The sequence below is a fragment of the Notamacropus eugenii genome, chromosome 2, assembly GCF_028372415.1.
Source record: "Notamacropus eugenii isolate mMacEug1 chromosome 2, mMacEug1.pri_v2, whole genome shotgun sequence".
Taxonomy (NCBI): Eukaryota; Metazoa; Chordata; class Mammalia; order Diprotodontia; family Macropodidae; genus Notamacropus; species Notamacropus eugenii.
The window spans coordinates 223,711,364-223,783,452 of record NC_092873.1 but is presented as its reverse complement, the minus strand read 5'-3'; the positions used below and the strand labels follow the sequence as shown (position 1 = coordinate 223,783,452).

The following is a 72,089-nucleotide window of genomic DNA, read 5'->3' as shown; positions in this document are numbered from 1 at the left end:
CACAGAATTAAGCATTAGCCCATAAATTAAAAACATTTGCTTTTTATATCAATTTCATCAGATCAACTTAGTATTTTTACTCTAAGAGAAATGCTCAATCCCCAAGATAAATCAGTAAAGGCAAAAATGAAATTGGTATTGAAAAATCTGAGGTCAAAATACATTTAACGTCCTCATGTTTTCTATAACTTTTTGTTTAACTTCCAAAAGATTCTGTTGGTGAGGGAACTCTGAAACTATACAGCTACACATACCATATTATATAGTTTGAACTTTCAAAAGTACTTGAGGTCTCAATAGTTTGTGTGTAGCATGAGAGTATTTGTAGCAGGGTCAGTCTCTCAGAAGGATTGAAAGAATTTTCTAAGAGCAGGACACTGTGAAGCTGGACAATGTGGGTAGACAATGGAAATGTTATACATTTGATATAATTGGAAGAGAAAAGCAGGGGCAAACGTTCCATAAATTTTATTCCCAGGGCCAGTCATTGTGGGAGAAGGAAATAAACACATAGAAATTGAAAAGTTTAAACTTTCAGTGGAATGTGATATTTGTCATTCCATACTTATACGTTTTACTCACATTCATACATTTAACATAATTTGGTAAAGGGGAAATCAAGTAATCATGTTTCCCTAATTTTTTAGTATGGCTGATAAATCTTGAAACAGAACTTTTTTCTTTCTTGTAGTTGCTAATTCTTTTTCCATGCATTCTCTTGTTCAAAAAAATTCTCAATTGGTCCATATTAATTATAGAGGAAAATAATACAAACTCTTTATCCTGGCATTCAAAACCCTTCATAATTTTTCCCAACCTACTCTTTCAGTCTTGTTACACTCCCTATTGTACACTCTACTTGAACAGGACAGTTAGCTGTTCCACAACCTTGACTGACGATTTCTTGCTTTTGTCTATGACAGCCATCCACCATGCCTCAAACGTCCTCCCTCTACTTCTCTTTCTGCTAAAATCCTTATTTTCCTTCAAGACCTTCCTTCAAGTACCCTCTCCTTTAGGAAGACTGTCTTGATGATGCCCCAGTGATAACACTTTCTCCCTCCTCAGTTCTTACTAGAAGAATTTGTCTGATTTCTCTTTTGCCCCTAACATTTTTGCCTGGAGATAAAATGGTAGAGAGGACCAAATGTTCAAATGAAGAAGATATGGGTTCAAATCTTGCCTCAAATATTTATCAGCTATGTGATCCTATGCAATTGGTTTAGCCTATTAAAATTTTTTTCTAATTTTACACTTTCAGTTTTATTGTTATGTTTTATCTTTATATCACAAATATTTAAGATTAATCCCACTTTGTGGGAGGTCTTCTGTAACAAAATAAAACAGTTTAGTAAAACTAATACAGTGACCTCTCCAAAATTCCACCTATAGCACTCTTCCCCACCTCTCTATTAAAAAAAATTACAAATTTATTTTCTCTCCCTCCCACTCCCAACCTCATTAGAAAAAAAAAGCAAAGAAAAAAAGCAGTAACAAGTGTGCCTATTCAAGCAAAACATATGCAAATATGTATAATGTATACATATTGTATGTATGTATGCTACATTCTGCACCCTAAATCCATTAGCTCTCTATAGGATAGTATGTTTCATTGATCCTCTGGAAACATTAATGGTCATTATATTGGTCTTGGTTTTTATAGCTTTCAAAGTTGTTTTATTTTAGAGTGTTATTATCATATAAATTGTTCTCTTGGTTCTGTACATTTCATTCTTCATTATTCTTTAAAAGTTCTCGAAATTATCCATTTTTACAATATTAATATTATAGCAGAAATTGTTCTATTTCTGCTCATTTGACTGCCTCATTCAGTCTGATTTCTTTATCAAATAAGGATAATAATAGCACTTAACACATAGGAAGCTGATTGGGAGGATCAAGTGAGATAATGTATATATAAACCTTAAAATGCCAGATAAATATCAATTATTATTATCATTCCTTATATTGTAGATATGCATTTCTGTATATATACATATTATAACTCTCCTACCCCCCAAATAGATTACAACATCCTTGATGACAGGAGTTATGTCAAGTCTTCTCATTTCTGTATCCCCAAATAAATATTGTATCACTAGCACAAGGCTTTTGCAAATAGCAGGTAACTGACATATGTTTGTTGCATAGCTTTGAATGACTAAGAATTGGATAGAATTTGCTGTCAGAACTGTGAAAAGCTAGTTTGTTGTTATTTTGGGGCTGGATTTTTTTTTTTTTTTGGCTTTTAAAAAATTTTTGATTTTCTGCTAAGTTGATCAAGTACCAATAAATTCATTTACTAACTGTCATACTTGTACAACAATTGAGGATTATTTCCATAGACTGTATCTGGGCTTCTAATTTCAGGTGGAACCTGATTGTCTACAAGAATAAATATCATTGCTGTCATTAAAAATTATAACTATTGTATCAATTAGGAGTTTGTAACCTGTTCCTCCTTTTTAAAGGTCAACCAATGATCCTTTCACTTGATGAAGGAACCCTGAAAAAAGTCATTTACCAAATCATACCCTTATGATTTGTCAGTTAATACAGGATGAGAAAACAAGTAGCCATACCTAGTAGTAGTAATATGAGGCCTCTTTTTTCCAGTTTCATTTTCAGCAAACCCTACTTCACTAGATATCTCTATTTATGATGGGGGATTTTCAACATGCTCCTAAGTTTGGGATTTCATTTTCTTAAGGATAAAGGCATTCTATTTAAAGAACAGCTGATTTGAGTCTCTACTCAGATGAGAAATATTCCTTTCAGATGACAGTATCCAAGCACAAATATTTCTGCTATCTGGCTCACATTTTTCCATCCATATTCTCTGTGTAAGACAAGTGTAGGTCTGAGTTGTAGCTATCGATTCCTTTGTTGGCCCCACCCATTCCACTAGCATTTCACACAACTCTTAATCAAAGTCACTTCAAAGACCCAAAACAGATTGATTCACATGTGAACACAACCCAAACTGCTTTCCAAAGGCAGGGAGGGGGCTTCTGGTCTTATGTTCCTTTGAACCCACTGTTGATCGTTTACCAGTATTTACTTTGCATGGCCTATGGCTGAACCATGGAAATTAGAAAACAAACTCCCATTCAGTAAGACATGTCAAAGGTGACTGCCATGCTAGAGAGTTGACTATGGGACCAACATTCCCCCTGGTCAGGAGACTTCTTCTGCAGCACTGCTGTCTCCACAGTTACATACCTGTCTGCAGAAGCCTTCAGTTTATCTTGTCTATGTGGGAAGTCCAGGGCGATGCCATCAATCTGATAGATGAGAGAGATGCTCCTTTGACATTTAGACAATGATCAGGGTGCAGAAGAAAGAAAATTAACTGCACTGCAAACAAAGTTCTTTTCAATGGCACTATATTCACAGAGAACATCCGAACAGGCACCATGTTCAGAAACAGGCTTTGTCCAATGTTGACATGATGCTCAGCAAGAGTTCCCCTTGGGGACATAGACAGGGCCCCCACGAGGGACATGGCAAAAGCAGAATTAACTCAAACCTTTGAGTTATCTTATTGGGGAATTCCAATCCTGCTTTGGCTGCAGGAGCACACAAGGCCACGCTTGCTGTACTCTTTAGAGTCTGCTTGGTATTTCTGGTTTTACATATCTCCTCTTCATTTAATTTGTATGCTTATACAGCAGCAACGTTGGTATGGAGATCAAGGAGGTCCAATAATTAAGCAACTCTTTGGATTTGTTTTTTGCAAGCTAAAGACATTGGCTAGCATCAATAATCAAGCAATCAATGAACAGTTTCAGGTGTACCAGGCACTGTCCTAGGTCCTGTAGATACAGAAAAAAAACAATTTAAAAAAAACTGCCCTTAAGAAGCTTAGGTTCTCTTAGGGGAAATAATGTGTATATAAAAGGGAACACACAAAGATATACACAAAGTTAATACAAGGTAATTTGGGGTCCAGGAGACATTAGGAAATAAAAGGAATCAGGAAACGTCTCACAGGAGGTACTATTTTTGCTGAGTTTTGAAGTGTCAATAATTATAGCCTTAAAATAATAGCTTTTGTTGTGGTTCAGTCATGTCTGACTTTTTGTTACCCAATTTGGGATTTTCTTGGCAAAGATACTGGAGTGGTTTGTCATGTCCTTCCCCTGTTCATTTTATAGACTAAGAAACTGAGAGAAACAGGTTCAAGTAACTTGCCCAGCTTCACATAGCTAGTAAGTATCTGAGGTCACTTTTGAACTCAGGTCTTCCTGACTCCAGGCCCAGGGCTCTATCCACTGTGTGTGTGTGTGTGTGTGTGTGTGTGTGTATGTGTGTGTGTGTGTGTGTGTGTGTGCGCGCGTGCATGTGCATCTGCATGAGTGTCCATGTGCACACGTGCGCGCGCGCACACACACACACACACACACACACACACACACACACACAAACACGTGCGCATGCGCTGAAGGGGAGCTGTGTGTTTGGTCCAAACATGAGATTTTCTCAGTGAAAGGGAATCCCACTATAAAAATTCCTTCCACTGAAACAGATAATTGTTGGTAATTTATAGTCTTAAAAGCCTGCCTAGATTCTCTTAGTGACTAAACAAAAACAGAACTCCTAAATTCCAGGCCAGCCCCGCATCTACTATGCTATACTTTCTTAGTTGAGTTTAAAAAAGACAAAAAGAAGACACTTTAAACAGTAGGGAAGAAATTAAAGTCTTTCTGGGAAAGGACTCTGCAGCCAGGGTAGCCTTCATCAGGTTATAAAAGATTCTTCTATGACTTTACTACGCTATGTCAAGACCACATAATAGAATTTATGTGGTGATGTTACGAAAAGTAAAAAAAAAAAAGTAAATGTAACAAGTAATATAAAAAATAAAAGTAAATTTAAAAGTAAACGTATCATTCGTTATTGTTATTTCCAGGGCAAATAAAACCCTTAAAACTACAGACTATTGGATGATAGCTCTCATCTGAGCTGTCACTGACTCACGTCACTCCACCCAGAGCCCCACCAGAGGCTGCAATATTCTTAAGGGAGGGCCCTTGACTCTGGAGCTCTCTGTCAATCTGACAGAACTCAGGCCAGTTGACCTTTAGGGCAAGGTGCAAAGTCCATCTGTTTACACAGACTTCTGCTCCAGGGGGGTTAATTTGAGGAAAGAATTTCTCAGGCATGTCATGGAGGAGAACTGCAAGTGAATCCCTAGTTAATCCAGGTTTTCCAGACAACTTTGTAGCATTATTCATTCCAGAAATATTCACAGAGGCTTAAAAAGAATGAATTACATTTATATATAGCACTTTCAAGTTTTTCAAAATTCATACTCTTCAGAGAATCTCTCATTTGACCATCACAACAATCATGTGAACAGATATGACAGATACTATTATACCCTTTTTACAATGAGTAAGTGATGACTCAGAGAAGATAAGGGACTCATAGTCATAGACATAGCAAATGCCAGAAGCATGATGTGAACTTAGGTCTTCCTGATTCCAGATCTAGCAGCACACTTTCCATCTAGTCCCTCTTAAAAATGTACTCAAATATCCATTCAAATACCAATGCTGTGATGTGGAACACCAAGGTGACACAGTGGATAAAATGCTGGGTCCAGAGTCGGGAAAACTTGAGTTCAAATCCAGCCTCAGATACTCACTAGGTATGTGAGTCTGGGCAAGTCACTTAACTCTGTTTGCCTCAGTTTCCTCTTCTGTAAAATTAATAGAAAATGGAAAACTTTGCCAAGAAAGCCTCAAATGGGGCTATGAAGAGTCAGACAACAACAATCATTAAAATTAAATTATAAGAAAAATCATTCTTTACTTCTTCACATAAGATACAATATTCAGGATATTTCACATATATTAAACATAATACAGAAGAGAGATAAAAAGAAGAGAGAAAAGAAAGGAGTGTGTCTAATAATCATGGTGCCAACATCAAGGGAAATCAGTTTCCCATCCATAAAATTTTATTGTTGGATGATCTATCAAAATCATCTCTACAATCCTTCAAGGTATGATGGTAGAATGGAAAGAATGTTGAACTTTGAGTCAGAGAACCTAGGTTTGAATCAGGATTTGATTGCAATACTACCTATGTACTTACTACCAGTGTGACCTTAGGCAAATTACCTGAATGCTCCAGGTCTCAGTTCCTCACTTGTAAAAGGAAAGGGTTGGATTAGCTCCAAATTGATGATCATATGCTTTTATGATCTTAAGTACCATTTAGGGAAACCTGTGCTACGATACTCCCTGCTGATGTGGGACTATCTCAGCCAGCCAAATTGAGCTCATTCCCCCAGGTTACAATCTTTTAGCCAGTGAGGAAGCATCCTGAAAATGGTAGGAATTCAGTACTCCAGCATACATGTCCATACCTCAGTGCTACAGAGGACACCATACTGGATAGTGGGCCATCTTTGAATGAGGATGACCTATGTTTAAGTCATGTCTCTGAAATATATTAGACTAGCTTTGTGATGATGAACAAATTACTTAACCCTTGCCTCAATTTTTGCCTCTGTAAAATGAAGATAATAATAGCACCTATCCCTGAGTGTTGTTACAAAGCTCAAATGTAATTATATATGTAAAGCACTTTGCAAACCTTAAAACACTATGTAAAGTTTAACTATCATTATTGGGAGTTTTCTTCAGAGAGACAGGGGGAAGGGGAGAGAGAGAAAGAGAGAGAGAGAGGAGGAAGGAAGGAAGGAAGGAAGGAAGGAAGGAAGGAAGGAAGGAAGGAAGGAAGGAAGGAAGGAAGGAAGGAAGGAAGGAAGGAAGGAAGGAAGAAAGGAAGGAAGGGAGGGAGGGAGGGAGGGAGGGAGGGAGGGAGGGAGGGAGGAAGGCTTTTTTCACCATTCCCTCAAAAGTAAGACAAAATGTCCTTCTTCCCTTTGCAAGTGAGCATGAGCTAAAGTAAGTAGTTCTTCCCCAGCCCTGGCTCAACTTTTCCTCTTTCTTCTTCTTTTTCATTCAACCAATCATGGAGCCACCAGGGGTGGCTGAAATAACAGTGAGTTGAAGAAAAAAAAAATGAGGATTTAATGGATTGTGGTGCAATTGTATGCAAGACTTCTTCAACCCTCTGACATGGGCATGGCCACTTCAGTCAGACTAAGTGTGGCCTCCAAACCGAATTAATGGAAAACATGAATCATAAAACATGGTTAGGAGATGTAGCATTGGGTATACAGTAACAATATAACAACTTAAATTTCTGTTGCATAGTAAGATTTGAAAAGCAGTTCTCCCACAATAGCTGTGTGAAGTACATGGCACAGATAGTATTATCCCCATTTCAAGGGGTTATACTGGAAGGATTTATGATTCCATTGGCATAAGGAGCTCTCTCCCATATAACCACTTGCCCCATAACATTCTATGACTTGGGAAAGAAATCCTAGGCAGTTGCCTGAAGCATAGAGAGATCAAGTGACTGGCCCAGGACCCCACAGCTAGACTCCAAATGGGGTCAAGAAGACTCGGATACAACTGAAAAATGATTCAACAAAAAGTCCAATCTGAGGTGGAAGTATCATGAGTTCCAAATTAATGGGAATGGAATTCATGAAGTTTTACCCTATCTTGCATTCAGTTTGATGTTGTAATACTGAGTCTGAGGCTATGCTTACCTGGGAAAGGTTTGCCTTATCATAAATGACTCAGATATCTGATGGGGAGTCTGATTCTTCTTCCTCTTGCTCCTTATCCATTGCACTTGATAGATAGTTGGTAATTAAATATACTTTATTTTTTCATTCTTCTTGAATATGTTATTTATGATAATATTTTAAAATCTCAAATGAAGAAAAGAGAATGTAGCAAATATCTCAAATAGTTATGCATATGGTCTATATATTTTCTTCATTCTGCATCTTTCCTGCAACTTTCTCAACTTAGCAGGCCATGAACACTTCCAACTTTTTCAAGCAATCTAGGAGACCTCCAGCCCAACATCATTAGTTCACATTGGAGCATATCATTCCTGATCCCTGAAAGAAAAAAAATGCTATATTTAAGATAGATTTACTTGGAACAAGAAAAGACTACCTTTAGTGAACTTCAATGTTCACTGTCTATGTATTCAATATACTTTCAAGGCAGCCTAATATGGTAGAAAAAAATCCTGGTATGGTAGAAAGAATCAGAAGATTTGGTCTTGAGTTCTAACTCTGCCACTTTCAAGCTGCATCACTTTGAATAAACCCTCATCTGTAAAGCAAGGGACTTGGACTGCATGATTTCAAAAGTCCCTTTCAGTTCAATTTAATTCCACAAATGTTTATAAAGTATTTATTATGTGCAAGGCATCGAGGGATATAAAGATGTAAGGGTTCAAAATTTCTGCCTTCAAATAATTTAAAGATGTAATAGAGAAGAGAAAGGGGCATGAATAAATATGAAACGAGGTGGAAAGCAATAGAAGTGAAGAAGAAATTCAGTATACTCTAGGAATATTGGAGGAAAAATTCTATGATCTATGCATAGCATCATTCCACAGACAGTACACATGCACCTGTCTAGTGGAATTAAATAGGCAGGGTACATATTAACAATTTCTGCAGATGTTTACATCAGATCAGCTGAGGATATTTTTCATGTTTTAGTATCCAGATTGTTTTCTTTAGAAGTCAATAGGTGTACCCACTCTGTCTTCTCACACTTCCGTGTACGCTTTTGCTTCTAGGATGTGGCTCCCTCCATCACTGTGTGATGCTGAATAGGGACATGATTCAAAGAAATGAAATGTGTGCTTGTGGTTCATGGATAAGTTTCCTTAACAAAGTACAGGTAAACAGTACTCTCACAGGGAAAAGAATAACCACTCAAATTATGAGCCAAATATGTGATGATTTCAGACAGGGTATGGGGGTAGGAAAAATTTTCACTGGAAAGAGCAGCATCTGGGGTTGGTATACTTTAGAAGTAGTGTGAGATATAGAATCTGGGCTGGAGGGAAAGACCATAAAGATTATTCAGACGGCCCCCATCTGAGTAAGAATCCCTTCTACTCCATACCTGGCAAACGACTATTTGGCCTTTGCTTAAAGACCCCAGTGGGGGAGGTGGGGTGAATAGCAGTGAGAGCTCTCACAGGTTTCTTGAGAGGCAATCGTTAATTTTCAATGTTAAGTATTTACACCTCAGAAAGAGGTAAATGCTACAAATCAGGACTTGATTTGTTATTTTGTTGATGATAAGAAAATGGTGGAGAAATTTATAATAATGCAGATTAAATTTATAAATCCTATCCTTTGGGAAGCCGGTTGTTAAACATTTATCAGCACAATACCTGGGGGGAAGTTACTTCTTGAGGCAACTCTTTGCACTTTTGGACAGCTCTGATTATCAAAAAGTTTTTTTTTCCCCTTTAATCAAGAGGAAATACGTCTCTGTGAAATTCCTTCCACCACCACCACCATCATTGTTGCTAGTTTTGCCCTCTGGGGTCAAGCTGAACAAGCCTAATCCCTTTTCTACATGACAGCCTTTCAAATACTTGAAGACAGCTATCATGTCTCCTCTAAATCCTTTCTTCTCTAGGCTGAACATTCCCAGTTCCTTCAACAGGTTCTCCTGTGGCAGAGTTCAATGCTACAAGGTCAAATAGCACATCAAATTTGATCCTTTAAGCAAAGGAAGAGAAATTTGGCACAACAGACATCCCACCAGGTAGGGGAAGAAAACTCCACTTTTCATTCAATTATGTTTAAATCTATAATTTTTGTTCAGTCATTTTTCAGTTGTGTTCAATTCTTCCTGACCTCATTTGGAGTTCTCCTGGCAAAGATACTGGAGTGGTTTTCCATTTCCTTCTCCCACTTATTTGACAGATGAGGAACTGAGGCAAACATGAGTGACTTGCCCAGGATCACACAACTAGTAAGTGTCTGAGGGAAGATTTGAATTCAGGTCTTTCTGACTCCATGCTCAGTGTTCTAACTATATAGCTAACTATTAAAAGAGAACAACATAGAGTACAAAAATGGTGGTAAAAGTTGAGTCTAACCCACTATCTTCTTACTCTATCACTTAAATGACATTAGGTGAGTCATTTGGACTCTGAGAAGATCTGTTATCTAATCAGTAAAGTAAGAATAATAAAGCCTCCCCTGCCTGAAGGCAAGAGACTAGACCAACCGATGTCTTGGATTTCCTTTCGGCTCTAAGATCTAGGATTCCATGACTGAAGGACCCTTCTGATACATGGTACAGGGATTAATTATTTAAAAGTCTTTGAGGAAAAATTCTATTAACAAGTAGTCAATTTAGAACCTCCTAGACATAAGGTAAAAAGGAGAATGTTTGATTACCAACACTATGCAGATACTTTGGGGAAAATATAAATGCATTTTCCTTGACCAACAGACATGCTGGAAGGACTTAAATGAGAGACAGTGTTATAAGGAGTTGAGAGAGAACATATGGGAGCAATAAGAATAGTTTAATTGTTAAATGAAATATCATACAGAAGAATATATATTATAGTTCATGCATTGCTTTTGACTGTTCATTAAAATGGCACCATGTTAATGTCTTCATTGCCAGGATTTCCACCAAGACATTGTTTTCCCTATTTGCAAGGGTTAATACAATCTTTGCTGTCAGAAATGACAGATCTGTGATATCAGAGGGCCAAAACACAAAATCACTTCTCAAATGTTCACACATCAGGTACCAGTAAAAGAGAATTAAACATCTATGCCAACAGAGTATGGAGACATAATATTGCTTTAAGTAACATATCATATGCCCTGTGCTGATTTAGGAAAAGCTGTGAGATCTTGTTGATAGGGATAGGACCTGGACCTGCAATTTTACTGGTATTGGGAACTCCCAAGTGAGGAAAACCCCTCCATTGATGCAGAGCAGTACCTTCTCTGCAACTGAAAGTCTCTTTTTAAAACTTTTAAAAATTTATTTTATTTTTAATTTGTGGAATAAAACAAGCATTTCCATAACATTGTATAACACAAAAAAGAGATGATTGCACATGAAACTGCAAATCTATTGTATACAAATTGCTATTCCTTTTAAATATATAATAAAGTTATGATGTAAATTTTTTCACTTTTGTCTTCCTTCCCCAGAAAGGGTTACCATTAGACACAAACAGGTATATGTGTGTGTATGTATATGTACATGTGTGTGTATGTGTGTATATATGTATGTGTGTATACATATATAAACACATGTACATGTGCACATGTAAATTTGTTTTATTTATTAGTTCTTTCTCTGGATACAGATAGTATCTTTCTTTTTATGTCCTCTATAGTTAATTTATATCAATGATCTTAGAAAAACATGGAAAGACTTGCACGAAATAATGAAGAGCAAAATAGTGAGAACCAAGAGAACACTGTATACAGTAACAGCAACATTGTTTTTAGAATCACTTTGAGCGAATACGTCATTTTGACTGCTATAAAAATCCAAATTAAGTGAAAGTCTTATAGAGAGTTGCCCAGAGCCCTGAAAACTTGGATGACTTGCTCATACTCACACAGCCAGCATGGGTCAGAGGTAGACCTTGAAACATTTTCTGTACTTTGAGATTTTCTTGGTGTTCAATAAAAGTGTAGTAGTAGAAACTCACCCTGGGATGTATGGAATAGGAGAAGTAAGTCTGTGCATGAGAGATTTAGGTTAGTCTAAGAGGAGTTTCATCATCTAGGGAGTTTAGGGGGCCACAGTGCTTTGAATGGAGTATTAGAGAAATGGTGCCAGAATCATAGAGTTGGAAGAGAGTGTAGGTGCTGAGAAAACTGAGTCATAGAAAAGTCCAGTGACTTGCCCAAGTTCACACAGCTAGTAAGTATCTGAGGTAGGAGTTGATTACAGGTCCTTTTGACCCCAAGTCAAGAGTCCTATCCACTATACCATGTTGCTTCTAACAAGGACAGCTGGCTCTCTTTCTTAAGGTTTCTAAAGACTTTTCTCTTTTTTTTTTCTTTTAAGCCAGACTGTAAAAAGGAGCTTCATTAATCAGTGTTAATAAAGAATGGTGTCTCAAGACCCCCATTGTGGTCAGTGAGCAGGATGGGATTGGGTTCTACAACCTCAGGTCTGCTCCCACACTTCTCCCAATATATGGGAGAATATTGGATGAGAAAGCCTGGCCAGATTCTTCATTATACACACAATGGATGGTAAGTTCTGAGTTCTGAGCTCCCTGAAGTCTCCATTGTGGAAGAGAATGGGAGTGGAGAGAGATGACAATGGGCCACAAAACTTCTAAGTGTCTGAAGTTGCATTTGAATTTAGGTCTTCTCAACTCCAGTCTAAGGGTTCTATTCCCTTTACCTCATAGCTGCCTCTGAGCTCAGAGAGTTAAATGGCAGTCACTTACCAGAAAACCAAGTGTCAGAGGAAGAATTTGAACGTAGGTGGTCCTAATCCCAAGGACAGCTTTCTTTAAGCCACATTTCTTATGTGCATTTTTGTTTTTGTTTTTGTTCAGTCATTTAAGTCCTATTCAACTCTTCATGACCCCATTTGGGGTTTTCTTGGCAAAGATATTAAAGTGGTTTGCCATTTCCTTCTCCAGCTCATTTGACTTATGAGGAAATTGAGGCAAACAGGGTGAAGTGACTTGTCCAGGGTCACACAGCTATTAAGTGTCTGAGGTCAGATTTGAACTCATGAAGATGAGTCTTCCTGTCTTCAGGCCAGTGTTCTATTTACTGTATTACCTTGCTGCCCTATGTGTATAGTTTGCCATGAAATTCATTAGAAATCTAAATGGCCCCAAACAGAGGCAACATTTTAAATTACCATTTGTGTTAAATGGGGCTTTCTACTAAAAGTCCACCACAGGCTGCACTATGCAATAAGTGATAAATATGACTCCATGTCTTGTTTCAGGCCCTAAAAGAATCAGGGTAGGCAAAAAATATCCACTCGCATCCTCTTCTGACTCCACCACACATAATACACAACTAGTTATACTTTCCTCTTTTACATAGGTGATTCAGTAGATATAGAGCCCTGGACTCAACGGAGTTCAAATCTAGCCTCAGATACTTACTAGCTATATGACCCTGGACAACTCACAACCTCTGTCTGTCTCAGCTTCTTAAGTCTAAATTGGGATAATAATAGCACCTACCTCTCAGGATTGTTGTTAGGATAAAATGAGATAATATTTATAAAGTATTTATCACAAGTCCTGACACATAGTAGGTGATACATAAAAATTTATTTCCCTCCCTTCCTCCTCACATAAAATACTAGCTACCACTAAGGACAAGATGGGCTAATGGAACAATAACTTATTCTAACATTGGATTTTTAAAATCATTGGATTTTTAAAGTTAGTGCCCTCTGTACAAACCATTATGCCCTCTAAGTATAATAAACTGAAATACTGTGCATTTTCTTCTGAAGTTTTCTGTTCTCTTTGGAAGCCAGACTGTCAGCTGCTACTTATGTTGCAATCATTGGGTTGTTCTGCTTTGTAATGGTACATATGACATTTAGCACAACACACGGCACTTACTAAGTACTTAACAAATATCCATTCATTCATTTCTGACCTCAAAGGGCCTCTCCACTTTCCCATTGCTGGTTTACTATTTTTCATTGGCTCTAATCTTCAACTTCAAACAACTAAACTTTTTAAATTAATGTGATTCTTTTAAATCATGAGTCAAATTAGCGCCAGTGAGACTGTCATGAAGAATCTAAGGAATAAAGTGAGAAAGGGCAAGAACTTTCGTAGTTTTGTGATAGCTATTTCAGGAGCTTAGATTTTTTATTTTTCATTTCTGGACACAGAGATTTGCTCTAAAGGATTAAGGACGGACTTTGGACAAGGGGTGTGCTTTCTCGATGGGTTTTACTATCAAAGCTGTTTCTGTAAATATTCGAACCCAGGACCCCAGTAAGATATTTTGAGAAATAAAATCAGTGTTATAAATCTGCTACATACACGTGTGTGTGTGTATGTGTGTGTGTATACATATATATATATATATATATATATATATATATATATATAGAGAGAGAGAGAGAGAGAGAGAGAGAGAGAGAGAGAGAGAGAGAGAGAGAGAGAGAGAGAGAGAGAGAGAGAACAATAGGCTATTGAAACTACATTGAGGAATGCCTTTAGAGAAGGCACCATGGTTTTACCTCCAATACCTCTACTGTGATTTCATAATTCTCATTAAGGCCATGCTGAAAGAAAGCAACCAATTCTTTGAATGATTTGACACCACCTTTCTCCAAATAATTTTTTCCATGTTCCATAATTTAGGTCTACAAAGCAAGTTACAAAACAGGGCTGGGAACTCTTTGGGCCAATTAATGCAACAGTGCTCTGGGATACACCAGAGGTATCCCAGAATGAGACTGCAGGAGTTCTAAGGATGCTGACCTGACCCTGGGAACTCTGGAGGTTGACATAGGGGTTGAGAATCAATGTCCCCAGATGCCTGCAGTGCTGTTGTGTGACCCTGTCCAACTGAGAAGCTGTCAACACCACAGCAGAGAAACATTTTGGCTAGAAACCTCCCCTCACTGTGATAAAATTCACCTGTTTGAATGAAACATCTTCATAAAAAGATTCACTGAGCTGAAGGTTGGGGAGTAGGAAGAGGGTGGTGGCGTGAAAAGGGAGGGATTTTCTTTAAATATAATAACATTGCTGTCTGTTGCTGATGTATATATGCACCAGATTGTTTCTTGCCCCTCCCCCCAAAATATCCTTACCCTTTTTCTTAGATATGGCTTCAATGACAATAAATTACCCTCTCTTTTTGCACCAGACAAGAGGGAATCCCGTAACAGGTAAGTGAGTTTCCAAACTCTTCTTTCCACCACTAACCATCAACCCCACCTCAAGTTGTGAAACAGAAGTTACTTTCATCCTCCTTATAGGATATTTTACATTCACTTCCACTGCATGTTAAGAAAAAAAGAAACAAAGGAAGGAAGGAAGGAAGGAAGGAAGGAAGGAAGGAAGGAAGGAAGGAAGGAAGGAAGGAAGGAAGGAAGGAAAAAACAAAGAAAAGAAGAAAAAAGAAAACAAAAGAAGAGAAAAAAGGAAAAAAATAAAAGAAATGATGTTTCCTTGGTTACTTCACGGAAAGAGGGCAGCCAGGTGGTGCAGTGGATAGAGCACCAGTGCAGGAGTCAGGAAGACCTGAGTTCAAATCTCATCTCAGACACTTGACACTCACTAGCTGTGTGACCTTGGGCAAGTCACTTAATCCCAATTGCCTCATCCCGGGCCATCTCCAGTCATCCTGATGAATATCTGGTCACTGGATTCAGATGGCTCTGGAGGAGAAGTGAGGCTGGTGACCTGCACAGCCCTCCCTCACTCAAAACAAAGTCAAATGCAAGTCATATCATTATTTCTCTGATGGCATGGTCTTCTTCGGCAACGAAGGAAGAACACGCATGGCAAGAATATCAGACCAAGGGTTTGCATACCTACATGAAATTTCAAAGCTCAGGAAAAAGAGAAAATCTTTCACTTCTCAGATATTTCTGAAGGGAATGATCTCCTTCACCAGTCTACTTTTCCATCCCTGCAATGCTTTATTCTATTTTCCTTTTCATTTGTGGCAGGGCAAGGGTAGTAGGAAGGGGTCAACATTACACATATATGTATTAAATGTTTACTAAGTACAGGATACTTTTAGGTGCTGGAAATAAAGATGTTTATTAACTATTCCTGTCTACAAGGAGCTTACCTACCAAGATCCTCCTCCAGGTAGGGAAAAAATGAAAGAACACGTCCAAAGAAACTGTACAACTGAATATCAATCATAAGATTTAGAGCTGGAAGAAACTTCAGCAGTCCTTGTCCTGGACCCTTCATAAGATGGTAGGACTAGAGGTCTAAAGATAGAAGGGATTAGAAGCCAACTACTCCAGCCCCTTCAATGTAATTCAATAAACATTTATTAAATACCTACTATGTACCAGGCACTGTGCTAAACTCTGGGGATACAAAAAGAGGCAAAAGATAGTCATTTTGAAATGCAAATCTGAGAACCGTGGATGAAGTGTCTTACTCAGATTCACACAAGGTAAGTAGTGTCAGAGCTGGGATATGAAGCCAGGTCCTCTGACTCTAAATTCAGTGCTCTGGAGCATTCAGGGAGATTTTCCTCACAAGCTAAAGACTAAAGCAGCCAGGACTCATTGTGAAAAGTGTAGACCACTGCCTCTAGTCACTTTGCTCCCTAACACCTATCACCAAGACCTCTAACTTTAATCAGTTGATCCAAAAAAAACATTTATTAAGTACCTGCTTTATGCTGGGCAACATGCCAAGTAATGGAAATACCAAGATAAAAATAAATAAAATTGTCCTTGCCCTCAAGTAGCTTGTATTCTATTCAGGTAAACATACATGTAGACATCATTATGTTCAGTTCTTTCAGTGACTCCATTCAGGGATTTCTTGGTAAAGATACCGGAGTGTGCCTTTTCCTTCTCCAGTTCATTTTACAGATGAAGAAACTGAGGCAAGTAGGGTTAAGTGACTTGCCCAGGGTCATTCAGCCAATAAGTGTCTGAGGCCATATTTGAACTCAGGTCTTCCTGGCTCTAGGCTTGGCACTTAATCCATTGTATCACCTAACTACATGTGTGTGTATATGAATATATGTGTGTGTAGCTATGTGTGTATGTATACACACATGTACATGTATATGTGTATATATGTAGGATATATATGTGTATATATATAGGATTATATTACAGACTCTAGAGATTCTTTCTCTATAAGTAGATGTATTTATATATACATATATCTTCAGAGTGGGTGTATGTGCATATATACATATACACACACATACATATGTATATATACATTTCAGGGTCTAGAAACTATAGATATCTACATATAGATCTATATCAAAAGAGATATAGATCTATATCTATCTCAAAAGAGAGTCTCTAGAGAGTCTGAAACAGACACATAGATAGACAGACAGACAGATAGATAGACAGACAGACAGATAGATAGATAGACAGATAGACATGAGAGAGTGAGAGAAAGTAATTTGGGAGGTCACTAGCAACTGTAATTACACCTGCAGCATCAAAAATGTATTCAGCCTCCACAGAATACTGTAGATGCAAACTAACTTTTTTGTGTCTTTGGAATTAGTCTGTGGCTTCTTTCCTCTCCATTACAGCCATTCAGTTTCCAAGTCTCATCAGGTTCAGCTCCCCCTCATCTCTCTGAAATTTGTCTCTTCCTCTCTGCTCCCGCTGCCAGCATTCTATCTTGCAATAGTCTTCTAACAGGATTTTCTTTTTCCATGCTCTGCAGTCCAAATCAACCTCCACACAACTTCCAGTCTACACTCCTTTCTGTACCTATCTGGTCATATTCCTCTCCTGTTCAAAATTCTTATTTAACTCCCCACTGCTCATGGAATAAAGCTCAAATTTCTTTTCATATCAGTCAACGCCCTTCATAGTTTAGCCATAATTTTATATTTCCTTCTACATACTCTTTTTAGAGATCAATTATATTACATTCATGCTCCATGTTTTTCCACCAAAGTCATGTTTTTGATCATGCTGTCTTCAGTCTCTAGAATATTCCCTTCCACACCCATTCCTTCAAATGCCACCCTCTCCAGGATACTTTCCCTGATGTCACCAATCAATAATGGCTCCTTCCCTTCCCCAAGTCTTACACAATAATTTATACTTTTGTTGTTACTGTTTGTTTAGTTGTTTCAGTCACTTTGTGACCCCATTTGTTATTTTCTTGCCAAAGATACTGGAGTAGTTTGCCATTTCCTTCTCCAGCTCATTTTACAGATGAGGAAACTGAGGCAAACAGGGTTAAGTGACTTACCTAGGGTCACACAGCTAGTAAGTGTCTGAGACTAGATTTGAATTCAGGAAAAGGAGTCTTCCTGACTCCAGACCTGGCACTCTATCTGCCACCTAGAAAACACCTCTTTTGCTTTTCCTTTTTTTCTCATAGTTATTTGTTTCATTTCTCCTTTTAAGCTCCAGGAGTGCAAGAACCTTTGTATCTACCCCATGACTAAGCACATATAGTGAGAGAAATTAAGTGATATGGTAGATAGAATCCTGAACTTGGAGTCAGGAAGACCTGAATTTAAGCATGACCTTAAATGCTTACCTGCTGTGTGACTCTAGAAAAGTCATTTAACTTCTGTCTGCCTCAGCTTCCTTATCTGTAAAATGGGGATAATTTCAGTACCTACCTCTCAAGGGAGTCATAAGAATAAAATGAGATAATACTAGTAAAGTGCTTAGAAAATCTTAAATCACTGTATAAATGCTAGCTATCATTATTGTTACTATTATTAATTGAAAGAGTCATTGTAGCTATGTCTGAAAATCAATGCACGTCTTACTAAGGTGCCACTCTCAGCTAGCGCGACTATGGGTATGCCTGGTTTACTCAAGGAAATAAACAGATTTTTTCAGCCTTATTGTGTGCTTCATTATTATTTAGCGAAAATCTGGCTTTAGTATTGGCTCCTCATTCTTGCACTTGCCACAGTTTTAAGCTCTTCCTATGAAGTCTTAACAATTCTCCTTATAGGAAAAACTAGGATTTGAATTTTTTTTCATGTTAAATATAAGGTTAAATATACTGTTACTCAGTTCAACAGGTAACTGCTATTGAAAAAAAATAGTTGGGGGGTGGAGTGTTGAGCCTATATACATAATTTCCTTGTTACAGGGAGCTCCCTGTGAGGAAATTCCCTCCACCAACATAGATCACCACCTGCTCTACAACTTTTACTCTTCGAATGTTACAAGGAGCACTAATCAGGCTAAAAAACTTGTCCAAGGTCACATATCTGGTATTCCTCATAGATCAAATTTGAACTCAGTTCCTACTACTCCAAATTCAACATTGTTTTCTGCGACATGCTGCTTCTAGGCAAGAATAAGGGGAAAAGAGAGCTAAGAAAATTGTTCTAGAAATACTTGGGGCCAAATCATTATTATCCCACACTGCTGGCTTTTTTTTTCTTTTTGTAGTAAGAATTTGAACACAAACACAAATAATTCCATATTGAAAAAAAACAGAAAAATTATCTTGTATATGGAACTACAAGTCAATATTATGTACAGCTTGTTTTTAAACACATAGTAAATTTAACAGGGTAGTGCCAATATTGACCCATTTATTTGTGCTCCCTTCTAAACTTCCTTCTGCTCCCTTCTATGATTTTTTAAAATGTTTCATTGATGTTTTTCTTTCTTTTTTTTTCATCATTACTGCCATAACTACCCCTACTGTCTCCCATAACTCCCTAAATCCTCCTTCCCCCCATTCCAGGCAAATAAATAAGGCAAGCAAAACAGAGTCATAAATTGGTCTCGTCCGAAAATGTATATCTCATTCTACACATGCAGTGCTTTATCTCTCGGCCAACAATCTACAAGAGTCATTATTGGTCAATGAATCAATAAGAGATCTACAGTTTTTCCAAGTTGCTTTCCTTTACAATGTTGCAATCACTGTGTAAACTGTTCTCCTGGTTCTGCTCGTTTTACTCTATATGAGTTCAAATGAGTCTTCCCAGATTGACTTGAAGTCAATCTTTTCATTATTTCCTCCATTGCAGTGACATTCCATTAATGAAAACTCGTAATAATAGCTATCATCTACATAGTGCTTTAAGGTTTGCAGAAATTTTACATATGTTTGCTCATTACAACAGTACTGGGAAATATGTGTTACTATAATCTCCATTTTATAGTTGAAGAAACTGAGGCACAGAGACTAAATTACAAGTAGCAACTAAGACTCTATTTCATTCATATACCTTAATTTGTGGACCATTCTCTGACTGATGGGCAACCACTGTATTTTCTGTCCTCTGCTGTGACAAAAAGAGTCAATTACATATGCACACACGAATGAATGTATATGTAAGAATGCATACATGTGTGTATATAAAGTTACATGAACTACATGTGGGCACATGTGTATTGTGCACACGTGCATATACATACATGTATGTATATGTATACACACGTGCACATGTGTATTGTGCACGTGTGCATATACATACATATATGTATATGTATATGTATACACATGCATGTGTATGTCTTCTAATACAAAAGTCCTTTCCCTCTGTCTTTGAGCTAAAAATAGTATTTGCTGTGTGAAAAAATATATGTATGTATGTATATATGTGTATATATCTTCTGTTTAAAACCCTTAAAATGATCCTCACAATATTTTTTGAATATGAATGCACACAAAATAGGTTGCTTTGAACTCTCTTTTTGTAGCTGTAAAATCTCCCTTCCATTATTTCTTTTTACTCCAGCCCAAATATATATCATAAGTTATTACCAGGTCAAACAATATATGTGACTGCAAATCTTTTTAAAATGCCATTCTTTGTCCAGTTAAACAATTACAGTTAAGCATATATTAAGATAATTGTCATGAACAATTTAAATATCTAATTTATTCATTTAATATATATATGTTCTTAGCCAGGACTTCTACAATGGGAAAAGGTAATGGCAAATATATTTTATATTTCATATAATTAAACAAAAGTAGCTGCTATTCTAAACTGTCCTTTTAATGTAGCCTTTAAAAACATAATGGCAGTCCTCATGTACACTGTAATTCTCAACTTTTGACAATTTTATCCTCTTTAAGATAGAATCTAATTTTATATATTTTAAACCAGTTTGGGGCAAATATCCAGAAATTTCAAAGGTTCATTGAATTTAACTGAACAGTCAGACCAGAACCAAATATGTGATGAAACTCTCATAAATCATTCAGAATTCTAATATCAAAAATTACATCCAGATAATTTGAATAAAAGAAAATCTTTTTTTACCCCTCATCCTGAATTTTATCAATTGCTTTTTTAAAATTCTATCATTTGGAATTGAGACATGGAAGAGAAAAACTATCTGCTCTCAGGATCAGGAGGAATATAGAAAATATTAATGATTAAAACAAGGAAATAAAAAGACCTCTCTAGACTTTACATATTTATTTACCACTCCTTAGAGGTGGGAAATTGTAACCCTGGAACTAGAATAAATAACGATAATGATATTTTAACACAAAGTGCATTGCATTCATATTTCAAGTGTTTATTGTCAGAACCTCAGGCATAATTCTCTATGAAATAAACTGTGTTTTTAAAATGGTCCCAAAAGTTGTTTTGTTGGTGAATGAAGCATCCCTCCCCCTACAGGTAAAAGATTATGTGGCATAAATATGTTTCTTAGCTTAAAACCTAGGTTCACATTCTCTGTCAAGTCTCTTGGCTTAAATGCTGTTGGGATATATAGAGTACTGAAGGAGGTGTCCCTGTAAGAGTGCCATTGTCTATAGATCCTTCATGTTTATGGAGAAATGAAAACAAGGGTGGGAGGGGGAGGAATTAAATAAAATAGTAAAATATGAGGAGAGCTTTCAAAAATAGCAGATCTTTTTCATTCTCTTTCTTTTCCCCCTCCTCTTGAATAGTTTCAAGTCACAATGACTCTGCAGGCTTCCCAAAGTAGAAGCACAGTTAGGAATCACCCCTGCTCTGAGGGCTTTTACTGCCGGGAGAGCTCCAACCTCCCTCCCTTCCCCCTTCCCTGCCTCCCACCCTCAGGAGGCTCTATCCCCTAAGGCACTTTACTCTGAAGCCTGACCCCATGTCCAGGTCCCCCTCTGCACTCTAGGCTTGGAAAGCAATGGGGCCTTCATACACTGTCAAGCTTGTTAAACTCTCTGTGTTAGGGGGAAAGTCTATAAATTCCCAGCCAGAAATAGGTTTTGGTCTGTTTAAAAAATATAGATATATAGATATAGATATACACGAAAAGAGAATGATATAGACACACATAAGAGAAATATAGACACGAATATGTATACATCAGAAAAAGGTATATATCATTATAAACCACATATATATGATATATATTTTAACACTATATCCATATTTCAGATATCAAATGAGATAAAGTGATTAACAAAACAGCGCTTAGAAATGTAAGCTAATATGCATACAGGTATACACGTGTATACTTGCCTATATCTGTACATATACTTACATGAATATAAGTATATGTTATGTATATAAAGTATATGTATATACACATACACATGTATATAGATTCATATATCACCTTTAAATATATACAAATGTCACATATTCACACACAATCATATATTACATTTATACATGATACATAAATTTGCATACTGTATTTGAGGTATGTCACATCACATACATCTATGCATATATTATAAAAATGACATGGTATATAAATATATAAACATATAAGTAAGATATATAATAAATACATTTATATATAAATATATAACAATATAACATATTTATATGTATATGTGTTTGTGTATTTTAGGTAACACAAAGGGTTTTACAATAGTTAAGGCAAAAGTTACTTTTCATGGAAAGAGAATTTGCAAAAAAAACCGCTAAGAAATAGGCCCGAAATAATTATGATAATTGTCCTGTCTCTCATTTCATTTTCTCATGACTGGTATGAAAAAAGGACTTCTCTGGACCTTGGTTGCCCCTGCATCACAAACACAGAGTTAACCCTTTAGTCTATTAAGAACACAAATTTTTTTGTTAAAGCTTCAATTCCCAACGAGTAGCCCAGAACTTTCGACTGTACAAACTCCAGGCTCTGAACGGAGGCGTATCACATCGCCAGTCATTTAAAAAGCTCCCATTTTATAATAGCAATAATTTACAAGGCAGTAGGCTCCAGTTGACAGTATTGTGCTCTATTATTAATTCATGGCCAGTTCTGTTGGAGGCACTTGGCCTCTGGCCTCTTGCTTGACAGCACAATAGACATGAGTTAATGCAACCCAATTCACCCCTTCTCATCTCTCATTGTTTATGAATCCTAAGGAAAACAACTTGATTGTGGCTCAGGAAGCAGGGAAGTCTCCCCTCTTTCCCTGCTTCCAGATAGTTACCTTGACTGGTGTTGCAAGGTAGGACCTAAAAATTATCAGACTTTTTCTCAGATTGGTGGCACCAATGATGCCACCTTGTGGGCACTGACCCCCTTCTGAAAATAATATTTATTTTGTGACAAAAGTGCCACCTTCCATTCTCTCCAGTCTGATCCATGTGCTTCTCAGTGCATCCCTAGGGCTAGACATAGTTTAGCTTCTTTACCTCTCTCTACCCCACAGTTCTTTCCTTCCCCACCCCCATACCCTGTATCAGTCCCACAAAGATTTTCAGCACCTCTGCACTCCTGATTCAGGGTTTGGAGTTTAGTAATGCAGAGATGCATCCCTCTCTGCCTCTGCTTTTAGCATTGGGGGCCGCAAATAACTTCCAGGAGGCCTATCATATGCTTAGCATGAGCCAATGAGAAAGCTTCAATAGGGCAGTGGTTGCCAAAAGAGCAGATGTGTCTGAAGTCTGCACCAGTTCATTTGGTGACCTCCTGAAATCTCTGAAAGATTTATACTGCTAATTATAGACCTTTTTTTCACCCTGATTTTTACCATCCTTCTCTTTGCTTAAAAAAAACAACTAGGAAACATTTCCATTTTTAAAATCTCATGTTATTTTATAAAGGACATAATTTTTAGAATATTGCACTAAAATATACTAGGGTTCTAAATATTTTCATAAGGCATAATCTAGACTTTGTTTTTGGATTTCTTTTAAGTTGGCAAAATGAAAGGGGGGAGGGATGCCACAGCGATTTATACAGTTATCCTGAATTAAGAAAGCTCAAGGTAATTTAAAAAATTACAACAACAACAAATGTGCTTCAGTTAGAATTTGATATTTATTATGGTTTAAAAGTTGTGAAAATAAATCAGAGTTGACTGGAAATTTATGTGTTCATCAGATAATTACTGATGAGAAGAGACTGCAAGAGAAATTGGATGGCTTAGCAGGCCATACTGCAGTCGTTAATTGAGGAAATGAGCTGCATGTTATAGTCCAATTTTATTTTGACCATGGAGATTTCCTTCGTCAGCATTTAAAGCAAACAAACAAATAGGGAACTCTAGACGGACTGCCCCCATTTAAATGGGATGTGAAAAGGGGAAAACAGAATTAATGCATCTCCCAAATGTGTGCCAGTCATACTAGGATCGAAGTTTTCAATTTTCGATTTTTCTCTAATAGCATTAAGATGAATGCTGCTCCTCTGCCAATTTTGCCTGAAAAATAGGACCATGGGTTTTCAGACAATGAGTATCAAGGCGACTGGCAGCCAATGAAGATGCTGTGGAACTAAGAAATATGGGACTAGACTTAGAGTTCACATCAGCACACTCATAATAAGAGAGTTAGGCACACATAGTTCAGAAAGAAGAAAGGACAAAAAAAGAGAAGTTTAAGACATGAAACAGTCCATATTTTTTGGATTGGACCACTTGGTACATAAATTATTGCACAATCAATTCCTGAAGAATCAAGAAATTGGTCTAAGAGCTATATAGATTGTGAGGAGCAAGTTGGCTTAGTGGACAAAGCACAGGTCAAGAAACCTGCACAGGCTTCCTGACTGCCATTTAACAGCTGTATGATCATGGTAAGTCATTTTTTACTTCTCTAGCCTCAGCTTTCTCGTTTGTAAAATGGGCACTACCTAAGCTGTTGTGAAGAAAGCAGTATATAAACATAGGTCATTATTAGTAAAATGTGGATGAATACTTGAATGTTTCCTATTTTGAACAAGCAAGAAGCAAATTAGTCACTTGCAATTTTTACGGTGTGTAGCTACTGTTGATGCCTTCGTTAAGTGCCAAAGTCCAGAAGGCAATGACCTGAAAAATGACATGGACCTGATTCTGTAACATGGTTTTAGGCCACAACAGGTAAAGGAAAGAATAATCTCAAATAAATTTTACCATTTATGGGTACCTCAGAGGAGGTGATATGTACCCAAAGCCCTCCATACACACACACACACACACACGCACACACACACGCACACGCACACAATCTGAACAAAAATGTCCACACGGAGACAATTCTAAACCCATTGTCGTTGATCCAGGAAAATTTGTTGTCAGGGACTTGATTGTGTATGAAAGGAATGTTGTTTTGTTTTAGAACCAAAGATTTCCGACAAGATAGAGCATGAGCTTTCTGAAAGGCGAGAGCTTTTTGTTTTTTTCTCACAAACATGCTCAGACATAGCTTTCCTTTCAGCTAATTAAGCTGTTTTAAAGCAAACTGGTCAAACAGTGACATCTCAGTGGGGAGTCTGGGAGTCAACTGCATGATCTAGAAGGCAGGACACTTAGAGGGTGACTCCAACTATTGTTTCCCAGAGCTGAATATTTTCTCCTTGGTCAATGCTGCCAAAGTGACCCACACAATCGGGAGAATTCAAAGCCACTGACCTCAAGAGATGCCATTAAGAAGGCAACCACAGAATAAGATTTCATGGTCAGGAGCCAAACTTACCCTCTCCTACCACGTCCTGATGCTTACAATATTTTATATGTATGTTTTCTTCCTGTCATTAGCATATGGTTAAAACAGCTAGCTAAAAAGAGAACACAGCCATCAGGAACTGCTATAAATAATTATACCCGTGCCAATGTGAGACTCACAGGCTTTTTAAATAAGCAATGTAATGAAGAAGAAAATAGTCTTATGGAAATATGGTGGGTCCTTGAGTAGAAAGGCAGTGAATAATTAGCAAGAATGAGTTTCACTTTGCTAAGTCACACACATGGTGCAGATGATGGACTCTCTTTCCCTGTCATATATTTTGGAGAACAGAGTATGACACCCATTGTCTTTCCAAGCTATTGGACAGAAAGTTGGTGTTTCAACATCTGCCAAATGACCATCCACTTTCCCATATGGGGGTGGGGGGTGGGCATAAACTATTTTAAAGATTCTATTAAATATGGTAGGGGCCAGGGAAATTTGAACTTCCACATTTCATTTGTGAATCTCAATACTCTATCACAGCTTTTATTTTTCAGCATAGGTGAAATGGATGCTTGTAATTTAAAGAAAGTTAACTCCAATATATACACTCAGAGGCACCCACATACTCACACATTTATTGTGAGGGGAAGGGGAGAAGGGAAAAGTTCATTGCTGAGCACAGTCTGGCACCTAATAGGCACTTAATAAATGTTTATTCATTGATCGATTGATTTCATCAGTATGGGGAACATTCATTGACAGAATTCCCTTCATCAGTGCAGATCAGCATAGTCTAAAGTAACTTGCCCATGGTCATACAGCCAAGTATCAGAGACAGAAATGGAACAGGTCTTTTTGACTACAAGATTCATTCTCCCATACTACCTTTAACTCTAACAATATCATAATGTTAAATATTCCTCTACACTAGCAAAACCACTCCACGGTTCACAAGGCTATCCACTAATACCATATGGCTCTGGGGAGAGGTACCATGGTGTTTTGCCTTAAATCAAGATAAGTCTTCTTACAGAGGCTTTACAGAACTCCACATGCTACCAATGTTGTCATCTTCACAGTGTAACAGAAAGAATGCTTTACTCAGCTTATGGTCTACACTAGGCTCATCACTAACCAGCTGAATCTCTGTTGGGATCACTTTTGACTTTCATAGTCTATGATTCTCTGAAAGAAAAAACAAAGAAAGACAATTTAAAAAAGAGAGAGAGAAAAAAGGGAGAATGATAGTAGATTATTTGTAACTTTTCCTTACAATTTGTTGTTTAGTCATTTTTCAGTTGTGTCTGACTCTTTGTGGCCCCATTTGGGGTTTTCTTGGCAAAGATACTAGAATGGTTTACCATTTCCTTCTCCAGCTCATTTGACAAATGAGGAAACTGAGACCAGTAGGGTTAAGTGACTTGCCCACATAGCTTATAAGTGTAGGGAAACAGATTTGAACTCAGGAAGATGAGCATTCCTGATTCCGGGACTGCACCATCTAGCTGCCTACCCCTTGACTCACTAAATCAATATACTAAAGACACAGGTAAATAATTTTTTAAGAAAGTTGTAAATAGTGTAAAGAGGAGAGAAAGAGACTTCGAGAGAACAAGGTAAATGTGTACAAGACAAAAAAAAAATATTTAAAGGCTGCAACTTCCTCTCAGAGACTAAAGAAAATTAAAAAGGTAAAAGAAGGTTTGGAATCCATCAGTGTTCTATTCTCTCTAGTCACACATAAGCTATGCTTATTTATAGCAAGTACTGGTGGTCTATGTGATGCAATTAACTCATATACTAAACATACAGGTAACTGATTTTTGAAAAAGCAAATCTATTTGCTAATAAGGAATCAACTTAAAAATGAAAATCTCCCTAGTATAAGCTAATAGTTTTGCTCTACCTATACAGCCAGAGTATGATGGATAATCCATGGGATGGCTAATGAGGTACCATCCTTATATACTTCTTAGAGACAATGTGGTTTGGAAAACTAAAGCCACCTCAGCCTGACTTAATCACTTCTACTCCCAATGGTTTTCATTAGAGCAATTCCTAAGCCATGCTGGTAGCTTAAGATCATTGGCCTTTGAGTCAGAAGAACTGGATTTGAGTTCAACTTTGCCACTTTCTAGCTACATGACTTTGAGCAAATTTCTCTCTGAATCTCAGTGTCCTTACCTGAGGAGATCATACCAGATGTCTAGAGTCTCGTCTTGTTCTAACATTCTGTGATTTTGTATGACGCTCAGGCAAAATAGCATTCTCCTCTCCTCCCTTTCCCCTATCTATGTGCACTTAGATACTACAATTGACAATGATTTGTTGTAGGGCTGTCACTAGATAGTCAAAATGAGTGGAATTTGGCAGTTGCTTTGCCATGGCTAGGTTTGCTCAGTCTATATCATGCTGCAGGCCAATAGATCGTGAAGGGCAGGTAAATGACTCAGTGGATAAAGGGTTGGGCCTGGAGTCAGGAAGACCTGAGTTGGAATCTGGCCTTGGACACTTACTGTGTGACCATTGGGCATACAATTTAACCTCGGTTTGCCTCAGTTTCCCCATCTGTAACATGGGAATATTAAAAGCACCTTCCTCCCAGGGTTGTTGCAAGGCTCAAATGAGATAATGCTTGTAAAGCTCTTAGCACAGTGCCCAGCACATAGTATGTTCTATATAAATATTATTATTATCATCACTATTATTCAGATCCATTACTTAGACTGGCCATCAGTAAGCAGACTGGGTGATGTGTTTGTCTCCCACGTATCACTGACTGAGACGTCTGCTACATCTACTACCCAAACTGTTTAGAATGCTCCTGTGCAGCTATTCTCATTAAGAAAGAATAAGAAGGGAACCATGAAACTAAATTAAAATACAAAATATAAACTAAAGCAAAATACAAAATCCTTAATTAATGGTGCATTACAGTTGAAGTTAATGGAACAATGGTTTTAGAAAAATAACTGTCAGGGTGGGACACAAGAACTTTGCAAATGTTCTATGGATTTTGGTAACATTAAAGTAGTGTGTAAGCATCTGCTATTATCATTTTTATTATTACTGTGACTATAATTCTCATATTATTTCATCTTGTTAACATGGCCAAACTAAAAGCAGACAAAAGCTATGTATTATATTGGAAAGGATTAAAAGTTTCAGGATTTGTGTTTGAGCTTCACATCTTTCACTAGCTATCTCTGCGGCTGTGCCTTCACTTCTTTGGGCCTCTTCTATAAAGTAAGGGGCTTAGACATTCAGGGGGCCTTCAAGTTTATTTTTTTTTGTTTTGGGTTTGGTTTTGTTTTTTGCTGTGTGATCATCTGGTAAAACTCATAGACCTCTTCTCAGCACAATGTTCAAAATATATAAAATACATCAGATGACAAAGGAAAACAATTACATTGAAATATAGTATGAATATATATATTTTATATGAATATATGTATATATTATACATATATATATAAATATCTTTAAATAAACTCATGAACCTCATCTTAAAAAGTCCTAACTAGATTCCATGATCTCTAAGGCCTCTTCTAGATCTAACATTCATTCTATTTTTCTTCTGCTAAATAATTCTATACCATTGAGGCCAATTACAAATGTAGTCATTGTGCTCAGGATATACTTTGTAGTCTCCCTTTGGTTAAAACAAAAATGCTTATTTGATTAGAGAGAAGGTTGAAGGTCATGTGTGAATGCTTATTTTCCCCATATGTACGGCAAAATCTATAACTTCACCCATGACATTTGCTACTTATCATGTTTTGAAGTGAAATTTAATTCTTCCTGGACTATGAAAGGTGTGAAAGGCTGTGTATAAATTTGTGTAATCAAACTGCTTTTAAGTAGAAAGCAGTTGCTCTACAATGTTGTGTCATTTTTCCGTCATGTCTGACTTTTCATGACCCTATTTGGGGTTTTCTTGACAAAAGTACTGGAATGGTTTGCCATTTTCTGCTCCAGTTCATTACATGGATGAGGAATCTGAGGCAAACAGGGTGAAGTGACTTGCCCAGAGTTACACAGCTAGTAAGTGTCTGAGGCCACATTTGAACTCAAGAAAAGGAGTCTTCCTGATTCCAGGCCCAGTCTATCCACTGTGCCAGCTAGCTGCCCTTTTTTTTACTTTTTTTTTCATTCTTCCACTTACTCACATTAGCTCTTTTGGTCACAGCATCACAACTGTTGACTCACAGCTCCTTGAAGGCAGGAACTTTGTTTCCTTCTGCCTGTATTTGTATTCCCTGTGCTTGACACAATACCTGGCACATGGCTATTACTCAATAGATGCTTGTTGACTGACTGATTCTGTTAAAACTTCCTGCTCTTTTTCAGATGAATTGCTGTATAGTCATGAATCTCCATTGTGTATTTACAAAGTTGTTTTTTTTAATCCAAGTGAAAGACTACATTTATATCTATTTAATTTTATCTTTTTAGATTTAGCCCAGTGTTTAACTTTGTCAAGATTCTTTTGAATAGCCATTTGCTTCCATTCCCTCTAGGACTGTGCTTTCTCAGTCATATTCCTTCATGTATCCTCAGTCTTTTTCATTCTACTCAGTACTTCCTGTCAGTCCACAAACATGTTCAAATCTCCTCATGCTTAACAACAAAACAAAACAAAACAAAAAACTCAACACAAGCCTTTCCTTCATTCTCCCCACCTCTGCAGACAATAATCTTATCTCATCTCCTTTGCTGAGGATCAAAGAGATATTATTTGTAAAAGCACCTACCCAAGTACATGGCAGATGTTTAATAGATGTTTTTCCCCTTCCTTGTTCTCCATTGACCAACTCTAGAAAGAATAGGCCATTCTTACTCTCTCTACCCCATCTACTCACTCCTCTGGACCCCATTATGGACCCTCTACCAAAACCACTTTTGCCTAGGTTATTAATGGCTTCCTGACTCTTAAACCTAATGTCCTCATTCTCTTTGAACTCTGCCACACTTCCTAGTGTTAACCACTCTCTCCTTAATTACTTCTCTTTTTTTAGCTTCTTTGATACTGAAATCATATAGTTCTTATGAAATCTCAATATTGAAAAATACCTCAGAGATCAACTAAAGAGTACAGTCCTGACTCTGACTTCTGGGAGTCAAGGTGGATGAAGAAAACAACCCCCTTAAAAAGTAGAATTGGCCAAATGGAAAAGGAGGCACAAAAACTCACAGAAGAGAAGAACTCCTTAAAAAGTAAAATAGGCCAAATGGAAAAGGAGGTATAAAATTTAATTGAAAAAAATAATTTGTTAAAAATTAGAACTGGGCCAGTGGAAGCTAAAGACTCTGAGATATCAAAAATCAGTCAAACAAAATCAAAAGAATGAAAAAATAGAAGAAAACATAAAGTACCTCATTGGAATAACAACTGACCTGGAAAATAGGTCCAGGAGAGATCATTTTAAAATTATTGGTCTACCTGAAAGCCATGATGAAAAAAAGAACCTGGACAGCATCTTTCAAGAAATCATCAAGGAAAACTGCTCTGAGGTCCTAGAACCAGAAGGTAAAATAGTCATCAAAAGAATCTAATGATTACCTCCTGAAAGAGATCCCAAATTGAAAATGCCCAGGAATATTGTAGCCAAATTCCAGAATTATCAAGTCAAAGAGAAAAATATTGCAAGCAGCCAGAAAAGAAAAAACAATTCAAATATCATGGAACCACAGTCAGGGTTATTCAGGACCTTGTGGCTTCAGCATTAAAAGATTGGAGGGCTTGGGATATGATATTCTGTAAGGCAAAGGAGCTTGGATTACAACCAAGAATCAACTGCCCAGTGAAATTGAGCATAATCTTTCAGAGGATATAGACATTCAGTGAAACAAGACTTTCAAACCTTCCTGATGAAAAGACCAGAACTCAACAGAAAATTTGATCTTCAAATACAAGACTCAAGAGAGGCATAAAAAGGTAAAGAGGAAAGAAAAAACAGCAATGTTATTCAATAAGGGTAAACTGTTTATATCCCTACAAGGGAAAAATGATACTTCTAACTCTTGAGAACTGTATCTTTATTATGACATTTAGAAGGGGTATATATAGATAGAGGGTATGGGTATAAATTGACTTTGATATGATGACAAAAGTCTAATTAAGTGGTGAAAAGGGATGAGCAGAGGAAAAGAGGAGGCAAAAAAAGGCAAATTACATTACGTGAAGAGACACAAAGACCTATTACAGTAGAGAGAGGGAGATAGGCATTTTTTGAATCTTACTCTCATCAGATTTGGATCAAAGTGGGAATCACATAATCAGTTAGGTATAGAAATCTAACTTACCCTATAGGAAGTAGGAGGGGAAAGGGGAAAGAAAATGGAGAGAGTGGATAGAAGGAAAATCAGATTAAGGGAGGAAGTGGTCAAAAGAAAAACTTTAGTGAGGAGGGGAAGGAAGAAAGGAGAGAGAAAAGCATAAACAGGGAGGAAAATAAGATGGAGAGAAAGACACAGATAGTAATCATAACTGTTAATGTGAATGGGATAAACTCTCTCACAAAACAGAGGCAGATAGCAGAGTGGATTACAATCTATAATCCTACAATATGTTATTTATAAGAAACACATTTGAACCAAAGAAATACGTACAGAGTAAAGGTAAAAGGCTGGAGGAGAATATATTATGCTTCAGTTGAAGTAAAAAAAAAGAAGCAGGAGTAGCAATCCTGATCTCAGACATAGCAAAAGCAAAAATAGATTTAATTAAAAGAGATAAAGAAGGAAACTACATCCTGCTAAAAGGCACCACAGACAATGAAGTAATATCATTATTAAACATATATGCACATATATATTAAACATATATACCAAGTGGTATAGCATCCAAATTCTTAGGGAAGTTAAAGGAGTTACAGGAAGAAATAGACAACAAAACTATACTAGTGGGGGACCTCAACTTCTGCCTCTCATAACTAGATAAATCTAGCCATAAAGTTAACAAGAGAAAAGATAAGGGGATAAACAGAAGTTTAGAAAAGTTAGATATGGTGGACCTCTGGAGAAAACTGAATGGGGATAGGAAGGAATGTACTGTTTTCTTGTTACATGGCACCTACACAAAACTTGACCATGTACTAAGGCATAAAAATTTCACAATTCAGTGCAGAAAGGTAGAAATATTAAATGCATTCTTTTTAGATCATGATGTAATAAAAATTATATGTAACAAAGGGCCACAGAAAGATAGGCTAAAAATTAGTTGGAAACTAAATTATCTAATCCTAAAGAATGAATGAGTCAAACAACAAATCATAGAAACAATCAATAACTTCATCCACGAGAATGAAAATAATGAGACAACATATCAAACTCATGGGATGCAGCAAAAGCAGTTCACAGAGAAAGCTTTATATCTCTAAATGCTCACATGAATAAAATTGAGAAAGAGGAGATCAATGAATTGAGCATGCAACGAAAAAAGCTAGAAAAAGAACAAATTAAAAATCCCCAATTGAATACCAAATTAAGAATTCTGAAAACCAAAGGAGAGATAAATGAAGTTGAAATAAAAAAAACTGTTAAACTAATATATAAAACTAAGGATTGCTTTTATGAAGAAATAAAAGATAAACCTTTGGTTAATTTGATTTAAAAAAAGAAAGAAGAAAACCAAATTACCAGTATCAAAAATGAAAAGGGTGAATTCACCACCAATGAAGAGGAAATTAAAACAACAATTAGGAAATATTTGGCCCAACTGTATGCCAATAATTTGACAATCTTAGTGAAATGGATGAATATTTACAAAAATATAAATTGTTCAGATTAATGGAAGAGGAAATAAAATACTTAAATAACCCCATCTCAGAAAAAGAAATTGAACAAGCCACCAATGATTTGAAAAAAATCTCCAGGGTCAGATGGCTTTACAAGTGAATTCTATCAAACATTTGCATTATTTTGGGAAAAAGGCAAAAAGGGAGTGCTACCAAATTCTTCTTATGATACAAATATGATGCTGATACCTAAAGCAGGAAGAGTTAAAACAGAAAAAAAAAATTAAACCAATTTCTCTAACGAATACAGATGCAAAAATTTTAAATAAAATATTGGCAAAGAGATTATAACAACTTATCTTGAGGATAATACACTATGATCAGGTAGGATTTATACCAGGAATGCAGGGCTGGTTCAATATTAGGAAAACTATCAGCATAATTGCCTATATATCCATGACAAAACTAACAAAAATCTTATGTTTATCTCAATAGATGCTGAAAAAGTCTTTGACAAAATATAATACCCATTGCTATTCAAAAAAAAAAAACTCCAGAGAGCATAGGAATAAGTGGAGAAGATGTGGGAAAATTGGATTTGTTGGAGTTGTGAATTGATCCAACCATTCTGGGGAGCAATTTGGAACTATACCCAAGGAGCTATAAAATTGTGCATACTCTTTGACCCAGCAATACCACTTCTAGGTTTATATCCCAAAGAGATCATAAAATGGGAAAAGGATCCAAACATACAAAAATATTTATAGTAGATCTTTTTGTGATGGCCAAGAATTGGAAATTGAGGGGATGTCCATCAATTGAGGAATGACTGAACAAGTTGTGGTATATGAATGCAATGGAATACTATTGTTCTACAAGAAATGATGAGCAGGTGGACTTCAGAAAAACATGAAAAGACTTATATGAACTAATGCTGAGTGAAGTGAACAGAAGCAGGAAAACAATGTACACAGCAACTGCCACATTATATGATGACTAACTTTCAAAGACTTAACTCTTTTCAGGAATGCAAGGATCTAAGACAACTCCAAAAGTCTCATGATGGAAAATACTGTCCACATCTAGAGAAAGAACTTTGGAATCTGAATGCAGATGGAAGATACTATTTTGTCTCTTTTTTGTTTTTGTTTTGTTTCTTCTTTCTCATCATTCCTCCCATTGGTTCTAATTCTTCTTTACAACATGACTAATATGAAAATATATTTAATATGAATGTATATGTAGAGCCTATATCAGATTGCATATCATCTTGGAGATGGGGGAGGGAAAGGAAAAAGGGGGAGAAAATTTAAAATTCAAAAGCTGATGGAAGTAAATGTTGAAAACTAAAAATTAATTAATTTAAAAAATAAAAAAAGAGTATAATCATTATCTGAACAATAATCCCCCAAAACATACTTGGCAAGTGGTCATCCAGCTTTTTCTTGAATACTTCTAATGAGGAAGAACTTATTAACTCCTAAGTCAGTCCATGCCTATTTTTGGATAGTTCTAATTATCAGGAAGTTTTCTCCTTACCTCAAGCCACACTTTGTTTCTTAGGGCCTCCCATCTATTGTTACCTACCTCTTATTACATGTTAAGGCCAAGAAGAAAAAAAGTCTCATTTTTTTTCCATGTGGAAACCCTTCAAATACTTGAATATTACTATCTTGTCCCTCCCTCTAAGTCTTTTCTTCTCCAGGCAACACATTCCTAGGTCCTTAATATAAACCTTGTATGTTATAATCTCAAGGTCATTCATCATCCCACTTGACTCCTGTCAGTGTTCTCCAACTTAACATCATCTTTCATAAAATATGATAATCAGAATTGGCCAGAGTACTACAGATGTGGTCTGAACAGAGCATAGTACATAGGAAGGTACATTCATTTACTGGCTATTATATCTCACTATTGACTTATACTGAAACTGAAGATTATTGAAACCCCAAGATCTCTTTTAAAAGAATGATTGCCTGGCCCTTCCTCTCCTGATCCTGTCGTTGGGAAGTTGATTTTTGGAGATTCAAGTATAAAATTTTCTATTTATCAGTACTAAGTTGCATCTCATGAAATTTGGTCCTAGATGGAGAACCTGCCACCTCGAGGCTATGTGGATTGAATTCAAATAAAAATCTAAACAGACTTGTTCTGTTAAGTTTGTATTCAGTCTAAGGGCCGTGCTTGAGGACCTAGAGAGCCACATGTGGTCTCAAGGTCATAGGTTCCCCACCCCCATTTTAGACTATCAAGATTTTAAAAATCTTGATTCTGTTACACAATATGCTATCACTCCAAGTTTTGAGCCTTCTGCACATTTAATGAGTATGACATCTATGCCTTTATCCAAGCCATAAGCAAAAGTGTTACAGTTCAGAGTCAAGCACAAATCCCTAAGACACTCTGCTGTGGACTTTCTTCCAGATCATCAGTAAGCCATTGTTGACTGCTTTGGGAGCTTGTTCATTTGAAAAACTGAATTCCACTAGATTGCACCATCATCCAGCCTGCAACTCCCCATCTTTTCTAAAAGAATAGAATGATAAACTTTATCACATGATGTTGCATTTTATTACTTTTATCTTGCACTCTTTTATTTCATTAGCCATCTCTTTTGTTGGCTCTTCATTCTCCTTCAGTGCCTTAGCTGCTATGACTGTCCCTCAAGATTCTGTTCTTCTAGCCAAATCCAGAAAAAAAGAACTATGGAGTCTAAATGCAGATCTTTTGCTCTCCCTTTTTTTTTTGTTTTGTTTGTTCTTTCTCATGGTTTCTCCCATTGGTTCTAATTCTTCTTTACAACATGACTAAATGAAAATATGTTAAAATGAATTTATATAGAGAGCCTGTATCAGATTACACACCATCTTGGGGTGGCGGGAGAGGAGGGATGGGGAGAAAATTTGGAACTCAAAATCTTATGGAAGTGAATGGCGAAACCTAAAAATAAATAAATATTTTTTAAAAATAGATTCTGTTCTTCTCCCTCATAAATAAACACTTTGTCTTGATGATTGCATCCATTATCACTGCTTTGGTGATTACTTTTATGTAGATGGCTCCCAGATACACACACATACATGCATTCACACACACATATATATGTTATATATATATATATATATAATTTATAATCCATATGCATACACACACATACACATATAAGTATCCTCTTCCTTGACTGAGAGCTCCAGTAAATGATTTTTCCTAATCAACATGTGTATTCTACCTCTATGTTCCTCATAGAGTATCTTATATTTAACAAGTCCAAAATAAGTTCACTATCCCTCCTATTAGAAAAAAAAAAAAAAACCCTGTCTTTCCTTCTAATTACCCTATTACTCTTGATAATAGAACCACTTCCCAAGTTATTCAGATTTAATATCCTTTTTTCTGATCTAGGTCTATGACTCATCAGTGTAAGAATTCCCAGTATAAACAGTCCCTCCACCAAGGAAGACCAGTAAATGTAAATTATAGCCTCAAAAATTGCCTGTGGTCACATGGTCATGTATGTCAGAATCAGAATTTGAACCTAGGTCTTTCTGATTCAAGACCAGCCTTATAGTCACTATACTTTATTGCCTTTCTGTTAGGTTAATTATCTTGGAATCAATTTTTTTTTACTGTTTTCTCCTTCTCACCCAAACATCTGGTTACCTAGAGCTACCGATTCCACATGTTTCACAATCATTTCCTCTTCTCTATTCCCAATGAAACCATCTCTCATCTATTCTCACCTACATGATTACAATAGTCTTCTAGTGTGTCTTCCCTCTCCTAGGCCTTCTTGTCTTAATTATAATCTTTACAGCATTGCCCAACACGTGTTTTTAATGTACAATGATTTCTCTACTCAAAGACATTGAATAGCTTCACATTGTTCACCAAAACTTTTGATTTTTACATATCCTCAATCTGACTCCAATTGACTTTTTCATTACTGTTTCATCCTAGACCACCTTAATTACCCTGTATAAAGATGTAGTTTATGGTAGAAAACTATAAAAACCTGTACCTATGACCCATTAGCTTAATGAGTGGTTTTATCTAAGTTCAGATGCACCTTGTCAGCTCAAAATAAGGAGTGCATCAGTGAAAATATAAGAATAACAAAAAGAGAGGAAAGGAAGTAAGTCCTTACAAGGCAAAACCTCTCAGAACAAAACAAACAGAAGGACTGAAAAATTTACTAAAGAAAGAAGCTCTAATATATATTTTAAAATTCAGACCTATGATTTCATTGGTGTGAGGAACTCTTGGTATGGAAACTCCCTTCACCAATGTAGATCAGCAGCTTATTTGTAACTTTTAGTCTTAGAGTTGCCAGAGGCTAACTAGACAGTCTAACTGAGTTGCTCAGTATCGTACAGCTAGCACAGTATATGCCAAATGAAGGACTTGAATCTCTGTTTTTCCTGATTCCAGCTCTCAACAAATTGATTCACTCTCAACAAATACTATGGCATAAAAGAAAGCAAAAAGATATTTCTAGAAAAGGGGGTAATAATATTATTAACAACAACTAACTTCCTGGAAACAAGAATGGAACTGTTAGAAGAAAACTACCATGGCCAAGAACCTTAACAAAAGAAATTTTAATAGATAGAAAGAGAATTACAGATCTTTATGAAGAATTCAAAAAGACTGTCAAGAAAAAAAAGACAATCAAGAGACACTAGAATGTACAAAAGGAGGTAGAAAATCTGAATAAAGCAATTAGATATGCCTAAAAAGAAAATGACAAAAAACAAAATCCCGCAATAATTCAGGAATACACAAGAAATGTCAGAACAGCCAAAAGACAGCAAAATTGAAAGAACACCTGTGGTCATTACAAACTAAAGCAACTGATCCTGAAGAAAAAGTTGGCAAGATAATCTAACAGTGGCTGGCCTTCTGCAATAACAACAAAAATGTGAATCAGAGAGTATGAATATTATATTTCATGAAATTACATAATAAAATCACTCAATTGTGTCAGAATTAGAGGTCAAGGTGCAGACCAGTAAAACCATAGGCTATCATCAGAGAAGAATCTCAACTTTAACTCACCCAGGAATGCAGTCACCAAACTCCAAAGTTTTAAGATCAAAGGGAAAGTATTTCAAGCTGCCAAGAAGAAGCAATTCATATGTCAAGCAATCTCAGTTCAAGCTGCTCAGGACTAATCACCTAGGAAAAGAAATTTAAAGAAAAAAAATCAGGAATTCCACATTCTAAAAAGTAAAAGTAAAACAATTTAAAAACAATAGTAACATCTTACAAAGCTGAATATATTTTTAATCCAAATGGTGCAGTTTTAAATAAAAATAATTTTAAAATTTTAAATAGATTGGAGTTCTTGAGAAACTCCTTGTAGGAGTAAACCTGAACAACTATATAAGGAGGCAATGTGACTTAAGTTAAATAGTTAGCCAGAGCCAAGAGGATTTACATTTAGGTGCTCTTGACACATTGACATATATTGGCTGTTTGACTGTAGGCAAGTCACTTAAACCCCAAGCAACTCTTTGAGACTACAAGTTGTTGATCTGTATAGGTTAAAGGTTTCCAGATGGTCCCTATACTGATGAAATCCTAGGTCTAATAATTGTTGCCCCGCACCCATTAGATGTGGAATGTGTGCTATGTACTATTAACCAAAAAAAAAAAAAGGAAAGAAGCAAAATATATTCCTAGCCCTCAAGAAGCCTATAATCTAGTAAGAAAGGGCTAAGACAAATAAAGAGATGACAATAATACACATTATAATATGGTAAGTGCTAACAGATTAGTATGAGAGATTGAAGCCAGCAAAGATTATGGAGTTTAGGAGTTTTATGAAGGTTGTTACACCTGAGCTCAGCACTTAAGGAACAAAAAGAGTTCAACAGACATTAAAGCAATCAGTCAATAAGCACTTATTAAATGCCTATGTATGCGCTGTGTTGCATTAGGCACTGGAAGCATGACTGTAAAAGTGAAAGTGTCTCTGCTTTGAAAGAGCTTATGCTTAATTGAAGAAAGCATGTTCAGTTATCAAGATTCATATAGCTATCTATATGTATCAGATAAGGCGAAGCGGGGAAGAGTACTTATCTTGAGGATAAGGAAAGGCTTCAGGTAGAAGATGGATCTTGGCTGAGTATTAATGGAAACCAGAGAGATACAATGGTAGACCATTGCAAGCATAAGGAATGGCATACCCAAAGAGAAAAGGGGCAGGATTTGTGAGTAGTCTGGTTTTAATGGTACCTAGAGAACATGAAAGAGAGTAGTATGCGACAAGACTGGAAATATACTTTGGAGTCAGGTTGTGAGAGGTCTTGAATACCAGAATAAAAATTCTGCATTTTATTTGATAATTAATGGCATGGATATGCAATCAGGAAAATAATATTTTTTTCTAATTTATTTATTTAATTTTTTTCTGTTTTCAACAGTTACTTCCATAAGTTCTAAATTTTCTCCCTCTCCCTCCCCAAGATGGCATGCAATCTTATACAGGCTCTCTATATATTCTTATTAAACACATTTTCACATTAGTCATGTTGCATAGAAGAATTAAAACAAATGAGAGAAAGCATGAGTAAAACTAAACAAAACCAAACATAATAAAAGAGAAAATAGTCTGCTTCGTTTTGTGTTCCAACTCTATAGTTCTTTCTCTGGATTTGGATGGCATTTTGCATTGGCAATATTTTAGGTAGGAAAATTATTCTTTCAGAATTATTTTGATTTAATGCTTCCATCCATTCTATTCTTGGGATCCATCTATATAAGTCTGTACCTCAAAGGGAACACAAATTCAACGTGAAACTGGCAGGGGAGGGAGAATTCACTGAAGTCTGTCTCAATCCCTTGGCCTCTCATGGCTTTCAAAGATGTTGCCCTAAGAATGTCATTGATGAGACTCAGGGGACAAATCACCTCTGTTATTCTCATCCCTGTTGGCAGCTTCCCTAGTAAAGTCATCTCCACCCCATAGATGTTGGAGACTAGGTATAATGGGTATGGTTCAAAAAGAAGTGGCACTCTTTGGATACAGCCTTGTCAGCTTTGGCTCACCTCGAATTGCAGTTGTCTGAGTCTTCCTTCATTAGCCATGAGAAGACCTTCCCAGTGCCATTCCCTGGTCCTCTTTCCTGGCCCCTTGCTCTTTCTCCTGTGTAGTTGCATGTTAAACATGATGACTGGCTCTATAGAAGCCATGTGTTGTCATAATGTAACATCATTAAACAAAGTGTTTAGAGCAGTTTTTGCAGGGCCAGAACATGATCAACAAAGCCCGCCAATTACAGTGTCATTTTGGGTAGTTGTTAAGGTTTCAAATGTCTCCAACTTTCTCTGGTAGGCCATATTGAGCATGTCACAGTGAACATCTGAGATAACGATTTGCTCGGCAATGTGCAATTCTCGCTCTCTTTTTTTTTAAATATCAGAGAAGAAAGAGTTCTTTATCCTAATTTGGCTCCAATGTCCACACACATTGCTCCAGCGTCTGTAGCAGCATGTGTTTCTAGGATTGTTCTGGAAGCGAAAATGCAGAAACAGCAGGGAGCAGAGGATAAACAGGCAATTCGTGACTCATTAAAACAAGCATTGGTAGCCAACATCGCGGAGTGTGTGAAGACCCCAGATCCAACTCGCCTATAAACTTTTTTTACCAGCTGGACTTAGCATCTGTCAGAGTTTGGAAGGAGAGATAATCTGGTACAAATGATTTCAGTGTGTCGCATTTATTAACCTGCCACCTTACATAACACTGCTGATTGGGAACTCGGGGAACCGTTTGTGCAACGACCCAGCCGATTGTTGGAATGTTACAGCTTCACTAATAAAGATGTGGGCGATTTTAAAAAGAAGAAAAAAATGCAACAAACAAAGACCATAGAACAACTGGAAAATAATCATGAAGCAAAAGGGGGAGAAAGAAAGAAAAACATCGTAGTCTTGAGAAATGTACGTGCCCAAAGAACCATTTATGCTCATTTCAGATTTTGGTCATTTCCAATTCTTCACTTCAATTAAGCAAACTTTTATTTTAAATAGTTGTCACATTTGCTTTTGCTAGCAGTCCTCAACAAATGCCAGATGGGGAGCACTACCAATTCATTCCCCAGGCTTCTGTACAGAGCAAAGGAAATGCTTCAGGAGATGAATTTTTGACGAATTTCAGAAAGGCATTGTCCCTATTTCCGTGAAGTTTTCACAGTGGAATTGATGAGAAAGGAAATCAGCCTTCACAATGAAAGCAATGTCCATTTTTTTTAGGTCTTAGACTATATTTAAACTACATCCTAGTTAGGAAATCTGAATTCATGGACATTAAAGAAAATAATATCCCCCAGAAAATAATAATAGTATACCTCCCAATAGTACAAAAATAATAATAGTAACAGATAACATTTATGCAATGTTTTCAGTTTTGCGAAACACTTTACATATATTATCCCATTTGATCAAATACAGGAACATAGATTTATTTCCAGGACTTTGATTTCTGTACTTTTGCCATCAATATTTGCTTGGGGTCATTCAATAAAGCAAGAGAAAGGAAAACTGCAAAGCAGGATTTTGTTTCTTATTCAACTAGCATACTAGTAATTTCAAATTAATGGGGATGTTTACTCTCTAGTACAAAATTTGCACATATTAGCTTATAAAATATGGATAAGCTGGTTTCCTATAGCAAAATACAGTGTTGCCATTTCAAAAATGAAAATTGGAGAGACTTGGGGGAAAAAATTCAGCCTTAGGAATTGCCTCACATTTTTGCAATGGTTAGCCTATTATTTGTAGTTTTGAAACTTTATTGGTCCCCAATCTAATCTTTTCTGAGTATAAAAACATTAACATATGGTTTAACACAGCACAGGGCTGGAAAGTCCATATCCCAAATGCGCATTGTATGCAGGGTGACATTCACACTAAATATCATCCCACAGGGTCTGTACTCCATTTTACCTGGGATTGGAGAGCCATGAAATCTCTGGAAAAGTTGTTCATGAGTCTGAACCAAATGGTGCACAGTGTACTGAGATACTAACAGTGTCTGCTTCTGCCAAAGGTTGTGGCTCAAATGTCTCTCTAAGTAACATTAAAAATCTGCTGCTTCATGCCTATGAATTTCAATATTTATAGTGTTCAATAAAATGGTCCACTGTCAGAGGGAGATGTGCCACTGTGCACTCTCTGAGCAGATGGGCCACAATATGGCACATTTACATGGACCAGCTGTGGAGAGCAGAAATGAATGCTGGTCATAGGCAGGATACAGGCGCCACATCTGGAATTCGAACAGACTGGCCTCTGTCCCTATTGTCAACTTTCCTAGAGCAGGATGAGCTCTGATTTAAAGCTGCTCACCAGTGTACCTTAAACTGTATCAAGAGTGCTCATTAACACAAGAGACCATAGTGAGGTTTAGGGCCTGGAACTTCTCTGTTGGGCAGCTGTTAGAATCTGTGGGTGATGCTGTGGAGTCTATCATAGAAACACCCAGGGGAGGCATTCTCTCATACATGGTGCAGTGATCTATATTTAACATTTTAAAAAATCCCATGTACTGTGCTGTTTTTTACTTTGAACATTTTTTGATCAGAACAGAAAATATATTGAAGAAAATGTTCCATCCCAGGGATTTTATTTTAATGCTTTAGTAGAGATGTTCATATTTTTTCAGGTTCTCAAAAGGCAATAACCAAGAAATCTATAGAACTTTGGATAAAAATGCTCATAGTTCAAGTACATAATTAAAAGTTTATAAAATTGAGAAGTCTCTGAGTCTAAATGCTTACTTTATGATATTGGTATTTGGGTCAGCCAGTCAAAAACTGTCTTTATTTCTTTCATAGAACATTGTCATGAAATAGTTCTGCTGACTTGATCACAAGTTCCAAAAACATTACTCTCCCAGGAAAAGATATGTCTATTACATAAAATCTGAGTGAAAAGTTTATTTCTCAGGAAAATATCTTTTGTAAAAAAATGTTTTAATCTACTTTCAGTCTTTTATCAACAAAACATTTGCCAGGCATTAGCTTGAAAAATAAATGCATAAGGTTTTTAATGCATTTTTCTTTGATTTAAAAAGTTTATCTACTTCTTTCCCCATACCTATTCAAAGTTTATTTCTAGTTGTTGAGTCATTTCATTCTCATCCGATTTTCCGTGATTCCATCTGGGATTTTCTGGGCACAGGTACTGGAGTGGTTTGCCATTTCCTTCTCCAACTCATTCATTGATAAGGAAACTGAGGCAAACAAGATTAAGCATGTAAGTCACAAACCTAGTAAGGGTCTGACTCCAAATTTGAAGTTAGAAAGATGAGTCTTCCTGATTCCAAACTCAGTATTCTATCCACTGTGCCACCTAGCTGCCCCATCATTTCTAGCATGATATCCCATCACTGAATTAAACGCTCCTTCCCTCTATATACATTGAAATAGTGTATATATACATATATATATATATATGGGGGGGGTGTATTTATGTATGTATATATGTATGTCTACATACACACATATAAAATATAAAGGTATTCAGTGAAACAACTCATAAAATAGCTAGCACCTATATAGTCCTTTATAATTTCCTCATTTTTATTCTCACAGCAGCCCTGGGAAGCAGATGATGTTAGTTTATCCATTTTAGAAATGACAAAAATGAGGCAGACAGAAGTTAAGTGATTTGTCCAGGGTCACAGAGGCAGTATTGTCACTCAGGTCTTCCCAACTTCACATCTAGCATTCTATTCTATTCATCACACTGTAAACAAAGACTTAATGTTTTAAAATTTCTGTATTGATTAGGGTTGTGTCTTTTAAAAATCATTTTTCTTTTTTTCCAGTCCAACCAAAGAGTTCATGGATGTAGGGAATTCCCTGTGTGGAAATTCCTTCTATCAATGCAACTCTGTTATTTCTCTGTAACGTAAATTCATTTCCTACACCAAAAAGTTAAGTGACTTCTCAGGATGAAAATCTTGAACCAATGTCTTCTTGACTAACATATGTCATTCTGTCTAACATCCATCTATGTGGAACCCAAAAGTAAAAAATTCATTTTGCACTATTTAGTGCCATACCTTAACAAAAAAGCGCTACTTGAAACAATATCAAAAAAGTTGTTTCATATGACTACTTTTCACTTATTTCAAAGGTAAATGAGGCCCAAATGTACTGCTCATTGATTAGGTGAGTGAGTGAGTGATGGTACTAATTAACACACCACACACCACACACTATCAAATAACTGGAATACAGTGGTCTAAGGAGAGCAATGATTCTTTACAATCCCTGCAGCAACTCTCTTCCATGAGGTTTTGTGTGTGTGTGTGTGTGTGTGTGTGTGTGTGTGTGTGTGTTGGCTCTTTTTTTTTTTACTACATATTCAGTATTATGAAGACATAATATTAATGGCAACCCCTGTGAGCACACCTTAGTGATACACACCATAGGAACTCCATCAATGCACATAGTGAGGAAGGGGATGCTGTGATGTGTATGAATTACAGATTTTTACTGCTATCATGTCAAGTATGTACTGTAGGCTGTGATCACAGACCGACTGAATGAAATGCTCCAAAAACTGGCTATTATATAATAGATTACATATTGTTACACCTCCCACACAGTGTAGAATCATAGCATATTTATAAATCCTCCCTGTCCCACCTGGCAATAATTAAATGTTCATCAGGCAATTCAATTCAATTCTTTCTACTGAGATCACTTTATTTTTTCCTTTTTTAAAAAAAAAGTGTTGTTCTGTATTTGATCAACATCATTGGACATGAACTTTCCATGTTGATGTACTGAAGAAGAAAAGAAAATTGTCCATGAAATCACAGTTCTATTTTATTAATTTACATTTTTATAGAACATAATAAATTCAAGGAGTTAGTTTCAAAGCTATCTTGTTTGTCTGTGTCTCCTTCTGAAGCCTGAAGCCCCTTCCAGGCATTTAAAAAGTGTTTCAATAACTGTTCTTTCTTTTCTTATTTGGAGGATGCTCATTGCTAGTCTCCCCCTTTCAAATGCATCCCTAAATTAAAATAATATACCTCATAGTAAATAAGTATAGTCAAACAAAACAAATCCACACATTGGCCATGTCTGAAAATGCATATTTCAGTTGCTTCTAAAGTGCCCATCCCTTTTGGAGTCCCTTGCCCCCTTATCCTATCGCCAGCCTTGTCCTGCCAAGTGTCAACCTTTGATTACTCCCACCATCTGCTGCCTTTGCTTCTGTTCATGTACCACTGACTGTAAGCATGTTTCATCATCAGTCTTCTGGTGAAGTGATTGGATATTATATTGATCAGAGTTTTTAAGTCTTACAGAGTTTTTTTTCTTTATGATTTTATAGTCATTATCTACATAATTCTCCTGGTTTTTCTCACTTCATTCTGCATCAATTCAAATGTCTTCCCAGGTTTCTCTGAAACCATTTCAGCACAGTGGTGCTCCATCATATTCATATATCATAATTTGCTCAGCTATTCCCCAGTTGATTTTTGTCCAATGTAATTGTACAATTGTAAAATGGACTTTAGTTTGTCCTCCTTTAGTTTCTAATTCTTTGCTAAATAAAAAATAGCTAGTATTTGTGAAGTGTTTTTATGATTTGTAAAGGGTATACATATTATACTGTTCTTATATTATATATTGCATATATGATATATATATTATAGATACAATTTGGCCTCACAACAACCCTTACTTGAGTCACACAACTAATTAGATGTCTAGGGTGAAAAATAAAATCAGGATCACCTGACTCCCAGCCTAGCACTCTATTCATGTGCATTTCCCTCTTTCTTTGACCTCTTTATGATGTATGTCTACCAGTGGTATCAGTGGGTTTTAAGGGAATACACAGTTTAGCAAGTTTTGGGGTTTAGTTCCAAATTACATTCCAAAACAGTTATGTCAATTCACAGCTCCATCAACAGGGTAGCATAGGGCTGGACTTCCCATAGTCCTTCAACAACTGACATTTTTCTTTTTGTCATGTTTATTAATTTTATGAGTGGTAGTTCTTTTTATTTTCATTTCTCTTGTTGTCAGTGATTTGGAGCATTTTTTCATATGGTTGTTAATAGCTTGAACTTCTTCACTTGAGAACTACCTGTTCATATCCTTTGGCTTTTTACTATTGGAGAATTACTCTTGTTCTTATATATCTGGATCAGCTTGTTATTTATCTTGGATATCAGACCTTCATCAGACAAACTTCCTACAATGTTTTTCAAAATTCACTGTGTCCCCTCTGATTTTAACTGCATTGATCTTTATTTGTATCAGATCTTTTCAATTTTAAGTAATTAAAATTTATTTTTTGGAATCCTTTCTATATATTTTTTAGTCATGGATGCTTCCTTTTCTCCAGTTGCAAAACATATCTTCTTCTTTGCTCCCCTAATTTACTTTTGGTTTTTTTTAAGGCTGAATTTCCCTGGTTTCCTAGTTCCCCACAATAGAAGTGCAGTGGCTATTAAAGACCTGACCCTATTCCTGATCAACACATAAGTTTTGACCTGCTCTATTTCCAACCTGGTCCAGTTCACCCTCCTTAGGCAGCCTAGTGACATGCACCACCATCATTTCAATCACTCACCATATTTGTGCCAGATCAGCAGAAACACCTGATTGGCTTTAACCCTGCTATAGCTCAGAACTCTCTAACTCAAGTGATCAACCACCCACAGTCTCCCCAGTAGCAAGGTCTACAAGTAAGCACCACCACATCCAGCTATACAATTTAAGATGTGTACTTTTCTATTTATGGCATGTTTCTGTTTATTGTAGTATATGATATAAGATCACATACAAACATTTGTAAAATGCCTGCTATATACAAAGAATTGTACGGGTGCCAGGAATACAAAAACAGAAAGGAAATTCTCCCTGCACATTGCATTCTTACTGAGTTTGTATTTTACTGCAAGGAAAAAAATGTCTAAATAATTTAAAGCATAAATAAAGTAATTCAGAAGGATTTCAAGAGAGCAGAGTGCTAATAACTAGGAAAAGGAAGAAATAGAGGAGAAGATCAGGAAGTGTCTTGTAGAGGAGAATGACATCTATACTATACTTCAAAGGAAGCAACAGATTATATAAAGTAGAAATAAGGGGGGAGTGCATTCCAGACATGGGGAACCATATGCAAATGCATGGAAATGAGAGAGGGAAAGTTATGTCAAGGAGACAAAATTGAAATACCTTTTTGTTAAGGTGCTTGTTTATCATTATGGACAGGGAAAAGATATCGTTTAAATCAATGAAAATCTCCTTGTGCCATTATGAATCCAAAATCCACTTTGAATGAAAGGACAAGATTTCTCTGACTGTAATACACACACAGTCTTCTGATTGGGGCATATGGTAAACAGAGTTCATGTCAAGTCACGTGTGCTAACATGGAATAAACATTTCCCCATGGACTCCGTCATCCATTCTTCTTACCTCCCATCAAATGTGACAGATGCGGGCATCACCATCACAAAGCTCCATCACTGGGCATCCATCAGACAAGCAGTGTCCCAGGGCAGAGCTCTTTGGCTCAATATGTGCTGGTCATGGACTGCTGAAGGCACAAGCTTTCCCATCTTATGGGGGGCGTGCTGACCCCACTGTTTCTGACAAGGAAGAAATCTATTTACTCCTTTTCCAACTTTTGAAAGTTTGGAAAAAATATCTTTTTTCTCATATTAAAGATAGTTTGTTTTTAAATTTATTCTTATATATTTAAAGTTTGTGCATTTCCTATTTTTACTATCCATCTCTTTCTATCATAATAAAGCTTTAGTTTTATGCTTTAACTACACAGGTTGCTATAAGGAATAGCACTAGAACAAACTGATACAGAATTAAGTGTCTATTCAAATTTACTTCTTATTGGCTACAACAGTTTTCAGGTTGTTCTTTAAAGGAATAAAAATTCCTCAATAAAGCTACAAGTCATTAAAATATTTAAAAAGCTCTGCAGTTCTTCAGTTTGGATGGCCATTATGATTGTTTATGGTATGGTTTCTATAGTGCTTAATCAGGAATACCTTCTACAACCTCTCCCCAAAACTAGTCATTCAGTTTCTACCTGAAGACTTCCAGTAAGGGGAACCTGTGATGGTTATTTCCAGTAATGTCTACTTCTAGTGATAGTTTTTCTTCATAAACTATTAAGGCAGCCTGTTCCACTTTAGGGAGCAATAATTATTGGCCAAAATCTTACCTTCTTCAACTTCTGTTATCCATGATTAGCAAATCGAAACCCTCATTCACATGACAACCCTTCAAATATTTGATGACAGGTGTAAGGTCCTCCATTAGTCTTCTCTTTTCCAGACTTAGCATCTCTAGTTCCTTCAATCTATCACTGCATATCATGATTCAGATCCTTTCATCATTGTGGCCACCTTCTTCTGTACTTGATCCAGTTTGCCAATGTCTTTCTTAAAATGTGACTCCTAGAACTGAACACAGTTCTCTAAATGTGACCTGACCAGGGAAACGTATTGTAACTCAGGGATACCCCTTGGCATTTGCATAAAATTCATCGGTGGGGATGCATAAACATGGGTGGGGAGAACAATTAATCCAGCTCCATGCCTGCCTGAGAGGGAGCTAGTGAAAACTTGAGAGAGGACAGATTCCCATTTTTTTGGATTCCAGCTTCAAGAGTCACACATGAAACACCAGGTTGTCTAGAGAAAACCTCCCAGGGAAAGGTCCTTGGAGGGAAAGAAAGACTCATTGTTGTTGTTTCAGTCATGTCCCAGTCTTCATGACCCCATTTTGGGATTTTCTTGACAAAGATACTGGAGTGGGTTTCCATTTCCTTCTCCAGTTTATTTTATGGATGAAGAAACTGAGTCAAACAGTATAAAATAACTTGCCCAAGGTCATATAGCTAGTAAGTATCTATCTGAGTCCAGATTTGAACTTATAAAGATGAATCTTCCTGACTCCAAATCAATTGTTTTTATCTACTATACCACCTAGTCGTCCTAAAGAAAGACTAGGGGAAAGCTAATACACAAAGGAATCAATGCCTCTAGCATGTCCTGATTCCCAGCTTGCCATACTAGAGAATTCAGGCAACATTCCTTAGAAGAAATTAAGGATTTTCGCTAGGCTGAACTATCTCCATTACAATAGGAAAGCTCATTTACTCTGTGTATTACTTAGTATGTTCTAATTGGTATAACTTCTCAGATTTCTGTTTGCTGTCAGCATGCATAAATGGGTCTATGTGCTACTTACTATGTGAAATGGTCTTTGTATAACTGACATTTGGAGGAAAGGTGAGTCAAGCTTTCAGATAACAGCTTTAGGGCACTCATTCCCTGTTAAGGATTAGTGATCAGGGGTAGACAAACTATGAGGTGTGGGCCAAATCCAGCCTGTAACCTGTTTTCCTTGGGCCCAATGTGCCAGGAATGTTCTTTTACATTTTTCAATAAAATTTATTGTATTTTAAAATATAAAACAAAAATTCTTAGCTCCACAGGCCATACAAAAACTTGTGACTGTCCAATTTGGCCCCCAGGCCATAGTTTGCTGACCCCTGCCCTAGAGAGACTCATTTAAGAAGGCAGATAGATATAATTCTAGTCCATTACCCTTTCTCTGAGGAAAGCAGAGTGACCAGCCTCATGAATCCAATATTCTGCTCTCTTCCTGGCAGGAATCAGATTCTTTTTTGGAGAGAAGAAAAGGGAGACTCCAAAGACAATATTCACAACTCACTGTGAGCCACATCTAGACAACCCTGTGGGAACATACATGTAACTGACGTGAGCAACACATGTCTTACAGGATAAAGACCACCAGATCAGCATTTTCTTTGCAGTTTAAAGTGTTAGAGAGTGCTGTGGGGCATTAAGAGGTTAAATAATTTTCCAGAATTACGCAGCTAGTACATATTTCAGAAGTATAACTCGAACCCAAGTCTTCCTGAATCTGAGGCTGACTCTTTCTCCAAGATTCTGTGATGCTTCTTGTGTTTTTCATACTCCTAGTCTGCTTTTCCCGATTACATACAGACACCTAGGTGACTCAGTGAACAGAGCCCTGGATGGGGTCAGGAAGACCTGAGCAAGAATTCTGTCTTGGGCACTTAGCTTGCTTGTGGTTGTTGTAAGAATCAAATGAGATAATAACCGGAAACCCCTTAGAGTAGCACCTAGCAATTGTTATATAAGTGTTAGCTGTCATTACAGTGTGACCCTGGCAAAGTCACTTAACCTTGCTCACCTTCAGTTTCTACACCTATACACCCACCTCCCAGGGTTGTTGTAAGAATCAAATTAAAGAACACATACAAATCATATATAAATGCTAACTATTATTTTTATTATTATTTTACTTCTGCAGTTGAGGAATTTTTAAAAATACCAGTGTAAGATGACGGCTAAATTTCATCTCCTTAGGTTTAGTCTATGATTCCAGCCTGACAAGGCTGATTTTTGGAATCCTCATTTGATCACTCACCATGTTCATTATCCTCACTGACTTCATTCCATCCACAAATCTGACAAGTATGCCATATGCCATATAGCTTCATTTAAATCATTAATAAACATGTCAAAATAACAAAACTAAACAGATCCTATTTGACATTCTACTGGAGACCTCCCCTTAGTCTGACACAAATCCATCATAATTCTTTGAATCCTATCCTTCAATCAACATCTCAGCCATAGTCTATATCCCTCCTTCTGGTCCATAAAGAAATTGTGGTAGATTTTGTCAAATGCCTTGTTAAAATCTAGGGATGCAAGTACTCCCTTGATCTGCCAGTAATGTTTCCCAATATGCTTCTGCACTGCTAGAGTGCTACACAGAAGAAAAAGCTAAAAAAAAACCCTCAGAATATTTTTCAGCTATGGATACTGAAGTTTGATGTTGGATTGTTCATGGCATTAACTTGACTAAAAACATTAATGATTAAAAAGTAAAAGAAAACCTTTTTTGAAATGAAAGGCAAAACAGGCTATCATGAGAGCATTCAAAAGACCTATAAGGTCACTCAGTCATGAGATGGTTTGCAAGATAAGGGGTATCATATTCAGGTATCATATCATCTTCTGATAGTCATCTTCCAAGAATTCTGCTTTTTGCGGTACCCATGAAAGAGAGGGGGAAAAAAGAAACAATATTGTAGAAGAGGGAAAGAATGAGAAGGTCTGGAAATAGATCCCAAACCCAGTATGAAAGCATGACAGTTTTTATTTTTGTTTTTTATCATGAACAATTGAGGTAAGAATGGTAGTTCTCTTACACTGGCTGGGCTGCTTTCTCTTTAAGGGAACAATGAAGCCAAATCAATAGTCCAAGCTCTAGTCCTCCAGACCAATCAAATCCCAGAAATGACCAGCCCGGCTTACATAAAATGGATACCTGCTGCTGAGGTCCCCAAGTAAGAATGTGCTGAGGCTCTTCATTGCTCTCAGCCTGTGGTTTTCATTTATAAAACAGAGATAAAAATACCTACAAGACCTACCTCATAGCTGAGAAGCTTAAATTTACTCCTGTAAATGCTAACTTTGTATTATTAACCCGGGTTCAGAGAGTCTATTTTCTTTTCCTCTTCTGGGATTTTCAAGTAATCTAATTTCAAAAATTCCCATAATTCCTTTCCAGGCTTATCACCTTATGGGACTTCTGATTTTCTTTCATGACTGTCTACTACATAGGCCAGAAAATAGGAACTCCTTGGTATGAACACAAAGGAGGGAAGGATTGCATCAATAAAGGTTTTCAGAAGATACAATATGTACTAGTGTTTGTTTTATTCAATTAAAATTCATTTATACCTGGTAAGCATCTTAATATGTCTTTTGTCACCATGTACGTATTTAACTTATGGAGTTGCAATGGTGGGGGAATGGTACACTGGACTGAGCTTTATACTCATAAACATAGCTTGGATTAAAAATGCCACGACAATTTTAACATTTTTGTATACATAGTATCTTAACTATCCACTTGTTATTGGTTGCTTTCATTATTTTTAGTAATGTGGCAGAAACGAAACTTTTCAAGTTGATTCAATAAATTCATCAAGGGAAAAGGTATAAAAAGGAAAGAGAAGAAGGTGAAGGACAAATGCATGGGGCATTCCTTCCCTTGTGATGCGGGAGATAGATTATGGTCCAGCAAATGAGTTTCAGGAAGAACAGTCAGATACAAAGAGAATTAGAAGAGAGTAGTGTGAGGTTGTGTATGAAAAGAGAAAAGAGACAGAAAGCAAGAAAAACAGAGAAGCAAAGAGTACCCATGAGAATGGGTACATAAGGCTCCATTGAGATAGGAGGGGATGAGATAAAGGTTACAAGTAGAGTTCCTAGCCTTGGCTGGGAGAAGAGCTACTTTTTCCTCAACAGCTGGTACAAAGGAAGAGAGAATTGGTGAAGATGGATAGGAGTTCTGGGGTACTGCGAGAGAGAAATGAGGGAGCTTACAAGAGGTAACCTTGATTCTCTCAAGAAAGCAGAAAATGAGGGCACCTGCCATGAGAGAAGGGGTTAGGGATGGTATGACAGGTAGTGGAGAGAGAACATTTGGAACAGCTTCTGTGGAGAACACAAAGTATCAGAGGATTTTATGTAGCAATAAGGATCTGGTTGAAGTTTGTTAACATGAATTTGTAGTAGACAACAGGGACCAGGGTCCTTGCCTTCTTGGGAGAGTATTTGATCATTTAGCAGTAGGAGCAAAGGCAGCAAGTGGTGAGACTGAGTCAGTATTTAGTATTGACAGGACAGGAATAGATACTGGGAAAACTAGCAAGTGATTCACAAGTGAAAGACCATGCATAAATGACCTGATCCACTAAAGAGCTACAGATATAAAGTTGGGTCAGAGCAGGGATGATAGACTACGAGAATGGGGAAGGAGAATAGGGACACCGTTGTCTACTACAAATTCATGTTAATGAACTTAACCAGATCCTTATTGCTACATAAAAATCCTCTGATTCTTTGTGTTCTCAACAGCAACTATTCCCAGTATTCTCCCTCCATAACTTGTTATAGCATCCCTAACCCCTTCTCTTGCAGCAGTGTTAAGAGTTAGTAATAGGAGGAATGGGGCAGAGAGAAGGAAGGACTGGAGATGAGAAAACAAAGAACTTGTGAACATTCTACTGAAATATTCATCTGATAGGTATGTGCTACCCAAAGACAATAGGTCACACAGTCTAAGGGTAGTTATCATTCTAACAGTAGTGATGGCAATATCCCAAGGCTCCCTACTTCTGGAATATGAAAAAAAGCAATTTTAGAGAAGCGAAAGAGAAGGGAACAAGTATTTATTGAGTGATGACTATGTGCCAAGCACTATGCTAAGCACTTTACAAATATTATCTCATTTGACACTCAGAACAACTCTGAAAGGTAGACACTCCTATGATTCCTATTTCACAGTTCAGGAAACCGAGGTAGGTGAAGTTTAAATGACTTTCCCAAGGTCACAAAGCTATTAAGTGTCTGAGGTTGGATTTGAAGGCAAGTCTTCCTGATTCCGGGCCCAAAACTGTATCCACTGTACCACCTAGCTATCTATGTAACTTAGACTTAAGTATCCCATAAACAAATTGAAATTTAACTACCTGTCATGTCTCAAATCTTCAAATGCAAAATAGCTGACATGGACATTTTGCAGTATTTGTGTTACCATCAGAAGAGGCCAAAGAAATGATGGCATAGATTCCTTGCAATGATACAAATAGTATTTGTCAATTTCTTAATGGCATTTACTCAGAAAAAAAAAGAAAAAAACATTTTTGGATTCCAAACAAAAATTGGTTCCAAGAGTGCTGAAAAAGAGGAGGAAAAGAAAAAGGAACCCAAAGCACATGTAACATATTTAAGCATAGGTCCACCTCAAAAATGTTTACAATCTACTTGAAAAGATAAGAACACGTACTGCTAAAAAAGCATATAATAACAATTTGTTAATTGAGTAACAGATACAGTAAGCAATCTAGAAATTCAGAGGAAGGGGAAATCCTCATTAGTCAGACAAAGTTTTATGGAGGAAATGAGATAAGAATTGGGGTCTAAAGGGTGGAAGAGACAGCGTGGTATAGTGGATAGAAAACTGATTTCAGTCAGGAAGGCCTGGGTTCAGATTCCACCTATGACTCGTACTAGCTGCATGATCCTAGACAAATCACTTAGCCTTTCGTTGACCTAGGCAATTTCTAAGGCTTTATGTTACAGACAAGGTACTGAGCGTCTTAGTAGAGAGAGTTTCCTCACCCATCTCTATAACAACAAAACTATCGGTCTAGTCCCCATTCCTATCTCTTTAAAAGTAGATAGAATTGGATGGAATTTTTTCAAAAGGAAGAAAGGCATTTCAGGCATGGATTTAAACAAGAGACAGAAAAAACAAGTGAAGAATATGTTTGGAGGACTGGTGAATTTATCTGATTTAAACAGGTCTGTAAATGGGAAATAAAGTTAGAACGGTAGTTTGATATCAGATTATGGAGGCCCTCATATTCAAGATTCTGCACTTTCCTCCTCGTTCTTCCCAAAATAGATTCCTCTCCTTCCCATTTCCTTCTTTTAAGACCACCCAGACAGGGGGAAACTACCCTTAGACCCTCTACCTGTCTTGACTTTCTCTATGACTCTTGAAGACATTAGGGATTGAAGAGCCCCCATTTTTTTCTCTCTCCTATCAGCAAATAAATAATTCATCCTCACATAGTCCCTTCTAATTGATCAAATGTGTATATACTTTTATGTTTCTCTTGTCTCCTGTGTTTCCATTTCAAAGTGTCTACTTGTTTGAGCCTTTCTATCAGTAGTACTTAGAAACCAGGGCAGCTAGGTGATGCAGTGGATAGAGTACCAGTGCAGGAGTCAGGAGGACCTGAGTTCAAATCTCACCTCAGACTCTTGATACTCACTAGCTATGTGACCTTGGGCAAGTCACTTAACCCCAGTTGCCTCATCCTGGGCCATCTCCAGTCATCCTGATGAATATCTGGTCACTGGATCCAGATGGCTCTGGAGGAGAAGTGAGGCTGGTGACCTGCACAGCCCTCCCTCAATCAAAACAAAGTCAAGTGCAAGTCATGTCATCATTTCTCTGATGGCATGGTCTTCTTTGGCAATGAAGGATGAACATACTTAGAAATCCTCTGTTTCAAGTTCTGTCTATTTAACCAATTATTTAAAGGTATTCTTTTCCTCCTACAGTCTTGCCAGACATCTGGATTCTTGGTTGTAAGCCTTTCTCTCCTTTTTATAATCTCATGTTCCAAGTTCTCCTCACTTTTATGGTAGCAGCTTCTGAGTATTGTGTGATCCTGGTTATAGCTCTTTGGTAGTATTAATTTTCGTACTTGGTACTTTTTTTGTATACTAGCAGTAACTTTTTTTAAATTTTCTCTGGATTCTGACAACAACATTCCTGGGAGTTTTTATTGGAGGACTCTTTTAGGAAGTGACTAGTGGATTTTATTTTCACTTTGCCCAATGGTCCTAAGAAATTTTGGCAGTTTTCATTTACAAGTTCTTAAAATGTAGCATCCAAGATTTTTTGTGGTCATTATTTTAGGTAATCTGGCAATTTTTAGATCATCTTGTGTCATGTTTTCTAGGTCAGATGTTTTTGATATCTTGCATTTCTTGCTATTTTTCACTCTTTTGACTTTAAGTTTTTTATTGTATTTTGGAATTGTCTTGTGTTTGACTCATTCTAATTTTCAAGGAATTCAGCTTTTGAGTAAAGCTTATCACTATCTCTTCTAATATATTAAATCTCCTTGCCATATTTTCTCCCTATTTCACTATGTGTCTCATTTAATTTTTTCAGATATCCTTATAGTCAGTCCTTGTGCCCAGGACATTGATTTCTCTGAGGCTCTACTTGAATCCACTGTGGAATTATTCTCTCTTTCTGGTTTATTCCTTAGGCTTCTCTCAGTCCAAGATATTTCTGCATTGTATTTGACATTTTATTCTGTTTATTCAGAGCTGCAAGTTACATTTCTGAGTTGGGGCTTATGCTTAAAAAAAATTCTGCTTTCATACTCCTAGGCCCTTCTTGTTCCTGAATTCAGTGGTTAATAGTAGGCCCAGTCTTCTTAAGGAATTATCTGTTTTCTGTTTGCCCCTGATTTCCTCCTCTATAAAATGGAGATAATAACAACATTTCTCACAGGGTGATTGTGAGGATCAAATGAGATTTTTTTAAGAGCTTAGCACAATATCTGGTGCATAGAAGTAGCTTAATGAATTCTATTGATCATCATCTTCATCTCCTTGTGGCTCAGGCCCAGGCTGCCTGGATGTTGGTCCTCTGTTCTACTTTAGATGTATCCCTACTGTCACTCTATACTAGGTACTACTCTGACCCAATTATCCTGCCTTTACCTTAGATGGGAACCTTCGCTCTCCCTGTTCTGGTCCTGGGTACTGTTCTGGCCATATCTCCTGACTCAAATGTGAATGGCATTCCTGGATCACCCCATGATGGGCCTGGGAGCTAGTCTAGCCCTGTCTTGCATGTGTCAGAAGTGGAATTCAAAGCCAGGTATTCCTGAGTCTAAATTCAGGGCTCTATCCACTCTACACATCTTTAATATGATAAGAAACTTTGTCAAATGCCTTGACAATCAGCATATGTAGCGCCAATGCAATATTCATAGTACCCACAGCAGCCACGAATATTATGGCACAATTCAGAATCACAAAATACCACAGACTCTCTACATGGAAGCCAGAACCAAAACATTTATTCAGACCCAAATCCATCACAGCAATGAAAATCAATACACAATAACAATGCAGAGGACAATACCAGCCCCAAGCTGTCCCCCTGCTAGGCTTTCCACAAACCAAGTGCATTGCACTCATCACAAGCAGGCTCTCTTAAACAAATCACAAAGAATCACAAAATCACTCACACTACCCAGGAGCCTGCATCCTTCCTAGCTCTGATGGCTCTCAAGACTAACTCCCTCTCAGCTCGGCTCTAGCTCAGCCTCTTCCTGCTTCACCTGTTCAGTAAACTTCTCCCACCACAGGCTCTGTGTGACTTAATGGGTCTATTAGTGAATAGGAAAGATTTTCCAATTCAAATGACCATTACAGCATACCAGACAAGGAGGGGAAAAGAAGATACTCCTGGAGGAATGGACAGCATGAGCAAAGTCCTAGAAGTGGGAGATATCACAAACATATTTCTGCGATGGATCATGCTATGTCATAGGGATTTCAGAGAACTAGTCCAACCCTTTTGTTTTATAGATGAAGAAACTGAGACATTGAATATAGCCCAGTTTAGCTGAAGCACAAATTGTATGAAGGGAAGTAATATGAGATATTAGGAGCTCCGTGTTAGGTAGTTTAATCTTAAAGTGATATTTAAGATTAATTAAATATAAGACATACCAGAGGGAAGAAGGCAAGGAGTTAAGGGTATTAGCAATAGTCCAAGTAACAGGCAGAGCCTGAACGATAATAGTGAGAAGAGACACAGGAAATAAATGCAAGTAATACTGGATATCATTATATAAATCTTTCCCAAAACCTTTCACTAGCTTTGATTTAAAGACAGTAGTCTATATATCATCCCATAATAGCAAAGATTTAGAGTTGAAAGGAATTTTAGAGAAATCTATTCCAACTCCCTAATTATACAGATGAGGAAGATGACTCCAAGAGCGGTTAAGAGATTTGCCCAAAGACTGCCCAAAAGTGGGACTTAAACTTGGGTCCTCTGAAATCCTGTCCCAGCCCTGGCTAAAAGATTGCTTTGATGATTGTTTTGAAGAGATAGCTTGATCAAACATTTCATCCACGCCACCAATGATTTAACACAGGGGCTATTGATATTATCTTGTGAGTTAGATTTGTAGATTGGAACATGGAAGGAAAATGAATTATGGGGAAGGGAATAAGCATTTACATAGTGACTAGTATGAGACAAGCCCTGTCTGTGCTAAGTATTTTACAAACATTATCTCATTTGATGCAAGCCAGTAGTGTCAGCCTTTTAACATGTAGATTATTCCTATTACCCAAGCAGAGGTAATCCTTTGGGAATTGTAGGCACCTGATTTAGGAGAGGAGATTCTGCAATTGTTTATACAAAGCAGTCATTCATATAATAATAAATAATATCTTCTATCTGCTTTACCTTTAAAAGCCACTGGTTTAACATAAATAATACCCATTGTATGTAAATCTAACTGGTTTCTCTGTAGCTCACAGGATCACAGATTTATAGGACCATGTATTTAGAGCTGGAAAGAAAATTAGAGGTCATTGAATCAAGCTACTTTATTTTACAGATGAGGAAACTGAGGCCTGAGAGGTTAACTGACTTGCCCAGAAGGAAATTTAGAATTCACACAATCTGATCTACATTACCCAAAAATTACTTTAGAAGGGGAGGTGAAGTGGTAGAAGCTTAGTCATAAGACTGAATGAAACCCAAAACATAGAGGCAAAGACAACAATTTTCCTCCACCCAATCCCTAACTGCCTGAGGGGCATGAGACTGTTCTTGTTTGTTTGTTAGTTTTTTTCAACCTGTGAGTCTCTTTAGCTAGAAGAAAGACCTTCAGGGAAACCATGCCCAATGGCACACTTGCCACTGTACTAGCAAAATAAAACAAACAAAAAGCTTTACCATTTAAAAATGGTATCACTTTTGATAGAGTAGGGGTGTGTGAGTAAATGTTTAACAACCAGTTCTCTCAAAAAAAAAAGTTACCAATACTTTTAAGTTTAATCAGCATTAACATTTTTCTAACGCTTTAATAAGTCTAGACAATCAACAATAAATCAAACTGATCTGTAGCATCTGTCTATGCGTCTGCCTCAGTTCTATTAAATGTTCACACTGAAAATTTAACTATCAGTTTTCAAGACCTGGTATGAGTTGGCTCCAGGGCACTATTCAATCACACTGAATGACATTACTAAGTAAATTTATGTCAGAAACAAATAAGTAGATACTGTTGCTTTACAGATATTATAAGAGAGAAGACTTTGGGGTCATAGGCTTTGAAAATCACATAGGCAAATATGTACATTAAAAGGTACTCTCAGTGGAGTCCCCCCTCTATTTTTCCTGAATGATTTCAGCAAACACTCAAATTATCTTTGATGTCAAAGGGAAGCAATGAGACAGTGAATTTAAAAATATTCATATTAGACTTTGTAATGCATTTTATATTGATGTGTGAACATGAATATTTTTGATATTATAGACATTCACAATACAGTATTTTTTAATGCAATCATGATGCCGCACTGTAAAGAATCCACTCAGGAGAGGACAGAAACTTCTCCAGCTTCCCATTTCATCATTATGCTCTAAACTTTTCTCTAATCTCTATGTTACCTCTAATACTAATGGACAGCAATTACCTAAACTGATCTTCATTGTTGACTCTACCTCCTCACACCCCTTCCTTCCTCAATATCTTGCAATTGGACCTCCATTCTCCACGCTCTGTTGAAATACTTCTTGCCAAGGTTACTAATGACTTCTTATAACCAAATGAAAAACGTCTTTCTTTCTGTTCTCATGTTCCTTGAACTTCATATACCATCTGTAACTGTTGACCAGCCTCCTTTCCTCTATGACCACTACTGTATGTACTTTCCTGACTCCTCAGACTTCTCATATTCTTAAATAAATGTTCTGAATTTGGACCTCTTTACACTCTCCCACTTGATGACATTATCTATTCTCTCAATTTCAATGATTATGTCTTTGCAGATGATTCCCGTCTTTATTGCCATCCCTAGAGCTCTTGTCTCATATATATATATGTGTGTGTGTGTGTGTGTGTGTATGTGTATAAACATACATATATATATATCTGTATGTATATGTGTGTATAGCCCCCTAGATGTCCCACTAACATCTCAAGTTCAACATATCCAAAATCAAACTCGTCTTCCCTCTGACAATCTCTCTTCCCCTAATTTCTCCATTTCCATTGATGTCATGATACCATGCTCCCAATGAGGCAGTTTCATAACTTTGAACTTTGTCTTTGACTCTTCTCCATCCCTCCCCACTTCCAATATATTGCTGATTCTACCTCTACAATACTGTTTGCATCCACTTACTCCCTTACCTTTCCTTTTCTTGCTACAATTACCTCATTTCCTCATGTCCACAATAATATTAAACTGTCTTGCTACTTCCAGTCTATCTCTTCTCCAATTCATTCTTCATGACAATAACTGAGAAATTTTCCTTACATACCACTCTCATAATGTCACTCTTCTATTTGAAAACCCCAGTACTTCCCCATTGCCTATAAAGTATAAACTCCTGTTCCTGGCATTGAAGGTTCTCCATAATCTAACTTTCTGGCCTAGCCTCATACTACTCCCCATCACATAACTCTGAATTCTAACCAAACTGATCTACTACTCTTTGTGTTCTGTTAAGATATTGACTTGTCCAGTATTCACCTCTGCTTTTAAAAGACTCCAAACTTGAAGTGGATTTCTCATATCCCATCTTCCTGCTCTTACCTTTCAAGGTTCAAGTAATATTCCATGAATATTCTCTAACATAATCTGTGCCTCCAAACTAAAAATGATATCTTTCTCTTCAAATTTTTCATTGCATTTTAGCTGGATGTCTTCATATACTCCCTTGAATCGTAATTATTTATATACTCGCCACTGCAATAGCAAAATAGAACAAAACAAAAAAAAACTGCACCAACTAAAAATAGTACTGCTTTTGATAGGGTTGCAACAGGAGTGTGTTGGTAAATGTGTAATAACCAGTTCTCTCCAAAAAAGGGGGGAGGGGAGGTGACCGATGCTTTTAAGTTTAATCAGCATTAACATTTTTCTGTCACTTTATTAAATCTAGACAATCAAAAAAATAAGAAATCAAACTGATTTGTAGCATCTGTCAGTTTCTATTAAATGTTCATGCTGAAATTATAACCATGGGTTCTTAAGAATTGGTATGAGTTGGCTTCAGGGTGCCCTTAGGTCACAATGAATGATATTACTAATTTATATCATTGTATCTTTGCTATTTCACTATTAGGCTGTAAGCTCCCTTAGTGCAGTGAATGGTCCATATCTTTGTACTCCCAAGTGCCTAGCAGTGTCTATCTAGATCCTAATAAATTTTGTTTGAATTGAAATGAATCTGTGTGGTTCACAGTTTGGGAACACATAACCTGTACAGGTAGTTCAGTTGGAAAATAGAAATAGATTTAGGAAGGGATGATCTACCCATAATAGAGTGTTAGGAATATTTAAGAAACATTTCTACTCTTTGTATATTACCACGTTCTTTCCACAAAATGTCCCCTGGTGCCACCAACAAAGGCAAAATATTGGATTGGCTATTTAATTTTGTCTAAACAAGTATCATTGTTTTTTATTACATTTTAATTTATTGTGCTTTGTAGGCTGCATGAAGAGAAAGTGAATTGTTTCAACAAATAACTTTCAAAATGAAGGCCTAGGAAGGAAGGGCAACATGTAATAGAAAGAGCATTAGATTTGGAGCCAAGGACATGTATTCAGTTTCCAGCTCTACTACTTACTACCTGCATAAACTTGAGAATTCACTTTGTTTCTCTGGGCCTCAGTTTCCTCATCTTTAAAATCAGAAGGGTTGAGCTCAATGACTTCAAGTTCTTTCCCAACCCTAAATCTCTGAGCTCACAAACTGGAAAACATGTAAATGGAGAACTACTAACAAATTCACAAAGTAGCATTAGTGCACTAGAGGTCTTCACCTCACTCCTTGGTGGACAAAGAACTGGTGGCCATTCTTGATAAGGATGCTGAAGTACAAAAAATATCATAAAGGATGAAAAAGTCATAACAGCTCTTCTCTTCTGCTTTCCATGTCCAACATCCCCATGTCATTATCCCCATACAGAGTTTCAAAACCCTCAATCACTGCATCTGCTCCCTGTAATGTTAATGAAAAATCTTCCCCACCCATTAATGGCTCTCAGACCAGGAGAGGCTTGGTTTGAAGGAAAACCCACACTTTTAATTGCTAACAAGGCAATGGGTCAGGAGGGTCATGCCCTCTGGCTCTAATACACACACACACACACACACACACACACACACACACACACACACTGGAGTGAGGTTTTGCATTGGAGGCTTCTTGGAAGAAGTTTAGAGGGTCAGATGAGGCTCTGGGTAGCCACCACCCATCCCCCTACTTCCCCACACCCACTTCCCTCTTTGAAAACCCAGATGTTGGTGCTTCTCTCTCTGGTAACTATGTATCTATGTAATGGTCAGACAGTTGCATCTGTCTTTTGATCAGTGATGTATATATTGCTTGTGGTCAGACAGTTAGAAGCCCTGTCTGTTGGTCTTTATTTCTCTACTTGTATTTTCTGTGTTGGTGAATATTATTAAAATACATTGTTGACCCCTCAAAAGTTGCTTTCCTTTTAGTAAAGCAGATCTAAGAATCTGTACAACAAGTCCTCCTGTGTATGCTTGGGTATTTGCTGCTACACTCCCTCATGAGGGTCTCCTCAGATATTCCTTCTGGTTTCACAGAAACACAGAACTACAGACTCTAAGAGTCTGAAGGTACTTCAGAGTTCATCTAGTCCAACCTATATCTGAACAAGAGCCTCCTCCACAACATAAGTGATATGTGTTATACAGATTTTGCTTGAAGACCTTCAATAATGGAGAACCCACCATTTCTAAGACAACACATTCTACCTCTGTACATTTCAAACTTTCAGGAAGCTTTTGTCCCTTGAGGGATTATGGATTGGATTAATGAGATCCTATAGGGTTCTAGGGTTGAATGCTGTCAGTACTGGCAATTGGAAATGTCTGGAGACATTCCTTAAATATAGGGAATTCCTCTTCAATTTGGGTTTCACATATGACATGTAGGCTGTCATGGGATCTACATCTTTCTGTTCCATACCTCGCTTGAAAATGGAGGTCATTGAGCAAAGTTATATTTCTAGTTGCCCCTTCCAAGGAATCCTACATTTTGTTAGCCTAGACATGGAAAATACCTTGTGAAATGAAACCTTTTCAATTTGGGTTTTTCTGCATCAAGACGATTTATTGTTTGTTTGTTTGTTTGTTTGTTTGTTTTTGGTAATTCACAAATAATAAACACAACAGGACCATGAATTCTCCAGATGAGCAATTCTCAAATTTTTTGGTCTCAGGAACCTTAATACTCAAAAATAATTGAAAGACCCTCCCAGTGAACTTCTTTTTATAAAAAATATGGGTTATTTCTGTTGATATTTACTACTTTAGAAATTAAAATATCTTAGTGTTGAAAATAAATTTGAGGGGGTGGAGCCAAGATGGCGAAGTAGAAAGACACACATACACATAGCTCCGAACTAACAAACCACAGAACGGCTAGAGGGGACCAACCCAGGGCGAATTCTGCACCCAGAGACCACGGAATATTGGAACGAGGGAGATTTCTGTTCCGGAGAGACCTGCAAACCTCTCGCGGGGGGTCCTTCGCGCCGTGGACTGGGCGCCGGGACGGGGAGCAGAGGGCAGCCCTGCCGTGGCCACGACACCGTGAGGAAAAGATCCGAGAGGGCTACGGGGATGGGATCTCCAGTGGCCACGCGGGTTCCCCCACCCACAGAGGGACCTGCAAACCTCTCGCAAAAGGTCCATCGTGCTGCAGACGCGGAGACCGCATGGACCTGCGGTGGCGGCAGCCGCGGCTCCGAGAGGTACAGATCCGAAAAGGCTCCAGAGACGGGATCTCCAGCGGCGGCACTAGCCCCCCCACCAACAGGTGACTGACAGGGATAGGTGAGAGAGTGTCTTTGGCAGGTCGAGAGGGGAGTGGGGTGCCCCCATGGCTCGGGCCCCCCCAGGAGATAGAAGCTGAGAGGCGGCTACAGACAGGGGCTCCCCAAACGGGCGGGAGCCTGGATCCATTGTGGATGGTCTGTGCATAAACCCCCTGAGGGAACTGAGCCAGAGAGGCGGCCCTGCCCCTGACCACCTGGACTTAATTCTCGCACTGAATAGCAGCCCTGCCCCCGCCAAAAACCCTAAGGCGGGAAGTAGCATTTGAATCTCAGTCCCCAAACGCTGGCTGGGAGGACCAGGAGGCAAGGTGGGTGTGAGGAGAACATTCAGAGGTCAGGTCACTGGTTGGGGAGAATGTCAAGAAAAGGGAAAAGAAATAAAACCATTGAAGGGTACTTTACCAGAGAAAAGACACTTCCTCCCTTCCTTTCTGATGGGGAGGAACAATGCTTGCCATCAGGCAAAGACACAGAAATCGAGGATTCTGTGTCCCAGCCCACCCAATGGGTTCGGGCCATGGAAGAGCTCAAGAGGAATTTTGAAAATCAAGTTAGAGAGGTGGAGGAAAGACTGGGAAGGGAAATGAGAGGGATGAGGGAGAAGCATGAAAAGCAGATCAGCTCCCTGCTAAAGGAGAACCAAAAAAATCTTGAAGTAATTGGCACCCTGAGAACTAGCCTAACTCAGCTGGCAAGGGAGGTTCAAGAAGCCAATGAGGAGAAGAATGCTTTCAAAAGCAGAATTAACCAAATGGAAAAGGAGATTCAAAAGCTCACTGAAGAAAATAGATCTTTCAAAACTGGAATGGTACGGATGGACGCTAAGGACTTTATGAGAAAGACAGATATCTCAGAACATACTGTGCAGATTCGAAAAATGGAAGATGATGTGAAATATCTTATTGGAAAAACAACTGAGCTGGAAAATAGAATCAGGAGAGACAATGTAAAAATTCTGGGACTACCTGAAAACCATGATCAAAAGAAGAGCCTAGACATCATCTTCCATGAAATTATCAAGGAAAACTGCCCTGAGATTCTAGAACCAGAAGGCAAAATAAATATTCAAGGAATCTGCAGAACACCGCATGAAAGAGATCCAAAAAGAGAAACTCCCAGGAGCATTGTGGCCAAATTCCAGAATTCCCAGGTGAAGGAGAAAATATTGCAAGCAGCTAGAAAGAAACAATTCAAGTATTGTGGAAATACAATCAGGATAGCACAAGATCTGGTACCCTCTACATTGAGGGATAGAAGGGAATGGAATAGGATATTCCAGAAGTCAAAGGAACTAGGACTGAAGCCAAGAATCACCTACCCAGCAAAACTGAGTATAATACTTCAGGAGAAAAAAATGGTCTTTCAATGAAATAGAGGACTTTCAAATTTTCCTGATGAAAAGACCAGAGCTGGAAAGAAAATTTGCCTTTCAAACACAAGAATGAAGAGAACCATGAAAAGGTGAACAGCAAAGAGAAGTCATAAGGGACTTACTAAAGTTGAACTGTTTACATTCCTACATGGAAAGACAATATTTGTAACTCTTGAAACATTTCAGTATCTGGGTACTGGGTGGGAGCACACACACACACACACACATGCACACATGCACACATACATAGAGACAGAGTGCACAGAGTGAATTGAAGAGGATGGGATCATATCTTAAAAAAAAAAATGAAATCAAGCAGTGAGAGAGAAATATTGGAAGGAGAAAGGCAGAAGTTATATGGGGCAAATTATCTCTCATAAAAGAGGCAAGCAAAAGACTTATTAGTGGTTGGATAAAGAGGGGAGGCAAGAGAAAAACATGAGGTCTACTCTCATCACAATCCACTAAAGGAAAGAATATAATGCACACTCATTTTGATAGGAAAACCTATCTCATAATACAGGAGAGTGGGAGACAGGGGCACAAGCAGGGTGGGGGGGAGGATAGAGGGGAGGGCATGGGGAGGAGAATGCAATATGAGGTCGACACTCATGGGGAGGGAAAGGACCATAAGAAAATAGAAGTAATGGGGGACAGGATAGGATGGAGGGAAATATAGTTAGTCCTATACAACACAACTAGTATGGAAATCATTTGCAAAACTAAACAGATATGGCCTATATTGAATTGCCTGTCTTCCAAGAGGAAGGGGTGGAGAGGGAAGGAGCTAAAGAAGTTGGAACTCAAAGTGTTAGGACCAAATGTAATGTTCTTACCACTGGGTAACAAGAAATACAGGTTAAGGGGTCAAGAAAGCTATCTGGCCCTACAGGACAAAAGAGAAGAAGGAGACAAGGGCAGGGAGGGAGGATAGAGGAGAGAGCAGATAGGTCACAGGGGCAATTAGAAAGCTTGGGTCTGGGGGGGGGGAGGGGATAAAAGGGGAGAAAATTTGTAACCCAAAATTGTGTGAAAATAAATGTTAAAAGTTAAATAAAAAGAAAGAAAGAAAGAAAAAAGCAATAAAAAATAAACGGTGGTAAAAAAAAAAAAAAAAAAAGAAAAAAAAAAAAGAAAATAAATTTGACCTCATAGACCCCCTAAAAGGATTTTGGACAACCTCAGGGTTCCCAGGACTATACTTTGAGAACTGCTGCTGTAAACATTTCTTTTAGTTCATAAAATCTTAGATTTAGAACTAACATGGATCTTAGAGGCCCTCTATTCCAGCCCCCTCAGTTTATAGATAAGCCAATTTCCAGATATCTTATTTCCCCCATTAGAATGTGAGTTCTTTGAGAAGAGAGATTGTCTTAATTTTCTGTTTTAATCCCCAGTGTTCAACACAATGTTCAGCACATAGTATATGCTTAATAAATGCTCCATTCATTCTTTCATTCAATCAAACTAAGGCCCATGGAAGGCTCCGTGATTTGCCCAGGCTCACACAAGTAATGTCAGAGGCTGGATGTGAACTTCTGACTCTAGAGACAAAGCTTTTTTTCCACTCTCCCATGTTTATAGTTGTATTAGTGTGTGTGTGTGTGTGTGTGTGTGTGTGTGTGTGTGTATACAGACCACATACTACAGAAAATAGTTATGTGTGTGTGTGTGTATACTGCTATAAAAATTCATCCACAAAAATCTGACTGCTCTTTTTTCATGTGTTTTTTTTTTTCCCTAGGATATTCTTGATATATTCATTGGTGGGGAAGTATAATTCAAAGCACTGTATTTGGAGGCAAGAGGCCAAGTTTTGAATATCAGCTCTTTTACTTACTGCCATTGTGACCTTGGCAGGTCACTTGATGTCTTTATGATAGTGTTGGACCAAATAAACTCCAAGTTTTCTCATAGTTCTAAAGTGTATGATCAAAATCATTCTCATTGAGATTCTGTAAAGATAAGAAAGTAGGCATATCTGTCAGTAATTACCAAAGTGGAAATGGCACTAAGAAATCTGGGGAGAGGCATTGGCTTTGACCCAATGCATTTGGAAATAATATCTATTACTTATGGAGCACATAAACCTTTTTGAAGTGCATTGCTTCCATTATCTCACTGAATTCTCAAAATAGCTTCATGAGATAGATTATTATTATTATTCTCATTTTATAGATGAGGAAACTAAGGATCAAAGAAGTACCCAACAAACCCCATGCTTTCTGAACCCAGGTGGAACATTTTACCCACTATGTCATACAGTTCTTTCAAAAGAAAGCTGTGTTGAAGACAATGAAGCTTTAAAGCTCTCAATGGTTGATTTTTTTTGATACTTCCAAAAGAAGATTCTAAAGATGGAAAATGTCACCAGATTTTTTTTTAAGGAACCTAGGTTCTATTTAATTTATTATAAAGATTTGGAAGAGAGGAAGGGGAGATATCTAGGACTGTGATTTCACAGGTATACGAATTGCCTCATGAAAATTCCTCTACCTATGCATATCAGCAACTGGTCTGTCTATACCATCCAGTCTGAAAGAATTCCGTGAAGTAGCAAGAAATTAAATGACTTGCTAAGGATCATGAAGCCAGTATGTGTCAGAAGTGAGACTTGAACCAAAATCTTCCTGACATTAAAGCCAGTTCTCTGTCCACTAGGCCAACTGCCTCCCCACTCTAATAATTACTTCTTTTCAATAGGAGAGAATATATTCTAATGTCATAAGCATGTGTGCCTTCTGTTAGAAGCAACCTTTCCTTAATTACTAGGAACCCTCTATCACAACACAACTGCACAACTCAGTAAACTGCAACAAAGAATAGACTCAGAGTGACAAAGTCTGAAAACTCAACCATGTTGAAGGATTGTAGGTGATAGGACTAGTCAAAATTATGGTTCATTAAGGTCTGTTGGTGGAAATAAATAACATATGCACAAAAACTGCATGCAGTGTGAGCTTGATGAGCTGAAACCATAAACAGGATTGTAAGCAGGATTTAAACACAGTGATTTTGTCAAACTTACAATATGAAGGCATCAATTAGCTTCCAAAAAAAATCATTAAATATAGATTTTTACATCATGAATTCAATTAGTACTACCGATTTGAAGAGAATGTCACCAACACAGCTGAACTTTCAAAAAAAAAAAAAAAAGAAAGTAGGAAAGAGAATGCCTGACCTGGAAATTCACAAAAGGGAGAGACTAAGAGATTTTATATTCTGGGAAATTACAAGGAAGTGGAAAGAAAATGAGGGGACGAATGAAAGAATTAATGAGTGGAAAGTGAAAATTAGTCTAAAACAGAGCTTAAATGGAAAATCTAGCAATAAATCAAAGAGGTAGAAGGAAAATGAGTTCATATGTAATCAGAAAATGTTCCCGTTTAAAAAAAAATATGACATATTTGCTTCATTTAATTTCCTGTAGAAGATTTCATCAGTATTACTCTAGTCTAATCAATTGCCTTACCATTAAGAAGTTTAAGTAAAGCCCTCTAAAGAATTACCACACCCACTGAACTCTTCCCTGCAGATCAATTTATATCTGTATGGTGGGAAAGTAATAGAAGACAGTGCATCAATTTTAGGTCCTCCCTAGTTAGCCAGAACTCATCCTTGGCACTTATAAATCTGAATCGTTTCTGGTTTTATCTGGGAGAAAGAAATAAATAATATACACAAAACACACACTGGGGAAAATTCAAGAATGATGCCATTAATGTGATAACGTATTTCTAATGTCTAAGACCTTCCTACTCAGAGACTGGCAGTGGTTCACAAAGCAGTAAAGCTGTCTCCAATCCTTGAAATGAGGCAGAAGGAAGAACATTTGCATTTAACTTCAGCCCATGAAAAAAACGAAACATGAATATGCTATCTGGCAACCAAGCCAAACCCCAAACAGTAAAGCCTTATTCTTTTTTTAGAGGTAGCTCTTTTAAGAGTCTCCTTAAGAGCTCTCAGTAGGGTGTGTCAATATTGCTCCCCATGGTAATCATATGGTTTGCCTACGCAGACGTTGGATTGTTTTGTGGATGTGAAATATTGTATGTTACCCCTGAGCAGTGGAGCCAGAGAATCCAAGAGCGGTTGTTGAGACTGACAGTTACATTGTGTTCCTGAATAGGGAAACGGCAGAATCAAAAACGCAAGTGGACCCAGACAGAATGTCCTGACCTTTAAGAAAAAGGCTGATTGGATATGGTATTGGCGTCCCTTCATCCTCCACTATAATCCATTACACCTTTCTAAGCCAACTTTCTCATAACTTATGTAGGCTCAGAGATGGGCTTCCCTTAGATTCATTATATGAAGTTTTATTTATGAAAAAACAACATAAGGACATTGTAGTAATTAGCACCAATCTTATTATTTTTAGCTCTTAGTTCATCTCAACTAACTTGAAAGGCCATAGTAGTATCAAATAGTATTATTTACATGAATCTAAGCAGAAGGAAAAAAATAAGTTACATTTGTGAATATCTGCAGATGAGTAGATATAATCCTGGCCATACAATTGTGTACAAACATGTCATCCAATTTACACTGATGTTCAGTTGACATTAATCTATTGAATTTCTGATTTGAAATATTGGCCACATTTTCCAATTTTGCTAAATTCCTTAAGTATAAAATGGGCAGAAGGGAAGAGTTTTTTTAAATTTTCTGTCCATGATTTATTTTCTTTTTCTGCATTAGATTCTTGAGAGAAATACTTTCTATATGTTAGGATTCTAGATAAATTCTATTTATCACAGAATAATAAAATAAATGTCTTTCATTTCAATATAGTATGTATCTTTTAGAAGACAAGAATGTTTCAATTTATACACTATAGCAAGAAAATATTGTTAATGGCTAAATCTCAAAAAGAGATGCAATAATCTATTTGAAGATATATACATTTAATTCATTTTACTCCACTCTCAGTCATTGACACTTTCTTTTTATGGGGTAAAAGGACTAATGAAAAATGTCAACATATAGATTACTTCAAGTTTCATGAGGAGTCATATATTTGCCACCATGTAATCACAAGTATGTAGTATCAGCCATTTTTTTAATCTTCAAGGGAAGTTGAAATCCTTTGCTTCAAATGTAATTAAAGAACAAATTGTTCGATTATTGTACTTACTTGTTACTGAGTTTTTCCTTCACTGATTTTCAAATGAGTTGTTTTCTTCCTAAGAAAGACTTTGATTTGTGTGCAGAATATATGTAACCTGTTCAGTGTTCCCTTTCTTCCTTTCTCTTTTATCCCTTCTTCCCTTCTTTCTTTCTTCCTTCCTTTGTTTTTTAGAACTGCTAAGCTGACCTTCTGCCCAACAAAATCCTCTGCATAAGTTAATGACCTTGATCTCTGTGGTTTCTGATCATAAAAGCTTTCACATTCACCATCTGGTGGGCTTGTTGTACAGTATTTTTTTGGTAATATTTACACCAGTAAGTTTTCATTCATTAATCTGTTGGATCTTTCTTGCCAGATACATGAATTTACCCAGCTTCCTATCTTCCAAACCTGAACCTCTGCGTCTGCAGTCTGATTATGGCACCGGTGCTCCTAGCATCCCTGTTCTGCGGGAAGAAAGAATCTTCTAACTCAATTAGCATTCTAAAGAATGGATTCAGTTTTGTGCTCCATTAAAGTCAGCTAAATTGATGCACTGCATGTCTTTATTTAAAAAATAAAGCTGAACAATTAAAGCCCATGTCTCTTTGCTCAGCTTTTGATTCCACACAAAGCTTTCCCACTTGCTTCCTTTGGATGTAATGTTAACAAAGTCAGTTAACATCAAGAGCTTCAGTAACAGGCATGGCAGAATTCCTTGTTTTTGCTCAATCAGTCTGTGTTCAAACTATCAGTTTGATTTATTTGTCCACATTGACCCTTATTCACCACTTAATTATCCTCGTATAATGTTTCAAGAGCCTCCTGACACAAGGAGAAAGACAATTGCCGATGTTCTGTGAAACAACTGTTGACCTGATGGGCCAAAATGAAGACTGTGGGTCGAAGGTTGTTTGCTTTGGAAGAACCCACTCACCACTGCTGAAAGCCAGGGCTTTAGCCAGTCACTCAAGGCGTTGTTTCCTGGCCAAACTGGGAGTCTAGCTCCTGGTCATCCCATGAGGCTTTTAAGTCATATAAGTTTATCCCTACTTGATGCAATGAGAAAGAATGGTGGGGAAAAGACATTAAATAATGATAGTCCTGAAAACAAAAAAGAAATGTAACTTCCTCTAATTCTTGCAATGTGGTTATTACTATGCTGTTCCTCTTTTTAATTGTGCAAAGGACTTTCCCACTTTGTAAAGCACAGCAGAGAGGGATTTCTGCACCCAGAATCCAAATAAAATGTGACATAGTAACAACTAAACTAGTTTATTTTTCTGAAGAAAACTAATTTAATTCAAATCTATCAGCTTTACCTTGGGAATTGTGCCAAAAAGAGCACACATATACAATTGTATATTTATCCAGTTTGAAAAGAAGGAAGTTATTTCAGAACATCTGAATTCTGAAGGCTACCCTCCATTCCTAGTCATTAAAATTCAAATGTAAATAAGTAATAATTCAAAACAATGACAGTGAACGTCAATAGTGATAAGAAAAAAGTACTCATAGAGATTGTAGCACAATTTGATATTTATAAAGTGTAGTTTTTTTATAAAATGTTTTAATTCTTTTCTGACAGGTCAAGTCTATATTTCATTTGGTTACCTCACAGCATACATAAACTGTCACAACTGGACAGTGCCCACTCTAGCT

At 37.2% G+C, this 72,089-nt stretch overlaps 1 long non-coding RNA gene across 1 annotated transcript; it reads left to right on the top strand.

Annotated features, from left to right (window-relative positions):
* The first annotated feature begins 24,064 nt into the window (after window positions 1–24,064).
* On the top strand, window positions 24,065–70,979 carry LOC140523831 (uncharacterized). The gene is made up of 2 exons (XR_011973483.1): window positions 24,065–24,545; window positions 70,804–70,979. It is a non-coding gene; the product is annotated as an uncharacterized lncRNA (long non-coding RNA).
* Window positions 70,980–72,089: the final 1,110 nt, after the last annotated feature.